General features: G+C 42.5%; 4 protein-coding genes across 4 annotated transcripts; 1 reads left to right on the forward strand and 3 right to left on the reverse strand.

The window, feature by feature from the left end:
* The first annotated feature begins 17,047 nt into the window (after window positions 1-17,047).
* Window positions 17,048-22,472, forward strand: smg8 (SMG8 nonsense mediated mRNA decay factor). Its single transcript, XM_076303029.1, has 4 exons — window positions 17,048-18,612; window positions 18,909-19,054; window positions 19,316-20,212; window positions 21,891-22,472. The coding sequence occupies exons 1-4, from the start codon at window positions 17,082-17,084 to the stop codon at window positions 22,101-22,103; spliced, it is 2,787 nt and encodes a 928-aa protein (XP_076159144.1). The 5' UTR covers window positions 17,048-17,081; the 3' UTR covers window positions 22,104-22,472.
* Window positions 22,473-22,750: 278 nt separating this feature from the next.
* Window positions 22,751-32,872, reverse strand: vegfd (vascular endothelial growth factor D). Its single transcript, XM_076302577.1, has 7 exons — window positions 32,056-32,872; window positions 27,968-28,193; window positions 25,930-26,120; window positions 24,928-25,055; window positions 23,942-24,048; window positions 23,493-23,627; window positions 22,751-23,208 (listed from the first exon to the last, which is right to left on the reverse strand). The coding sequence occupies exons 1-6, from the start codon at window positions 32,128-32,130 to the stop codon at window positions 23,527-23,529; spliced, it is 828 nt and encodes a 275-aa protein (XP_076158692.1). The 5' UTR covers window positions 32,131-32,872; the 3' UTR covers window positions 22,751-23,208; window positions 23,493-23,526.
* A 566-nt stretch (window positions 32,873-33,438) lies between these two features.
* pir (pirin) lies at window positions 33,439-47,810 on the reverse strand. Its single transcript, XM_076303030.1, has 9 exons — window positions 47,473-47,810; window positions 47,257-47,349; window positions 44,713-44,793; window positions 41,048-41,254; window positions 39,885-39,969; window positions 38,060-38,104; window positions 36,454-36,536; window positions 36,246-36,312; window positions 33,439-33,652 (listed from the first exon to the last, which is right to left on the reverse strand). Exons 1-9 carry the CDS (start codon window positions 47,563-47,565, stop codon window positions 33,540-33,542), a joined length of 867 nt encoding a protein of 288 aa, XP_076159145.1. The 5' UTR covers window positions 47,566-47,810; the 3' UTR covers window positions 33,439-33,539.
* A 165-nt stretch (window positions 47,811-47,975) lies between these two features.
* Window positions 47,976-55,724, reverse strand: LOC143141900 (uncharacterized). Its single transcript, XM_076302579.1, has 9 exons — window positions 55,524-55,724; window positions 52,978-53,150; window positions 51,896-52,114; window positions 51,114-51,435; window positions 49,810-49,943; window positions 49,149-49,388; window positions 48,640-48,801; window positions 48,469-48,558; window positions 47,976-48,317 (listed from the first exon to the last, which is right to left on the reverse strand). Exons 1-9 carry the CDS (start codon window positions 55,696-55,698, stop codon window positions 48,144-48,146), a joined length of 1,689 nt encoding a protein of 562 aa, XP_076158694.1. The 5' UTR covers window positions 55,699-55,724; the 3' UTR covers window positions 47,976-48,143.
* Window positions 55,725-71,828: the final 16,104 nt, after the last annotated feature.

Genomic DNA, 71,828 nt, shown 5'->3' on the forward strand with positions numbered 1-71,828 from the left:
ATACAGAGACGTAGCCTACCGGGAGGCAACTGCAGACAACAATCTTCAATAGGTTGAACACGTCCCTTGCCAACCAGACATCGATGTTCAGGTTCAACGCGTCCCTTGCCTACCAGGTGCCGGTAAACAAAGCATTATAGAACCTAATACGTCACATGAAAGACCTTAATTGTGAAAATGAATTACAGAGTGGCCAACATGGACAGAAAGCAGTGGCCATGCACTGAAGGAGCAGGTTGCGATGACAGAGAGGTGTGTAATCCGGTGGAGTGAGAAGAGACGGACGGGTGAGTGGCCACCGGAAGGGAGAACTGAACTGACCTTTGCTCTGGCCGTGCCATGTGGAGCGGTGATCGCAATCACTCGGTAAGCTGCACTTCAATGGGTGGACTGCAAATCCTGAATTTCCCCTTGGGGATCAATAAAGTATCTATCTATCTATCTATCTATCTATCTATCTATCTATCTATCAAATGGGCTTATACAAGATTATAAAGCGGCAAGTCAATTTATGATGACCTGTGAGAAATGACTTAACGATCTAGCCGAGATGAACACTTCAGACAACAAGACTGATGTAGAATAAGAATTTAGTAGGTTGATCTAATTAAGAGTGTATGCCTATTTGAGAACATTTTATTGAAAAAAATGTTTTGTGTCCTTTTAGAGGAGGCAGAGCTTGAAGTCTTAGCGCAACTACCTCTGGTATGTGTATGTGTGTGTGTGTGTGAGAGAGAGAGAATGGAAAATGAAAAAAGGAAAACCTCTATCGAAAATACAGCATGAACCCACATTTACCAAAAAATTATTGATAATGGAAAATGCAATAAATAAATATCAAGCCCCACTGGACCAATTATAGAAAATGAACTAACAGAAAAACTCCAAGGCCTCCAGCCAAAAAAGGCATGCGGACCTGATGGCATCCTCAATGAAATGCTTAAAAATGCAAGCCAGAACTTTTGTCTGGCTATTCTAAAACTGTTCAACTTGGTCTTGAGTGTCGGATACTTCCCTGATATCTGGAATGAAGGACTCATTACACCCCTTTTCAAAAGTGGAGACAAATTCGACCCTAATAACTACCAGGGAATCTGTGTGAGCAGCAGTAATCTGGGGAAGTTCTTTTGTAGCATTTTAAACAACACTGTATTCCCCAACAGTGTTCTAAACTCAATAAAATTGCAGAGCTGTACTCAAAGCTGTCATATTGTTCAGGCACCACAAACGTTTTAAGCTCACTCAACTAGTTTCCCAGTTATTGATTATTTTGACAAGATTAGCTCTTAGTATATAAGTAGAACTGACCCCCAAACTCATTTCTTTCAAGAGTGGATTGAAATTACGTCTGACGTAATAAAGACGTGCAACTTCATTGGTTAGGTTAATAACCTACACAGACCAACATAAACCAATAAAATCGTAAATCCCAATGAATGGTGAATGAACTAGTCTAAAATCGATTGTGACAGTTGTAAGTTGATACACTTTGACATCGTAGGCCTAAGACTAATTGTTTGCAAGGACTGCTGCGCACCCGGATGTAGGCAGGCAAGCTGCAAGCAATCAGTGAGATGATCCATCAATCATCATCAGGCTGCAAGCCTTATAGCCTCTACACAAAGGTAAGAACGCGCCTTAATGTAATGTAGGTGTACTTTGTTTATTTATTTGTGTACCGTCTTCCAGCGGGCAGACCTCAGCTAAAGTGTAGGGTATGTAAGAGTGACCTTTTGCGGGCTAGCTGCATGTTTTAGCGAGTTAACTAAAGTTTGTTGTCTGAGCTGTCAGCCAGCCAGCCTGTTGTTGCACTACTTAAGTGACAAACAGTATGGTTTAGCATTACCAAAGATCCTTTATCATCCGTTTCTGGTGTGGCCTACTTTGGCCGCGCAGGTTAGACACCAAAGCAACGTTTCATAAGTTGGAAATCAAACACATGACACGCACAAACAGGCAGCGCACTTTTAAACATTTTATTAGTAGCCTACCATAAGCTGCCATAAGCTATGACGATGAATTTACTACTTTTTTGTTTTGGTGGTGGAAATGACGTGGTGACGTGGTGGAAATGACATTGCCCTAAAAACACAGTTTATTTGCTTCATAGTAGGCCTACTAAAGAATCTAGTAGAAAAAAACATCATAATTACATAACATATGGCAGGGATGCATTTTTTTGTTTTAAATCTTACAGTAATGCTTTTAAATGTGTCTATGTATGTCATTGTCATCTCCACCACACTTTGTCATTTCCATCACAACACATATTTTAAGTTAAACATGTAAAAATAATACAACATACAACATTTCTGGAAAATTAATAAATGTAATATTCTGGCTGATATGTGTAATATTTAATAAAATACATTTGGAACAGTAAATGTTATTTTTGCTTGAAAACGCACGTTTTGTTGTGTTTTGGAAACGTGTGATTGGGCAGTCGTGGCCTACTGGTTATGGCTTCGGACTTGTAACCGGAGGGTTGCTGGTTCGAACCCCGACCAGTAGGAACGGCTGAAGTGCCCTTGAGCAAGGCACCTAACCCCTCACTGCTCCCCGAGCGTGGCTGTAGCAGGCAGCTCACTGCATCGGGATTAGTGTGTGCTTCACCTCACTGTGTGTTCACTGTGTACTGAGTGTGTATTAGGGCAAGTTTCTAGAAAGAGTAGATAATTAACATGCAAAAAGATTTTTACTGAAAGATGTTACATTTTCTAAAAATCACCAGGTCAAAGAGTACCATAGTTGAAGAATAACCCTGCAGCAATAGCATATGTCTTATATTAACGTCAATTCCAGTTTTGTTAACACGGATAGGAAGCCAAGTTGTAGCTCTGAACTTACTGACAATAGCCTAAGCATGATCAATGGCAACATCTGACTTTGATAGGCCTGCCTATACAGAGAGATGAAGAGACTGTCTGACTGACTTCTGTTGTTAAAAAAAGTGAAATAATGCTGTTCATAATATTTTCCCCCTCAGGACCAGATGGCTGTGTGACATGTTTTCAGTTCTGTGCAAGGAACCACCATCACACCATGGTAAGTGATAACTTACTTGTCCTCCATTTACTAGTGTCACAATGTAGCCAACGTGTAGCCTATATTATTATAAGTTATAGTGATATTTTGTAAGCATTTATTTACCAATGAGAATAGCCTAGCCTAATGTTATCCCTTTGCATCTCTCCACAGGGATACACAAAGGCTAGGGTTGAGTGATGTTATGGTATCAAAGAAGGGATGACACCTTAGACTTATGTTATGTGGCATTTTAAAAATGTGTTGGCTATGCAGGTCATGTGACGCCTCTTCCGAGACACAGGCTCAGTTACTTTGCCATTATTAGTTAAACCACAGTCAGTTTTCAAGGGTCAGCCCATTACCATGCATACACCACTCACGCATTTGCTCATTCCAGTCTATTAATGCCCTGAACATTCATCTCTTATGATTTCATAGAAAGACAGAGCAGGAGGTTGCATATCAGGAGCGTGAAGGAGTTAATCTTGAATTTATGTCACCTGTACTATAGTCTTGTATGCGTAGGCTTCATATTCTGCTGATTTGTCTTCCCATTACCCCACAATCCCTCTGTCTTTCTAGGAAGATGTCAATGTCAACAGCAGAAGGAAAATTACTCTGCAGGCCCTTCCCATCTTCCTGTGGGAAGATGGATTTTTTAAGACCGGGAATGTAAGTTGTTTGTCCTCTTTCACTCTTTCTTCTTTTTTTACTTTGTCTTCTCTATATATCTCTATTTCTATTCAGCCCTCTCTGATACTACCTTGCAGCCAAAAGACAACAACCACAACCATCTTCCTAGCCACCAGAATAGCAATTAAATCATACTACAGTAATTCACCAAGAATGTCATATTTGGGAATTTTACACTCACTGGTATTTCATATTATATTAAATACACATGTAGTGTTTTTCATTGACTACTCTACTCATTAACTAATTACTGTCATGTTCTTCAGGCAGAAGAAATTGACCTGCCAGACTTCTCCGATGCAGCTGTAGCTATTCTCACTGTCTCGGGTGATACAGACTCCCTTGTCAGGGTCCCTGCGGATCCTTAAAAAGTCTTAAAAAGTCTTAAATACAACTTTCGTTTTTTAAGACCTAAATAAGTCTTAAATTGTCTGAAATGTCTTGAATTTTCAAAAGGGAGGTATTACATTTTCGTATGGGACCGCCGAGCGAGTGAAATGTCTCCATCCGGTTTCGTGTATTTTTTTATCCGCAATTACATTTTGGGGGAAGCATTTGTTCTGTGCAGGTGTCATCTGCATTCTGTAGATCAAGAAGTAGAAGGCTACTGGAGGAAGTGTAGTGGTTGCAAAGTGAATATGTTTTTAACGTGTGTATCACTAAAGGTGTGAAAAGGGCAAGAAAAAATATGCCTGTCTCTTATCCAAATTTCAGAGGTGGACAAACTGAGTTTATTTGCGTTTAGCCTCCACTATATCCCTAAACCTAAGGGATTGACATTTTCATTAAAGCCGTTATTTTAGAGTGCATTACACCTGGTCGGCAAGATTGGGCTTGAGGAAGCTTTGGTGTTGAAGATGTTGATTGGAAGTTGTTTATTATTTTTGCCCCTGCAGAGGGGGAAAATAATTGGCTTATTGGTTGATATGGGGGTGTGTGATTGTGATAGTAATAAGCAGAGAGTGGCATTGACTATTTCTTTTAATCTCCTGTTGCTATGTCACTTCTCAAGTGCAGGCCTTTCAGCAGAAATCAGATTTCACCCGCTCAATGTGAGGCACTCAGCGGCAGCTCAACCTAAGCAGAGTGTAGGCCTAGTGGTAATTCTGTGATCACGGTAAGGTGGACTGCGGTAGTGGCGGGTTTTTTAAAAAGGCATTCAGAACATGTTTGATTCATGTCAACAGCCACAAACGTACATGGAAGCTCTTATTCCAATAACGTCTATAAAAACAATATATTTATGGAATAAAACTAGACAGGTACCTCAGATTAGCGTTACTGTTTATTGTTAATCTGCAATTATCTGCAGCCAGCAGAGGGCATTTATAGCCTACAATGCACCCGGAGAATATTGTGCGTCTGCCCTCCACCTTCATCAAACATGTTCTGAATGCCTTTTTTAAAAACCCACTACTGCATGGCGCAGTCCACCTTACCGTGATCACAGAACTGATAGTGTACCCACCTCTTATTTTACCACTACACCCCCTGTTTAGGTTGAGCTGCCGCTGAGTGCCTCTAATTGAGCGGGCGAAATATCATTTCTCCAGACAGGCCTGGACTTGAAAAGTGACATAGCAACAGGAGATAGAGAAAATGGTCAATGTCATTCTCTGCTTATTATCGTCACAATCACACACACCCATATCAATCAATTAGCCAATTGTTTTTTTCCCCACGAAACAACTTCCAGTCAACATCTTCAACACCAAAGCATCTTCAACACCAAAGCATCCTCAAGCCCAAGCTTGCCGACCTTTAGGCGTAATGCACTCTAAAATAACTGCTTTAATGAAAATTATGTCAATCCCTTAGCAGCATAGCGTTTCATAAACCATGGAAGTGGAGACTGCTGGTCAAATTATGCCCGGTGCTTCTTTCACTTGTCTGATAATCTGCTGCGCAATTTATGAAGGAACCACGGACTGACAGAAAAAGAACGTTTTCGCAATCAGGAGGAAATACACGTAGAAGTTCATCTGTTTACATCTCTCCAGCGTGTGTTGCTGGCCTAGCCTACCCAACAGGGAAGTGAATAGGCTTGCTTGTCAGCCTTTCCCAGTACTTTGCAAACCGCACAGTTTTTTCAGCAGAAATAATATTTTAATAAAAATAATATGCAAGGAGGACCTGTCTCTTAATTAATAGGGGATTTCACTTTTCCCATAATTTTTTTTTTTAAAACAAGGCAATGGTTTTACAATGTTTCAGTCAAGCTTTGGTTGGTTTAGATCTTCGGCAAGTAGCCTAGGCTACTACAGACGCAGGTGAGGAACAGTCAGCCTCAGCCAGTAGCACAACCAGATATGTACAGCCAGCTTCAAAAGCAACGAGTCCAGACCCTACAATTGGCCATTTATAGCTGTGAAGGTGATTCACACACAATTAATTTTCTTTCCCCAAAAATCTATATTTGGTAACTTCTGTAGACATCCAAAATGGGATGGGTGTTAAACTTAGTAAAAAAAACATTGCATAAAACAGTGTTGTCATGTTTATCTTTTTTGGCGTGGTATAGTCTTATTTTTTCCATTTAGATGTCTTGAAAAGGTCTTAAGAGTCTTTAAATTTGCACTTGAAAAATGTGCAGATACTCTGCTTGTGAAGTTTGGTCCTGCTATCCATTCTATAGTTCTTGACGGAGATATTGTTGTGTGTGATATAGCAGAGTTGACAGAGACGTTAATTTTGCTATTTGGCTTAATTTATGCACTTCATCTCGATTATCCAAAGCAATTGTCCTACACATTTCATTTCATTCAAAAAAATATAATGGGTTTGGAAGACCTGAAGCGGTTACCTCCTAGACTGCTGCTTAGCCTTGAAAATAAATTGCTGATGATGCCGCATTGTTGGGGATGTTGTTCTGTTAGAATTCTAATGGAATTCTTAAATAAATGGAATCTGCATTGAAATTGTCTTTTGAGTAGTTTTTTATTTGCATCATACAAATAAAATATTTTTGATTTTGAGGTACAGTATATAGTAAACCTAAACAGTCAAAAAATGTGTTTCAATAGAGTGAAGTCAACTTAAAAATATAAGAGACTGAAGTGACAATGTTTAGGTCTGAGAAACTGAATGAGTCATGGTGATAACATGAATATATTATTAGGAGTGATAACTTAAAAACATCAACTCCATTTCCAGTGTCAATTTTGTTAGTTTTAACAATGGTTTTAAAATGATCAGGTTCATTGAACTTATCAACGATTTTAAGTAGTGATTACTTAAAATGTTTGTTTGTTTGTTTCAGTTCATCAACTTCCTAAAAAAATGAGCGTGAATAACTTCTAGTTTAGAGTAGTAATTACTTAAAATGTTTGTTTGTTGAAATTATTTGTTTTAATGTTGTTCATTTCTCAAAGATTTGGAGTCTTAAAAGCTTGTCTGATTAATGTAACAATAACTTAAAACATCTATTTCTCACATTATTCTTTTTAATTTTATCCTTGTCCTTAAAGTAGAAATTACTTAAAATATTTTTTAACATACCTAAATATTTTGAGGTAATCAGTTTCATCAAATATTTTAAGTTCATTGAACCTGTTGGGGTTTACAGTGAATAGAATAAACTTACTTATCGAACATGATGCCCTGAGTAGAAGTCAAATAGTTTTTTTTACCAAAATGTAGAACATATGTTCACCCTACACAACTTAATAAAGAAATATATGTAAACCAAAATAAAACAAAAATATTTGAAACAATAAAAATAAAAATATACAACATAAAGAAAACAATGTACTTAAACAACAAATGCAATTAAAATGGGAAACAAACAAACAGAATTCTTCACTCAAGAATGAGTGTGAGACAGGGCTGCCCTCTATCACGACCCTCTTTAAAGGTTGTATCAGCGATAGCGGGGATACGTCACTTCTGTTGATGTTCAAACAAAACAGAGAGCTAGCTCGCTACTCCCTCCCCCTCCCTCCCGTGCAATTAAAACTCTCCTAAGTGCGCATCTCGTCAGTTATTGGTTGAAACACTTTATTTTGCCTTTGAGTGGGTTGCCAACCCTTGTTGGTAGCAATTGTTTTTGTGTACAGGTCTCGGAGCCTAGGCTGCCTACAGAGATGCGTTTTTTTGATGGCCTGCTTATGGGGCAGACAGCTAGCGGATCATTAGGAAAGATTAGATGAATGTGATCATTTATGTTTGGCCCTTTTTTGAGCCTGAAATCACTGATACAACCTTTAATATATATATTAATGAATTGCCAAAAAGACTTGAGCAGTCAGCAGCTCCTGGCCTCCTATTAAATGACTTTGTGGACGACTTTGTTCTGCTGTCTCCAACAAAAGAGGGTCTACAGCAGAACCTAAATGTGCTGCACAAGTATGTCAGACCTGGGCCCTGACTATTAACCCGCAAAAAACAAATATGATAACTTTCCAGAAAAAGGGATGCTTTGGTGTTGAAGATGCTTTGGTGTTGAAGATGTTGACTGGAAGTTGTTTCGTGGGGAAAAAAACAATTGGCTAAAAAGGAAAGGAATTCACCCTTGGTACAAATGCAGTCGAACAAGTAAAAAGTTACACCTACCTTGGGCTGAAAATCAGTTCAAATGGTAATTTTAACTTGGCCGTGAATGATTTGAAAGAGAAAGCAAGAAGGGCTTTCTATGCCATCAAAAAATTTATTCAATTTGATATACCCATTCAGATCTGCCTCAAAATATTCCCTACAGTTATTGAATAGTGAGTGGTGTAGGGTATGTACAATGGATTTCAAAAATGGGATGAACACCCAATCGAAACTCTGCGTGCAGAGTTCTGTAAAAGTATCCTCAAGGTACAAAGGAACACACCTAAAACGTATGCAGGGCTGAATTGGGCCAATACCCTTTATTACAGTTTTTCTGAATGCTTAAACGCTAACCGTGATTCTTATAGCACAACTTCGAAAACTATTCATTTGTATAGCAAAACCACTCACTGAGTTTGCAAAACTAAAAGCACAAACACTGCTTCGCACACACTTTGCAAAACTGTAGGTACAATCCACTGCACAGCACTCTTTTTGCAGAACTGTAAACACAACCGACTGCTTTAAACTCAATTTCCAAATGATCAACACACCCATAGCAAAACTATACACATGTATGCCTATTATTTACACTATTTTGCCAACTGTCTGGCACACTGTCACATCATGAAAACTGTTTTAGATAATTAGTTCACTTTGCAATCACCCTAAGCAGTGTAAATAAGCCACAGGTAGGCTGTCCATGTGGAGTACAATGGAGGGAGCAGGAAGAGTGAGAATTAGAGGAGGCCGAGGAAGTGGACATGGAGGTGAAGAAGCGAGAGGGAGAGGAGGAGGACGTGGGGGTGAAGAAGGAGGAGGAAGAGGAGGAGGAAGAGGATGCAGAGGTGAAGAAGCGAGAGGGAGAGGACGACAAGGACAAGGAGGTGAAGTTAGAGGAAGAGGACAAGGAGGAGCAAGAGGAGGACTAGTAAGAAGAGTAAGAAATTGCCCTTTTTCAGGCAAATAAAATAAGTCTACATGTGGGGATATTGACCAGGCATCATGTCATGCCGGGATACGGCATTCCAGAATATATTTTCCCAGGTGCCTTGGACTAGAGGACATTGCATGTGATGTAGACAAAATTTTGAGAGAGACTACACCATGTAGACTGATTTTTTTTTCTCAGTGAAATTACTATTTTGTGTTTTGACTTGGAAAAACACACTTGTGTTTGTTTTTATGTGTGTAAATAAACACCAATACTTGAAGTTTGGATCCCTGTATGTTTACACAACTGTGACAAAAGTATGACCTCAAACTGACAGCCTACCTACAAAGCCAGATGTGTTTTTATCCATACCATCAGTGTGTAGTTGGCACAGTTTGCAAAAAATAGCCAATAGTTACAAAGAATGTGCTCAAGCAATCAGAAAAAAACTGTAATTAAAATACAAAAAAGAGCCATCAAATTCTTCAAACATCTCAAGATGAACAACCCCAACTCTTATTGTTACAAAGCCCTACAAAGCAAAGAGATGAGTGTAAAAACAAGCCCCATCATCCAGCTAGTCCTGAGATTCACAAATACTAATAGTACAACTACTGTAATACAACTACTGGTAGTCAGCCTCATGACCTTGCCACCCTTTCTCAAACAAGTTGGCCTAACCAAATTCTACAGTTTTTTTCAATCGCTAACAAGCGTGTACCCATACTTCAGATACTTTTTCTAAACTCTTAACACAGACACATTTTGTTAAATATATACTAACTCTTCATTTCAAAACAGAACACATCTTTCTCTGCACACACTAACTTTACCAAAACACTGGAAATCTGACTTAAAATGAAATTATTCTGTCAAAGAATAACACTTCAAGGTACATGCAGTCAATCAAAGTACACCAGGTTTCAAAATACTGGCTATTGTTGACAAAACTAGACTTTTATGTTTCAGTTTTACAGGTATTTACATGCAAAACATGCTCTATCCACAGTTTTTACACTACATTTCTTGGTTGGGAACTGTGTGTCCACATGTAATGTTCACATTCAAAAGCATTCCAGTAAAAAGCCAATCAGTTTTTTTCCCTGCTGTTTACTACAGGAGGTACAGTAGAAATACTGTTTACAGTATGATAGAACAGAAAAAGTTTTACAGTATTGCTTACAGTGAACAAAATATCCATGAAACACACAGGAGTATTCTGAACAAAAAACAACAGCAAAAAGCCAGATAAAAAGGGGGGGGGGGGGGACTAAAAAAACACAAAATTACTGTATCTAATCTCTGCGATCTTCAGGGTTAGGCCACATGTTTTCATCAACATCGCATCTGATATTATCCAAGGCGATGCACCTGGGATAAAACCATTTGGCAGCAGAAGCAGAGGTTTTTACAATCCATAGTTTTGTTGGGAGGTATAGCTTGTCTGTAAAGAAAATGTAAGCATTGTGGAAATGTGTTCACTGACTGCATATTGTGTGAAAACGACATGAAATGTGTGAATGGTATGGCCACAAAAGACTGATGCTGTGCTAATTGTGTTTAGAGTTTTGAAAATGTGACAACTGGTTAGACAAACGCTTGTTAGCGACTGAAAAAAACTGTAAATGCAGAGTGTGAGAGTGTGTGTGTGTGTGAGTGTGTTGTGGCAAGGTCACCTCCTAGTTATGAGGACACATACACAAAGACATGGACTGCCAGGGAATAGGAATGAGAGAAAAACAGCGTGAGTGAAATAGAATGAGACAGAAAGAGTTGTGTGTGTGTGTCTGTGTGTGTGTCTGCGTTTGTGTGTGTATATGTGTGTGTGTGTGTGTGTGTGTGTCTGCGTTTGTGTATATGTGTGTGTGTGTGTGTGTGTGTGTGTGGGGAAAAGACAAAAGCCTGAGGTGAGAAGGAGGAAAAGGCATAGACAGAGGAAAGAGTGTCAGACAGGGACACAGGGACCAGAGAGAGTGTGTGAGAGCGCAGACAGACCCAGAGTGTGTGAGGGCGCAGACAGACCCAGAGTGTGTGAGAGCGCAGACAGACCCAGAGTGTGTGAGAGCGCAGACAGACCCAGAGTGTGTGAGAGCGCAGACAGACCCAGAGTGTGTGAGAGCGCAGACAGACCCAGAGTGTGTGAGGGCGCAGACAGACCCAGAGTGTGTGAGAGCGCAGACAGACCCAGAGTGTGTGAGAGCGCAGACAGACCCAGAGTGTGTGAGGGCGCAGACAGACCCAGAGTGTGTGAGAGCGCAGACAGACCCAGAGTGTGTGAGAGCGTGAAGGAACAGACGGCATGAGAGAGGAGAGAAGGAGAGTCTGTTTGTGTCACTTCCTTCTAAGCTAAGCCCATTGGCTGTAATCAAGCGGAACGTGTGAGAGTGCTTTAGTGAATGTGTGTGTGTATGTGTGTGTATATATATGTGTGTGTATGTGCGTGTGTGTGTGTGTCAGTGTGTGTGTGTGTCAGTGTGTGTGTGTGTGTCAGTGTTTGTATGTGTGTGTACGTGTCAGTGTTTGTATGTGTGTGTGTGTGTGTGTGTGTGTGTGTGTGTGTGCGTGCGTGTCAGTGTTTGTATGTGTGTGTACGTGTCATTGTTTGTATGTGTGTGTGTTTGTGTGCGTTCACACACCCCACCCATCATGCTCACAGCCTATTACCATCAATGTCACTGGCTCAACGTGCAACAATGGTGGCGAGGAAACTGGCGCATGAGGTACAACTGCGAAAGTGTCAAACATGACAGCTGCCCAGACCTGCGGCTGGCTCACCGCGACTTCCAGAGAGAGAGAGAGGGCACCTACGGCTCTCAAGACCCCATCATCAGAGGGCTGTGGAGGCTTAAGACTAGCACATAGTCTCCACTTGTTGACAGGAAATATCCCCATTTTCTCTCTCCAAACCAGGGTGAAGCAAAAAAATAACCAAAATACCAACACTATAGAGCTAACGGAACCTGAACTGAAACGTTCCCAGTCACAGGTTTACAGACAATAAATGCCTTGGCACATACATTAGCTACTTGGCGCTTTCACGTTTCATTTTAACACACATGCATGTTAGCAACTGCGGAATCTTTTAATCATGCTTGAAGAAAGCATAACATAAAACCACATTAGTAATGAGGGCATAAGAGTTATAGTACATTAGGAGAACTACATCTAAATGGAGCAGTCTTGTAGGAATGGTAGGTACACTCTGGTCTCCCAGTGGTTTGTATGCCATGAATTGTGTCACATTGAGATTTTCCTAGAACAGGAGATAGATGTGAGGATGTCGCCTCCATCAAACAAGCACTCGGCTGTTGCCATGACGCACACACACATTCGCACACGTTATAATGCTCAGTCAGACACACAAACACACACGCACACACAATATTCAATTTATCAATTTATACTGGCCATTATTGCTTTTATTTTTTTCATGTGTGTTGTCCAATCCCATAAAACAGGGTTGATATCCAGAAATGTGCACATTACAGCATACGTAGAACAAGCATTGAGTCTGATTCAACCATTACCTTGCCCGTTAATTTGACCTTGACCTTTAATTCTATTCTGTGGTTGTTCACTCTGTGAACTGATTAAAAATAAACAATTCATAGACACAAATCAATGCTATTTTTCAACTCCAAGGTTTTGTCATATAATCAATCTCATTCCCTTTGATTTGTATTTATAATATGATATACAAATAAAATTACGGCTATGTGCAAACAACATTAAACCATTGTAGAGGAAGTGGGCTGGTTTTTATCTGGGCATATGATCATGGGTAAATCTCGTGAATCACACGTATGTCTGTGTTGCATACGCAGTGTGTTTCCTCAGCCATACAGGATACCGGACCAGCCAGTAAGTGAGTAACTGTGTGTGTGTGTGAGAGAGAGAGAGAGAGAACGCAGTGTGTTTCCTCAGCCATACAGGATACAGAGCGAGCCATGGTGTCCTGTCTGGGAGATCATGTGTCAGACATAATGCCTACAGGCTTGTCCAACAATCCATACATTTTTACGTGTTTTTAAATATTTACTCAAGGGTATATGTTTGTTCAAAGACAACTGTGAGCTTAGTAACTGACACTCGACACTCTCCTGCTTTGTCCTTCTTACACACTCACACACACATAGACACATTCACACACACTTCCATCCCTAATGACCAAGTTAATGGTTAAACATGATTCATGGAACAGTTCCATGTGTACTGTCTCTAAACATACACACACACGACACACATACACAAACACTTGTATTGAAAGCACCGCATGTCATGCTTTATGTTATAGATTAGTTTAGTCTTCTCTTCACCTCCCCTTAAAAGCAGTTATAGGCTATGATACACCACCCACATCGATGCTTTCTAATGTGGCATCAGCTAATCATAAACTCAGTGTATCTGCTTACTTGGCATCCTTAGCAAACACACTCCTGGTGTTAGACATTGCATTTTCAGTTCTGTATCTGTGTGTGTGTGTGGGGGGGGGGGCACAACTGAGTCTAGGGGTGGTAAATATGAACATAGTAATACAGAGCTGAATGTCGATGAACCATTTCTGTTCAGCTTTGAATACAGCAAACAGCTTTGACATATGACATATTTGTAGTCTTGCTAGGTTTGACTGACATATTTGTAGTCTTGCTAGGTTTGCAGCAGGGAAATATTTCTAGCTGCGGCGCATTATGTGTTTATTTGTAGCAATGGGAGCCACTTGTTTGTCATAACATGTGGTGCATATTACTTTGCGGAATGTATTATGTTCAGGTATATTCTGTGCAAACAACTTCATATTATTTCCCAAGCTGATGCAACAGAACAAAGAAAAGACCAAGAACTTGGAGCTCAACCGGAGGAGCGGAGGAAGAGAACTCTGGTTCCACTACAGTGTGTGTGAGCTCTTGGTAAACAGCAGCTTGTCTGTGGAGTCCCTGATAAGACACCAGTGAGCCCCATAGTCTCCCGGATTTAGGCAACAGCATGAGTTCATAAAGTAATCTGGGCCTCAAAGGATCCCCCACACACACACAAACAGGCACACATTTGCACACACACACACACACAAACACACACAAAGTATCATGTAGTGAGGGTTACATAATAGCAGGCTACTGAGCTTTGAAACTTTTTCTGCCTTATACTTTCCTTAAGGTTGCACAGCACCTGCACCATCCATCATCCGTTGATCTTATGTGCAGTTTATCTTTTCTGTATGACCTCGCCGACAACTGTATTTTTCTATGCCATAGCGGTCACAGTTTTATTTCATGGTTTATTTATTTTTTCATCACAAAGGAAATGTAATTACACCAAGACTAAAACGCACTGTATCCTCCTGTACAGTGTTCATTTTAGGACATCCTCAGATCTCAGACTCAAAAAGAAAAGGCATCAGGTCACAGGCGAATCGGCATCGGAGTAGGCCTAGCCTAAAAGTCACTCAGTCTCAGAAAAACCTCTGTCATCTTCAGACAAAACAGCATTAGGTCTCGGAAAAAATGGCCTCGGACCAAAAGTCGTCAGTCTCAGGCGAAATGGCATCGGAGTAGCCTAAAAGTCAATGAAATTGCAAAGTCAAGTGTCGGACCAAAAAGTGTCATCATGTCTCAGAAAAATCTCTGTCAGCTGAAACTGCTTTACTTTACTAATACTGCTTTACACGAGTGAACTAGCTTGCAGAAAACAACTATTTCTTATTCACAAGTAGCCTGTTTGCTTGCTGTGCCAGTAACAGAAACAACTGCATAGCCCCTATTGAAAGGGTCTATAAAAGCTGCTATCTACTTTAGCTAATTCAGAAAGCTAGTCAACAGCTCACTCATCTGGGCAAAGTTATCTCTGACAACTTTTTTACAGAGGCTGACAGAGGTTTTGCTGAGGTCGTTTGGTTTAAAGCAGTTTCAGCTGAGGGAGATTATTCTGAGACATGATGCTTTTTTGGTCTGACGCCAAGGAGGTTTCATCTGAGGCCGTTTGTTTTGAAGCAGTTTCAGCTGACCGAGATTTTTCTGAGACATGACACTTTTTGGTCTGACACTTGGGGGGTTCATATTGTATGCGGCATGCACTGCGCTCACCGCTAGGTTGCTCTTGGTTGAGGTACATGTAATGTCGCAAAGATTTTTGTTGAGGTTACCGCCGGGCTCAGCGCAAAAGACCTATGATTTACAGCGTGCCACGGTCAAAGTTCACCACATGATCTTTGACAGCGGCACGCGCAAGAGCGGTTAAGGCCCGTTTCACACCTGGTCTGTGGCGTGAACCTTGCATCTCTGTTGCATGTCGGTTGCGTGGCGGCTGCGTGGTGTTTTCTATATCTTTGCTTACCAGAACGCTTCCAAAACTGCCTTTAAGTCAGCGGTGGCAGCGCTGCCTGGAAGACGACGTTGGGGGCATAAAACACCATCGTAAGATGTACTCACAAATATCACTGACCTCCAAAGCACCTTCTGTCTGGGTTTAAGTCGCCAACAAGGTCTTTTTGATAGGGTGCAGTGGCGAACTTGTTCTAAACTTAATGGCTTCGCCACTATATAGCTTAATATATTTTCATGAATATATACGATTATCAGGTGGAACAAACATTTTTTGGCAGGCTATTGTTCCGGTTTACCGAAGATGTACTTTCATTGGCAAACCGCCTCACGTTAACCGCTCTCATTTGCATAAAGTTCAGCCGAGCCCAACCTCTTGACGCGCCGCCTCTGTTCGAATGGCCGCGCCGCCTTCCCAAGGTGCATTGCGGAAGCGTAAACCGCGCCTTGCCGCTTCCATAGGAAATCAATGGGCTATGTGCGGTGGGTTTTGACGCGATAATGGACACGAGCCGTAACCTGTTGACATGCAATTCAACATAAAAAAGGACACGCCACGCAGCTGACACGCTCACGCCACGCATCTGGTGTGAAACGGGCATAAGCGACAAAGATAGCATTACACAATGCTCGCAGCTTAGTCCCCCCTTATCGTAAAGGGCCTATCACATTACACACGGCATGCGCTATGAAATGCATTATTGTCAATGGCTTGCACTCGCAAGAACTGGCCTGCAGCTGCGCTGAGCAAACGAGTAGGCCTACTTACAGCTCAAATCAACTTTTGAAGCTTAATTGCGTCAATAACGCATTTTTGCAAAGGAAATATAATTGTGATATAGGCAGCTTAATAGTGTCAATTCAGACCTGTTATTTCCATGTTTGTTTTTATTAGACTAGCCAGTAGCCTATCTTTGCTATTTTCGTGGACAACAAGAGTCCACTTCATTCGTTGTTTTAAATAACGTTTTTGTTGCTTCTACGTTATCTCCAGTGGTCCCAAGTGTCCTGGAAGTTCCGGGAGTCTCACGCATATTAGTTGGGATACGGCAGCCTATTTAAGCCTAAATAAGCAAAATGATGTTCCTAGTACGCATATTGATAACGGCTCCCTGATGCCCACAAATTAGATAAAATCTCCCAGAATCTAGAGCGAGCTACAAAGAGCGTGTATGCTCGAGACATCAAATCGCGTGTGCATCTAGCGCGCACACGACGGAGAGGGGGAGAGAGAGGGGTGGTGCGTGTGTGCCTGAGCGCATCCAAGACAAAGAGCATCCTGATTGGCCTGTTTCGCTAAATCAACCAATCAGTTTTCAGTGTATAGGTGGACTTTCTTCTCTTTTCTTCCGAACTTAATTAATATAGCATATTTAAATGGGATAGCTTACAACTGGATTATACAATAAAATATAACGGTACAAACCACAAATCACGGATTCAAGTTCTTGATATGTATTTTCTCTACAAGGACAGCCACTCTAGTGCTGTTGTTTCAGCACGGTCGAATTTTGACGACACTCACGGAAGTAGGCTAGTCCACTCCCCGTCTGTAATGTTTAGAAGCTTTGGCTATCATGGCTCTGCCAGTTAGTATAGGAGCTTTTTTACAGTCTGAGATCATAGAGGACCCTCTATACAAAGATGAGGGTGTTTGTGTTTTGGGAATATTTGGTAAAAGCGCAATGCAACCCGGATCCCCCAAAGAATCACTCCTCAACACACTGGCTGACAAGCACATTTTCTCTCTGTTTGGGCTAGGTGACACGGATAACCAGGAAAGTGGAGCCGTGATTCAGGCGTATTATAATCAAGAAAGCCGCGTATTATATCTCGTGCTGACTTCAGTGTTTGATAATCGACAGCTTCTCAAAGCATGTGAGACTTTGTGCGCGGGTGTCGGACATGCAGAGGCTCACGAGTTCTGGAAGGGAGCTGAGAAGCAACACTGTATGCAGTTGCTCTACCTTTTCTCATTGTGCCATGTTCTTTTGTTAATACACCCGACCTGCTCATTTGATGTGACTTATGACAAACTGTTCCGCGCTTTGGACGCACTTCGTCAAAAGGTACTACCACTACTAAGGGCTACTTTGAAAGATTCGCCCGTATCAAAAGAATGGAAGATGAACTGTCGCCCGTGTCCGCCTCGTTTGTTGTTCGTCTTCCAAATGAACGGTACACTCAGAGTCAGTGGTCCTGGAAGTGGGAACGGCGCCGATGGTTGTGGAGGAAACTCGGACAGGCCCAAAAAGCATTCTCCGCGAAGACGCCTGCAACACGCTCTTGAGGATCAAATTTATAGAATTTTTCGTAAAAGTCGAGTCCTCACCAATCAAAGCAGCAACTGTCTCTTTACAGTACCTGCTAACCAGGCATTTGTGTACGTCGTTCCTGGACCCGACGAAGATCCAGTCGGTGCGCTGCTGACTCAGTTGCGCTCCAACTGCGCCCTGCGGGAAAATGACACAGGCACTCCAGCACCAGGTCCAAGGCGCTACAACCAAATGCGCCACTCGTCTAGACAGCCCTCTTTCAATGTGGAGAACACGAACCTCTCCTCCGGGGGTCAGCTCGTGGACTGCACTTTGAAGGAGTTTTTGTGGCAGCATGTGGAGTTAGTGCTGACCAAGAAAGGCTTCGATGACAGTGTGGGTCGCAATCCCCAGCCCTCACATTTTGAGTTGCCCACTTACTCCAGATGGGCGCAGGTGGCCTACCGTCTTCACCAAGTGATGATGACCAACACAGAAGAGGAAATGGCTGAGATTGCCGTCAAAGTCCAGGCACAGCTGAAAGTGTTGGAGGGCTTCCTGGACGCCGAGGCCAAGTTCTCTGAGAACCGTTGCCAGAAGGCTCTCCCTCTGGCCCATAGCGCTTACCAGTCCAACCTTCCTCACAACTACACGACCACGGTCCACAAAAACCAGCTGGCCCAAGCACTGCGCGTCTACAGTCAGCATGCTCGTGGCATCGCCTTCCAGCGCTACGCCATGCAGCTGCACGAGGATTGCTATAAGTTCTGGAGCAATGGGCACCAGCTGTGTGAGGAGCGGAGCCTCACTGACCAGCATTGTGTGCACAAGTTCCATCTCCTGCCCAAGCCAGGTGAACTCTCGGCACACACACCTCTGTTGGCAGAGCTGAAATAACTTAGCCGCTTATGTTTACAAAGTCTATCAAGTAGTGTCTTGTTGCTAGTCGCAGTAATTGTTTCTAGACATTGTTCACTCTTATTGTAAATAATTGTGTGTTCTTTTTAGTATCTCTAGCTATGAAAGACATCGGGTAGAATCATAGAAACACCTAAATACAAGGGTGCTGTTGTACTGTGTAATGAAGTACTAAAGTCCTGCAGTGGATTGACTAACGTTTGGAGAGTGTGACTGTTTGTTTCTTTGTAGGAGAAAAGCCAGAGTTGGACCACAACCCTCCAATCATGCAGCACAACAGCAGGGGGCGCTCTAGCAGCGCCTGTAACTGTGGCAGGAAGCAGAGCCCTCGGGAAGACCCATTTGATATTCAGGCAGCCAACTATGACTTCTACCAGGTCAGTGAAAATGGACTTTCACTGATTAAAATACGACCGTTTCCATTTATCCCTTTCAGTTTCACCTGAGTTTTGGTTTCTGGGTGATACTGAAAGGGATAATTAGTAAATGTGTGTGTATATATATATTGTACTTACAATTTATCTCTGTCAGTTTCACCCAGAGTTTTACTGGGTGAGACTGACTCTTATTTCCATTTGACATTGATTGTAATGTAATTGCTGTTGTTTAATGTGCTTGTTTCTTGTTCTGCTGTGCAGATGCTGGAGGAGAAGTGCTGTGGGAAGCTGGAGCGGATCCAGTTCCCAGTGTTCCAGGCCAGCACCCCTGACCCGGCCCCGGCCAGCGACGACACCAGCCGGACCCCTGAACCGGCGCCCCCTGCTGGTGAGGAGGAGGAGGAGGAGGAGGAGGGCGAGCACCTGAAGGAGAAAGAGGGCGCTGTGAGCCACACGCCGGGCGACAGCACAGGCCTGAGCTTGGCCCTGAGCCTGGGCCAGTCCACGGACAGCCTGGGGCCGTACGGGGACGGCACGGAGGGCCCGGAGAAGAGGCCCAGCGTGGTGGACCGCCAGCACTCCACCGTGGAGTACCTGCCCGGCATGCTGCACTCTGGCTGCTCCAAGGGGCTGCTGCCCAAGTTCTCCAGCTGGTCGCTGGTCAAGCTGGGCCCGGCCAAGTCCTACAACCCACACACAGGCCTGGAGCAGCCTGGCTTCCTGCCCGGTTCCAACTTCTTGCTGCCTTGGGATGTGGTCATCCGCTGCCGCACGGAGGAGGACGCGGGCGCGGTGGAGCCGCTGGACGGCAGCTCCTCGTCCTGGCCTGCCCCCAACAAGGCGCTGGCTGGGAAGCGTGGTGGGGCGGGGTACCTGTGGCGCGGCCGTCGCCGGGACGACGTAGCTCGGGCCTTCGTGGGCTTTGAGTACGAAGACAGCAGGGGCCGGCGGTTCCTCAGCTCGGCACCTGACAAGGTGGTGAAGGTGCTGGGTCCGGGCGGTGCCAAAGAGCCGGCCACCAGGGCGCTGAACTCGGACATGCCCCTGTACGTCCCCTCGCCCTCGCAAGGCCGCGGCGTCAAGCCCCACTTCGCCCAGCTGGCTCGCCTCTTCATCGTGGTGCCTGACGCCCCTCTGGAGCTCACGCTCAGCCCGCAGGTAAAGCCCCCTGATCAAGCACTCACACACACTCAGCCCGCAGGTAAAGCCCCCTGATCAAGCACTCACACACACTCAGCCCGCAGGTAAAGCCCCCTGATCAAGCACTCACACTCACGCTCAGTCCGCAGGTAAAGCCTGCTGATCAGTCTTCAGGTAAAGCCCTCAGCCTTCTGGTAAAGCCCTTTGATCAAGCACTCACACACTCGCTCAGCACTTAGGTATTGAACATTTTCATACATACCTCTTAATCTCGCTCAGCACATAAGTATTAAACATTTTCATACATACCTCTTATAATCTCGCTCAGCCATTACTTCTCTCTTACGGTAGGTTTCCTCACAGCAAAACACCTTGTGAATTTCGCCCAACGAATTTTAGCCTGGGTGGCATGTACGGCGAAACAGAGCAAAACAGTAGTGGCTACAAGCGGTGCCAAACGAGGCTATGTGCTAGTTCAAAAGTACTTAATGAAGACATACAAGGATCTTTATGCCTTGACTAAGTTGATGTTGCCTATAAGCAACAATTCATGTTCAAAGAAACAACAAGGTCACTAAGACATAATATATTTCATACCTGTGTTGTAGCATGTAGCCTAGCCGCCTAGCTAGACTTACAAATTGTGCAATGTCCGGAAATGCTAGCGGTTGGCCTGTCGGCTACCTGGATTGGCAAATTTCTGCAAATTTTGCCTCCATTCAACCTCAATGAGAGCAGCGTGAAATTTGCGTCAATAGAAACCATTAATCTCACTCACACAGTCTCTATGTCACTCCCTCTGTCTGTCTCATAATAATAATATAAATAATAATAATAATAATGTCACTCACACAGTTTCTATCTCACTCTCTTTCTGTCTCTATATGTCTCATAGCTTCTTGTTTGTCTTTATTCTCAGTGGAAGTGTGTAGGAAATGCATGCCTTGACTTTGCTGTCTACTTCACATGATTTTGACATGTCTTAGCACATACACTCTACTACTGCACTGCTACCCCACACAGTCACTGCATTTTAGCAGCACAGACAAGTAGACAGGTATTGACAGATTGAAGACCTGAACATGACTAAGAATAGAAGTGTCATTGTGATAACAGTATTTAGAGCATACAAGGGGATGTTTTTTGGATAGTGTTGTGTGAGACACTGCATACAGTAAATCACGATATATTCAGTATATATTTCCTATGCACTAATTAGTATATATTCAGTATATATTTCCTATACCATACAGTTTTATTGCACTATTTACTATACCATACAGTTTTATTGCACTAATCAGTATTTATTCAGTATATGTTTACTATACCATACAGTTTTATTGCACTAATCAGTATATATTTCCTATACCATACAGTTTTATTGCACTAATCAGTATTTATTCAGTATATGTTTACTATACCATACAGTTTTATTGCACTAATCAGTATATATTTCCTATACCATACAGTTTTATTGCACTAATCAGTATTTATTCAGTATATGTTTACTATACCATACGGTTTAATTGCACTAATCAGTATATATTTCCTATACCATAAGGTTTTATTGCACTAATCAGTATATATTTCCTATACCATAAGGTTTTATTGCACTAATCAGTATATATTTCCTATACCATAAGGTTTTATTGCACTACAGCATACAGGACTGTGTGTTTTCTCTCCTCCTGCTCAGGTGCAGCCAGGGCTGCCCCCGTGTCCGGTGTTCCACCCCGAGCAGCCGGAGGTGGTGCTGGCGCCGGACAGCATGTGGGTCCTGCGCTTCCCCTACGCCTACGTGACGGACCGCGGGCCCTGCTACCCGCCCAAGGAGAACCAGCCCCTGGCCAGCTACAGGGTTCTGAGGGGCATCCTGCGCGCCAACACAGCCAGTCCCCCACCGCAGTGAGCCTGTGCACTCTCTGGCGCCTCCAATTGACTTGGCAATGATGAGAATCAGGAGTGTTGGCTTTGATGGAATCATGGACATTGGCTGACAGTGACTGATTTGGAATTTTTCAGCTGTAACGGTGACCTCAGCCTGAGAGTGACGCTGTGCACCTGGTATCATCTCTATGTCCAGTTAAGGTTACTGTTGCAGCACTCCTCTGTCCAGCTGCTTGATGTGTTCATGTACATCTTGTTCTGAAATAATAATGTCAGGTGAACCCATTGTTTGGTCTTTCATACTGAAGGAATTGTGACGGTGATAGAGACCCATTCACGTTTGCTTTGAGGGAACTGTGATTTTCTTCTGAATAAACTAAACATTGATGAATCAGATGTGCCTATTTTAAGGGAGGACACTAGTGCCATTTCTGTTCTGAATATAATTAGTCCATTGAAAATTGCACTTCTATCTGCCTACCTGTGGCAAACTCAGCCCAACTGAGCCCAATTAGCTATGTGTTGCTATTCCTGTGCAATGTTCCCATTTTCCCGTGTATGGTCAGTTTCAGTGTTGAATTGTGCAGAAGTCACTCAAGTGTTTCATCAGCAGTTAATACTGCCATCACAAACCATTGAGTCAACTGAGGGCTCTAACAAAACTGTTTTGTTAGAGCTCAGTTGATCAATGGGTTGAGATGGCATTTTAACTGCTGATGAAACACTGAGTGCTTCTGCACAATTCAACACTGGAAATGACAACACGGGAAATGGGGAACATTGCACAGGAAATATCTATTTACACAGCTTGGCAAGAAATTACAAAAATATCATTCTTTTAAAGTACATTTTTGATTTGTTTTGCTCAGTGCACAGAAGGAAGGCATGCGTCATATTTATACACTACTCTGAATCGGAAACGCTCAGACGCACATGTTAAAAAAACCTTTTGCAGTTTTGTTAATGATAGAATCAATCAGGTGATGGTTAAAATGCAAAGGCTGTACAAGGCCATGTGATATAAATAGGGACATTCATTAATAAATTAGAATGTGGTGTTCTCTGCTTTCAAGTCCAGCAGATTGTCTGCGTTCTCATTTCTCCATTGGCTATTTCTTCATTTGCAGCTGTCAGGGGAAAAGGGAAAAGAAACCAGTGATCAGTGAATATCAGTCAACCAGAAATCAGTGTATATCAATGTAATTACAATGACTACAGGAGGCTCTGGGGCAGGAGACAGGCCAATAAGGATCCTATCTTATCCATATTTACTTTAATGATGGCCATTATACACCTTCCATAGGCAAACATAATAATTGGAGATGTTCTTTGATAGGCTTGTATTTTCGTGTGACTCCTAGAAGTTCCTGGGGTGCCATTTCTAAGGATTCAAAGTTTGGAGATATCTCACTTGAGCTACTCCTGGTTGATGTGACGACTGGTTCTCAATTCCTTGGAGGTTGACTTGGACGCTGGTCTCTCGGAATGCACTCGCAGCGATTCACATCGATTTCACAGTGAGCCCTCTGGACGTTGGTGGACACTACTGGAGCAGGAGGGAAGAGAGGAGAATGAAACGGTAGTGAAACGCATCTGACAGAACATGCTCATAACAAGCTGCCAAGTGTGACCTAGTGACCGCAACTCAGCAGGTCAGTAAAATCAAGGCAGTGTTTGTTAAGAGTACAAGGGACACAGACTTGGATTTTCTGAGGTACGGGACACTCCTGGTTTTTGTGCCGGTACAGGGGGGGCACCTGGATTTTGTGTGAAGGGTATGGGGGGGGGGGGGGGGGGGCTGGTTTGTGTGAGAGGTACAGGGGACACACCTGGATTTTCTGAGAGGTACAGGACACACACCTGGTTTTTGTGAGGGGTACGGGACACAGCGGTCCTCCGTGCAGTCCCAGATCAGCCCGTTGTCACAGAGCCTGTGGGACACGTCGGGCTGGCCTGCTAGAGAACACCTGCACAGCAACACGCAACACATCAGACACATACAGCACGGGACACGTCGGGTTGGCCTGCTAGAGAACACCTGCACAGCAACACATATCAGATACTTACAGTACCAGACTGGAGAATTATACAAATCAATTGACTTGAATAAGTACCTTAAGTATCTTGGATAGAAGGAACAGGTATCGTAGACTAGGCCAGTTACAGGTTACCCATTCTTCTACAGACTCCTATAGTATCAAGTGCAATATCTACTATCTCAGACAATTTGTGTTCTCAATTCTCAATTTGTGGCCCTTCATAAAGGACAAAGGGAGAGACCTCCAACCTCCAAACCAAGGCACATCTTGAGCTTACTAATAATAATAAGTTACATTTCTATAATACTTTCTCAACACTCAAGGTTGCTGACATGTCCTAACTGCACAGTTAAAAAAAGCCCATGCATAGCGGCTCGTGCACTTAGTGGCTTGTGCTAGGGCACAACACCAATATTCATTCTTCATTCTTTATCACCACAGGACACCCGACTTTTTCATTGTCTTTGTCATTTCATATCAAGACAGCATGCCCTCAACCTACACGTCAAATTTGAAACCCTGCTGACTTGTACACTAGTGGAATGGTCATCACCGACTCCTGGCTCACTACTGAATGACCTGACTTGCTGCACACTAGTATAATGGTAATTTTAACGTAGTTTGGGAGGTACAGAATTGCAATTACAGAAGAATATATTGAATACTGGAATCCCCCTAGACTTGTTTTTTATCTCTTTTGGGGGGGTCCAGTCCAGGTCCTAATCAGAGGGGGCCAAGCACCCCCATAACTGGAACTGTGGCGTGGGGGCAGCGTGGTGTAGCTGTATCGGCGCTGAGAGGACTCACCAGTTCCTTGTGCGGGTGGCCGTGTGCCGGCGGATCATCGGGGGCTCCAGACACTTACACTCCGTGTGATTGGCCACCTTCACCAGCACAGGCTCGGGGGACGTTTTGAAGGGGGTCACACTGAAGAGCTGCAGGAACACCGAGCCGGTCAGACAGTGGGACCTTGTGGGCCACATCCCACCACCCCCCTGTGCTATACACTGTTGGCACTTCCACGCTACACACAGGCTACACAGTGTGTATTTCATTTGTACATGGTGTCCCGTATGTAAATAATACATCATAGAGTAATATTGGTATAGTACTAATGGTATCACAATACTATTTATATACATAATATTAATAACTAGAAATGCAATTCCTAGTGCATGAAAATGCAAAAAATGTGATAGTTATCATGTATAGTTAATATCTTTAAAAGTATTTTTAAGTAAGTAAAGTAAGTTTTAAAAAATGAAAAATATATTGCTCCTTTTCAAGCACTGTAATTATTAATGAATTAATTAATGAATGAAAAAAAAGAATTAAAATACTGTATTTAAGTCGCTTTGGATAAATGAATATATGTAAATGTAAAATACTATGCACATTGTCTGTATATTGTGAACCGTTTAATTTAGTGGTGGATGGTTCACAGGTTGCTTCCTTATTCAGAAGGGTCCAGAGTAGTCCCTGGGTCACAATCAGTTAAACACCCCTGGAACATTGCATCAGAGAGACATAAACAGCCAGAGCCAAATCCCTTGTGTGTGTGTGTGTGTGTCAACATACTTGTCAACATAGGATTCTGATTCCGGCCCTAAGGCCTATACTACAAAAAGAGGTTACCCCAGTAACTTTGGGAGTAACAAAAGAACACGTCACTGCATGTATTGCTTCTGAAATGACACTGCTTTGAGATCAGTGGTTACTACCAATTTTACCTGGGTAACCAGTAACCTCGTTCCGTAGCATCCCCCTCTGCATCTGACAAAAGAGCACCCTGAGTGTTGTGGGACTCACAGTTTTGTTGACGTAGGTGGTGCTGGTGTTCCGGCAGGCGACGCCCTCCTTGTTGCAGCAGCCGTTGCACCTGAACACGGAGACGCACGGCGGCTTGAAGAAAATGTCTGTCGGGGAGCCCATCTCCGTGGCAACGTCTACACAGGTCTCCCTGGGCATGCACTGCGTCTTCTCCCACTCATCCTTGATGGCTGAGGAGAGCAAGGGGAGATGCCATTTGGCCTTCACGTGCACTTCACTGAGTCTGATTTAATCTCATCCAGTCATGGAAGTAATTGTCACATTTCATTACAGGTAGGCGTCTCCAGGTGAAATGTCAATCAGGCTCTCATCTTATTATGCTTTGCTCTCATGACTCATCGTGGTTATCATTTCCACACACCTGTCCATCTAGCGCCCCACACACCTGTCCTCCTAGTGCCCCACACACCTGTCCATCTAGCACCCCACACACCTGTCCTCCTAGTGCCCCACACACCTGTCCATCTAGCGCCTCACACACCTATCCATCTAGCGCCTCACACACCTGTCCATCTAGCGCCTCACACACCTGTCCATCTAGCGCCTCACACACCTCTACTCCACCGTATAGGCTCCATGAGGACTTCTCCACGGTTCTCCAAAGATCAGTAACTAGTGCCTGCTGTGTAAGAGTAGGCTAATCAATTTGACTAAATTTGAGCATAGCAGCATTCATGTGCAAAGTGACATTAGAATGATGCTGTTTAGTTTTCAGCAAAGCCATATCCACTTTATTATTGAGCAATGGGCGTCTTCATGACGCTCCAGGATTCCGAAATCTGTCTTTTTCCGGCCGAAGCTGCGTTGTATTGATTTTAAGTAGTTTCATATGATAGTCTGACTAAAAGAGTGCCTGACGCATCCTAAGCCATGTAAAAGTAAACTTCATATAAAATATCCCCATTCAGTGAAAAATGCTCAACATTTTGAAAGTAATGTTTGAAGAATATCCAAGTTAGCCTACTGAGACTGCATTAAATGATATGTAAACTGGAACAAAAGTAGATTTCAGGAATAAGGTGGATAGGGAGCCATACGCATGTGGTCTGCAGCATCTCTCTTTCAGACCCTTTCAACAAGATAAACAAAAACAATGCTTGAACGTTCTATTTTGTTGCCAATCTACTTCCGCTTCATATGGAATGTTAAAACGGAAGCCTTGTGGGAACAACTATGATGCTGATAATGGAACTTTCTTGATAAACAATCAAATGGAGTGGGCCAGAGCTGTGTCCAGTGTCGTACACTGAGTCATAGTTTTTCCATTTACAGTACTCTCAATCTGAAGGTGAGAGTGAAGGTGAGGTGCTAAAAAGCCTTTAGGCCTAAATGTAATATGGCAGAACATTTTGGGTAAATAACTCCTCATCGAGCAGTCTGAGTCATACTGCAATAGTTAATCAATTATTACAATATGAACAATTGAATATGAGGGAAGGGAAACCCTAATCCGAACTCTGACCCTAACCCTAACTCTGAGGTGATGATGAGGTGACACATAGAATAGGTATTGGACGCTGAATGTACACATTGTAATACAGCAAAGTCTAACCTGCTGAATGTCTGAGTGTTCTTCTGAACATACTCTTATGCTCACCTGAAAATTCTTTTATGTGTGTGTGTGTGTGTGTGTGTGCACCATTGAGGATCTCCAGGCTGTAGGTGTCAGGTGTGTGTGTGTGTGTGTGCACCATTGAGGATCTCCAGGCTGTAGGTGTCAGGTGTGTGTGTGTGTGTGTGTACCATTGAGGATCTCCAGGCTGTAGGTGTCAGGTGTGTGTGTGTGTGTGTGTGTGTGTACCATTGAGGATCTCCAGGCTGTAGGTGTCAGGTGTGTGTGAGTGTGTGTGTGTACCATTGAGGATCTCCAGGCTGTAGGTGTCAGGTGTGTGTGAGTGTGTGTGTGTACCATTGAGGATCTCCAGGCTGTAGGTGTCAGGTGTGTGTGTGTGTGTGTGTGTACCATTGAGGATCTCCAGGCTGTAGGTGTCAGGTGTGTGTGTGTGTGTGTGTGTACCATTGAGGATCTCCAGGCTGTAGGTGGGGGAGGCGTAGCGGGTGGAGCGGTGTGATGGGGCGCGGTCCTCCATCAGCGGAGACGAGTCCAGGTTCTTCAACTTTAGCTTCAGACGGCATCTCCACAGCTTCCAGTCCGCGTAGTTAGTGAGCCTCAGAACCTCATCAAGACTTGAAGCAGACCGCATCTCCTTGATCCAACGGTTCTGGGAAGATAAGGGGGGGTTCTGCATGGAACCCAAAAATGTTATTTGACGCGCTTAGAATACGTCTTTAGGAGATTTTATAAACTGTCCACACTTCAAGTTATGGACTTGTGGTACAACCTTTCCCGATCAGATCCTTCTTTTTGACTCAACGTGAGAAAAGTTGACACACTGCGGTCACTCCCACTGCAGTCTCTTATAAGAGAGATACTATAAGAATGAATAGACAAATAGTTCCTATTCCAGCCAGAAGGAGACAGTACAGTCCTCTGCATGAGCTGCTGGTTGTAGTAGTTGTCTATGCTGACACATCACAAAAGAACATCAGCGGTCATCGGCAAGTGACAAAAGGGAAGTTGGCAAAGTTGTGGCTTTTCATGTTTTTTACAGAGTTTCTGAAGTATGTGGGAATGGTAATGTCTGATTGATTGGTGAGTGGTTGATTCAAGTTGAGACATACAACTGAGTAATTTTGCATGCAACAAGTATGCTTAAAATTCCTTTCCCAAACCTATCCAAACATTTCTAATTTACATGTTCTTTGGTAAATTAAATAGATAGAAAAACCTCTGCGCAAAGTCCAGTTCTGTGGTAGAAATGCCTAGTCCTCATAGTTTTTTACGGTTGCTTACAGTAAGCACAATTTTGAAACAATTGAAACGTTTTTTTCAGAACACTACACAGAATTAACACAACACTACAGCCACTTAGCACAACACTACACACCATTAACACTACACCCACTTAACACAACACTACACACAGAATTAACACAACACTACAGCCACTTAGCACAACACCACACACAATTAACACAACACTACACACAATTAACACAACACAACACACAATTAACACAACACAACACTACACACAATGCTACACACAATTAACACAACACAACACTACACACAATTATCACAACACTACACCCACTTAGCACAACACTACACACTATTAACACAACACTACACCCACTTAACACAACACTACACACAATTTACTCAACACTACACTAATTTACACAACACTGCACCCAGAATCCCTTTTTTCTTTTGCAAAATGAAACATTTTAGTCAAAAACTATACAACTATTTATCAAAACTTTATTTTGTTGTCCTCTGATTATGTTTGAATCAGTTATAAACTAATGTTCTCAATACAAAACACATTTCACAAAAACAAGTTTTCCTAGGATACTTTTTTCTCTCCACATTGTGAAGTACACTACAGTTTACAGTTTTTGTTTGACTGCTTACACACAAAATCTTTGCATATCATACAATTTGTACAGTAAACATGTCACTATAATCCCATTACCCCATATAATACCACCAAATCTGCAAAACCATACACTAATGCTCAGCCTTTTTGAAAAAAAAACTTCTTGTAAAAATCTCTTGCTATTCTTCTCTGTGCTACATTGCCTTCAATGTTCTGTCGTTGATGAGGGCTCACCTGTGTTTAGGACTGATTGTTGAGTTTAAGCACCTAAGTGTCTTCACACCCGATAGTTGTGTTTACGTAAATAATTGGTTACCGTAATGGGTGTGTATTTTGGAAGGTAGTGCCTTGAAATTGTAAAGAGGAAACATTATTTGAGTTTTCTGTGTCTAAAGTATAGAAATGTGTTTAGAGTTTTGGAAATCAATGTGCGTACTGTTTTGCAAAAAGTGTGATGCTGATAATGTGCTTATAGTTGTGCAAAGCTGGGCTGATGTTTTGCCCCTTGAGTGTAAGGTTTCGCTAACTGCGGGATACTTTTGATTTTAGTGTTTAAGCAATTGTGAAAATCTGTAAGATAAAATCATTCTAATCATGACCAAACACATCTCTGACCTCTTGGGTTAAACACAGAAGCTTGTACAACAGCTATTACATGACACTGGCACAGAATGTGTCCCTATTGACAGGGAACATCCTTTGGCAGCGGCACATGTTGAACAGCTGGAGCCCCAGAGACAGCCATCTTCCCATGGACCACCTGTTCAGAGGCTCCGTGGAGCCGGGGAGTGCATCAGGCCGATGGCGGGGAGTGTATCAGGCCGATAGCCGGATGTTGGAAGGGAGGCCCACAAGCGTGCCCACAGACGACTGCCGTTGTTTCAGTGAGAGCTGGCTTTTTAACAGGCACCCTCATGAACTGTAACAGCTGCAGGGCGAACATTTTTTTTGTTTTTGGTTGTTTAACAGCTTGTGGCACCCTCTCTTACACAAACACTCATGGCTGAGCAATGAGGAAAGTTTTCTCATTCTCATTTTCTTAGGTGCCCATTTTGTCACTGGCGCTGAGGTGATCATTAGTCAGAGTTCTTGTGCAACCCACTCAGCGCACAAGAAACAACAGGAGACTTTGATTTTTCCACAGCACCCCGGCCTGAGGCACGGAGTACAAGTGCACCAATCTCCATTGAGAAAAGAGCATGCCTGTAAAAGCAGCGATTGCGTATGCCTCTATAATCCATACCATATGTGGTCATTAAAATGCTATAATATTCACGTCGCCTGATTTCAAAAGAACATTTTGAGCAATTACAAACTTTAAATGTTTACTACACAAAGGGAGAGGGCTTGACAGAGTGCAGGGAAGTGAGAAAGAGCGAGGGGGGGGGGGGTTCTCCTCTGATCCCTTTACGAGTCGGGAGAAGCCGCAGAGAGGATGGAAAGTTGTAGTGTTGAGGCCAGGGCAGGGAAGCCTGTCATGCAACAATACACACTCGTCAGCACCAGGGCCTGCTTGCTTCTCCTGAGTTCAGTTAGTGACAGGAGCCCTCTGATCCCATAGAACAGTCTATATAGAACAGTATATATAGAACAGTCTATGTCTTATCCCATAGACTGTAGAACTCTATATATATAACTGTATATATAAAACAGTCTATATAGAACTGGATATATAGTATAACAGTCTGTCTGATCCATTCAATATGGAGGGTGGAGTCGCCTGCTTCCACTTAAGACAAAGCGCAACAACAACATGCAAGACAGCAGGGTGAAAAAGAAAAGCATGAGCAAAGAATTGTGTCTGTGTATTTGTGTGTGCCTGTGTATGTGTGTCTGTGTGTGTGCGTGTGTGTCTGTGTATGTGTGCCTGTGTATGTATCTGTATGTGAGTGTATGTGTGTGTGTAGTGTGCATGTGTGTCTGTGTATGTGTGTGTCTCTCTCTGTGTGTGTATGTATCTGTGTGTGTGTGTGTGTGTGTGTGTGTGTGTGTAGAGAGAGGGAGAGAAAGATTAGACAGGAGGAGGAGATGATAAGAGAATGGGGGTGGCACAATATGCACCCCCGCACCCACACCCCCGGCTATGCTTCCTCTTTACGCCTAACAAGTCATCAAACTGTTTCACATGGAACGTGTCCTTATGTAAGCAACAGCAAGCGAGAGGGAAGCAAAGCCTAAGGCCAGTAAATGCTGCTGAAATGACACAGGAATCAGTCCAGTCATTCAACCGAGCAACCAAGATTGCATTCCCTTGTACAGTCGGCCCACTAACTTAATTCATTAATAACATTTAATGCCAACAGCTCATCATATGCTCAGAAACAACTCATTTAGCATGCTCCAACAGCTCATCATATGCTCAGAAACAACTCATTTAGCATGCTCCAACAGCTCATCATATGCTCAGAAACAACTCATTTAGCATGCTTCAACAGCTCATCATATGCTCAGAAACACAACTCTGTCACAAAGATCCCCTTTGTACAGACTTGGAAATAATCTATAGAGTATTTCAAATGCAATTTGAACTCAATATATTAGACAGCCTAACAAGTCACTTTGTGTTAAGGTCCAGTCATCCCTCGGAGGAAAATGGACTAAACTGACTGGTGAGTGAATAAGTGATTAAAACCCAAATGCACCCTGTGCAGCTACTCACTCTCTGGTCTTCAGCGGCCGGCGTCAGCCTCACGAAGCCCAACAGCAGCAGCAACGTGTGCAGGAGAGTCCACATCCTGTGGTGGAGTTGCTAGAGAGAGACAGAGGAGGATCTTCTGCTTCTCATGCAATAATGATGAAAAAACCCAAAGCCAGTCTCTGGACAACCCTGTGAGACCACACACACACACACACACACACACCCACACACACACGTGAAGACCCGGCCCAGTGAATGAGAACGTGGGGGAAGAACCTGGTAAGTTGACAGAGACACCTCAGTAGAAGCCAAATGGAATTCCCTCTTTAAAAAAGGAAGGAAAAAGAAAACACACCCTCTACTTCCAAGGTCCTGGAAAGGGTCTTTGAACTAGACAGAAGAGGCAGATTTCAGCAGAGAGACCTCTCTTTCTCACTGGCTGTCTCTGACTCGTTAGTCTCTATGGCCGCCTCCTCTGCTGAGACTAACGTCTGTCTTCATCATCTCACCCCAGCTCAAGCGTTCTCAGATCCGTGTGCTTTTGTGTGTGTGAGTATGTGCGTGTCTCTGTGTCTGAGTTTATGCACGCAAGTCAGTGGTGTGGGTGTGTGAATCTGTCAGGGGTGTGTGTGTGTGTGTGTGTGTATCCGGGGTGTGTTTGTGTGTGTGTCCAGCGTGTGTGTGTGTGTGTGTATCCGGGGTGTGTTTGTGTGTGTGTCCAGCGTGTGTGTGTGTGTGTGTATCCGGGGTGTGTTTGTGTGTGTGTCCAGCGTGTGTGTGTGTGTGTCCGTGGTGTGTGTGTGCAAGCGGCTGCCGCAGGACTCGGTTCCCCTCCCCTCCGGCCGGCTGACTCGTCTGCGCGCCGCTCACGGCACTTCCCAGGACGTCTGGTTGCGGAGTTGTCACCGGATTCCCAACCCCCGGTTCACAGCTCGTACGCGCTCGACCCACAGGAACATGTGGTTTAAATGCAATCCAGACCCCCCTCTCTCTCTCTCTCTCTCTCTCTCCTCTACTGAGGTGAGGAGCAGGGGAGGTACAGCGTGGTGAGGCGGAAGGGGGGAGGGGGAGCTTGGCCCTGGCCCGCGTCCCAACCCAAACCCCGGCTGATTGTCTGGGCTGGAGTTTATGGGAGGGTTAGCCACCACTGCGCTGCTGTCCGACGTCACTCCCCAAATGAGCATGTAATGTGAGATGCAACGCTGAGTGGATTAAAACTACACACACACACACACACACACACCACAATCTAACGGTTTGATACCAGGCTAATGAGTTGATGGACTGAGAGAGCAGCTGATGGAGGGTGGCAGGGTGCTGTTTAGTCATCACTTAGTGGAGCATCTTGTGAACACGTGTTGGAAATGATACTGTAAATGTTGATACTGATAATGCACAAACCACTTCTGATAAATATTTTAATGCCAGCAGTATACACACACTTTAAAATCCCACAGCAGGGTTACACAGACGTTTTAGAGTGCTCATTGCAGGGAATAAAGCAATTACTGAGCAATTTTTGATTGCCAGGCCTTTGCCTTCTCAAATCCGTTGGTTTTCGTTTGATAGTCTCTGATAGCTTGTGTGATCTCCTCCTCTGTGTTCATGACGAACGGACCTACAGATAAAAACAACAAGTCCATATCAACACTATCAACACCCACTGCCACACAAAATACTGGTCTAGACATAAAGGTGCAATTGTCGCTAACTTAGCCACTTTTTAAGTTTAAACTTTTTAAGTTTAACTCGGTTTTAAACTCGCGTTGAGACAAATACATCACGACTTCTTATTCCCCATTGCTGTGTCATCAGCACCTTTGGTTTAATCTGCTACAGTGTTTTAAAGGAACATTTCACTACTGGGAAGATGAATGTGTATTTAAATTGTGTCATTTATGTAGTAGAAATAAGGAGTCATCATTGAAGTCAGTGCCTTCTTGACCGAGAAAAAGCCAAAAATGTATTTGGATGAAAGCCGACAACTCCCAGAATTCCCTGCCCTTCACTGCTCTTCGCTGCCCTACCAAGCCACTCCCCCAGGAAGTAGCTTAGGCATAAACTACGAGTACACAGAGGGACTCATTAATGTAATAATGCATTAATAAGGATTCTAAAATTAAAACGATTATTGTTTAAGTTGCACTCAATCTTGTGGCCATATATCAAAGGTCCTGTTCTTCATATGGAAGTTTGCAAAAATGGGGTGTCGATTTTGTTCTGCCTCTTTTTTCTGTCAAAGTTCACAAGCCCATAGTGCAAGAACTAAACCATGTAGGAGGCTCACATGTTGCATGCTGGTACATAAATAGGAATAGTATGTAGCAAAATCGTCACGTTTGGTCTGGATGATCCTGCATGGTCATAGCTGTCCTTTAAATTTGATCAACATTTTATTGGAGTTTTTGGCTAGGCTCTGTTTAGGCCTTCAGAAGACATATTTGTACTCAACATAGGCTCTTGGTTTATTTTCCTTATTGAGATAAGAGGAAACACTCTCACAAAAAGCAATGAACAGAAAATAAATTCCTTCAGGGTCTGAACAGCAGACCTCACAAGTCTGAAAAATCATTTTGGTTCTAATTTTCAGAGCACCCTAACACCTTGTGGGAATTAAAGACACCAATTTGACTTGTCTTATGCAAATCTTTCTTTTTTATTTTCCACCCTGAACATGGGCAAATGCACCATTGAGATCAATATGTTTTGGTGGGACTGTGGTAACTCTACATAAAACATTTTAGCCCGATCGTGTCCTTTCGCCAAAGGTAATGTAACGTGCATTAGAACCCAAGCCTTGTTCTGTTTCAGCGGAGTGATTACATCGCTGCCGGTGATTGGGGAGGAGAACCGATTACGACCGGTGGAGGACTATTACGGGACGGTATTGTGCTATTGGACCACTTGCGGATTGTCGTGCGAGGGACTGCTTGGCTAGGCTGGGCCAACTCGGACGCTGCTGGGCCTGCTCGCTTGTTGCTTGTTGCTTGCTGGATTAGGATCGTGGAACTGCTGTGGGGTACCTGGCGCTGCTGGTGGCTGGTGGCGGTATTGGTGACTTCTGTATTGGCTTGTCTTTTAATTTATTGTATACAGTGTTGTATTCGGTGTACATTTTAACTGTAAATGTATTGTATCAATTGATTTGATCTTATGCCTATTTATATTTAATACATTTATAATAAGACTGAGCCCCTTTGCCTCACTGATTGATTACACTGCCTACTGCCGTTAATCTTAAATAATCAGGTTAAAACCTATATTGCTGTCTGGTCACGGGCAGCCTTACGACTACTACTAATCTGGTGACGCTTACTCATAGCTTACCTCAGGGTTGCTTTGCATTGAGATGACATAGACTTCATGAACTTCTACCCTTTCACAAAAAACATACAGGTAGGCCTATTTGTGGGCGTTTAAGGGATTTTTGGGAGGTAACCAGGTACGCCATGCTGCTGGAGGTGCAAACAAACGCTGCATTTCCATTGTGATCACATTGTAAGGAGCTGGCTCAAGGGTTATAAAAGTATTTTCTCGTGTTTAGTTGTAAAATGAAGGCACAGTTGTTATAGCCAGCGTCTGGCTCCTTGGCTATCAATTTGGTAACGATAACGATAAAGCAATTTGACGTCTTTAGAACACTACACATATCGGAGGTGTCAAATGTTGAGTTACTCCAGTCTAGATTTTTTGACGTTAATCACTCCTATGATGTATTGCTATTGTCTATCCAAAGTAAAATGCCTGTTTTGAAGTTAACTGATGGTTAAATAACCAAAAATCCGATTGTTTGCACCTCCAAATGGGAGGTGACGTACGTCTGTGACGTGATTGTGTGAAAGAATGGTACGGAAATTCCTTACTGCAGAAATCGCAGAGAACATGCTCTTGATCGAAATTAACGTATTATTTTGACAGCCCTTATTAAAACTTTTAAATTATTACAGCAAATGGCAACAGTGGTATAAGCGGGATAATGGACTCCATGGCGTTCGGTTCACAGAAAGAAATGCACTTACGAGGTGTAAAAGCCCCTCCGCGGGCGCGTCAGGGCCGTTTTACCACCTCAAACGTGCATTTCTTTCTGTGAACTGAACGCTGTGTCGTCCATTATCCTTTACTTATTGCATCGTCACTTAATAACCGAACAGGCCCAAACAGTTCCCATGAATACAACAACACTAGGCTGAGTGTTAAGTTAAAGGCACTACCATGTTGAACCACTGGTTCATGGATGGGTTCTCCAGCAATCAGTACAAAATGGGAGTCCTCTGTTGCCTGTGGGAAAGGGAGACATGTCTGACCAAGCTGTACTTTTACAGCTGAAACATTGTTGTTTTTTATGTTCGTATAATTGGTTATACATTTCAGAACAATCCATATCCTGCTGTTAAAGTAAACTGGATTAATGTTAAGCACCTTATTCTCTACTTGAATGAAATCTCCATCTTCAAGTACCGCTGTGTGATGGGGGTCTATTCGCCGCTGGTCTACAGTTGGACCTGAAAACAAGTACATCACATTGTAAAATGAGTGCTGATACAAAGTCAAATAGCCCGTCCACCTTACGCCAACACTTGAGTCTCTATCCATTGTATGTGAAGAGCTCTTTTCCAAAATGCTATATCCTCCATTTTTAAAAACATGAATAAGTCATCTTCTTTAATTGTGCATTTCAGCTAATATCAATAAAATTGTTGTTTTGATTGAGTAAAGATAAATCGAATAACAATACAGTTTCACTGAAAATTCATATATATATATATATATAATTTTGGAAAAGAGCTCCCCTTTGAATACCATTCTGATTATTGTTAACTGCTGGCCACCGATGATGTGAAAACCGCAGTGCACTTCAAAATACAATCACAACAAACAAGCGGTAGATAATGTTTGCCCTCTTCCTCAAACGGTCTCCAGGCTTCCTGCGCCCAGTGTAACACAAACGCCTGAATGCTCCAGCTTTGTTGTGCTGGCTGCTCTGTTTATGGGGTTCAGCTGCTGTTGCGCTTATGCAAGGCCATATTATGTTAATACAGCGACTTCTTAATTAAAGCTGGCGTCATTTCCATGGAAACGCTTTCCCTTTTGAGGCATCTGAAAACAATTAGGCCCCCATGCCCAAATTCTGAAGAATCATATAGAAAAAAACAGTCTACTAAACAAGTCAACTAAAGAATGAGAGCTTTATTAGAGCTCCTTGATAGGAAAACAATTCACAACCAGCAAGATGATGGGAACGGAAGGTAATGGTGAATATGTCAGAATAACATGTTGACATAAACTCTCAAATGGAGACAGACCCAGAATGTCCAGACAAACAGACAATGCTTGTTGTCATGCCAGGCGAGAAGAGAAGGGATCATGACCATGCAGACTGACATCGCAGCTCGTTTCCCTCAGATATTTGATTCATTTAGGGCAGACCAGAATGTTACAATGTTGGGATCAGTGACTCTTTCAGCTCTGAGAAGAATGCAACTTCTGGGGAACAAGACTAAACAGGATGGCGCACAACCAGCCCAGCTGACCACAGTCAACACCAACATCCAGTGTGTTTTCATACCCACCATAGAGTGTGCTTACATTAACAAACACTACATGCAGAAACACTGCTATGGCCATTAGAAAACAGTAAAGTGTTAGATGCAGTTCAAATGGAGGACAGATTCTCAGCCTTTTAGAGGCTAATGCTAGTCCCTTTTTTCGAAAGTGTTTTTTTTCCAACCATTTTAAACCTGGAAATAATCAAATAGTGACCATAAATTAAAACATCAAGGGTTTGGCTTTTCCAAAGCTGGGGAGTAGCCATTGGCCTGAGATCACAAAGAGGCTTCAACTTTAATGTCAGATTTCCAACAGAGGGAGAAGAAGCAAGTAAAATAATCAAATAAAGACACCTGCTAATTCCACTGTGAAATGTTAACTAAAGTATTCCATGTTGGCTGAAAGAGAACAAGGCCTTTGTAGTTGTGAAAGAAAAAGACGCAAACCAGCAAATGACCTCCCCAACTGTAACACTCACCAACACACACTGACCCTGCGAGGGTGTAGATAAAGGCTGTCCATCCTAAAAGAAACATTGAGAGAAACATATTTTAATCACATTGATATCTTAATCCCAGACCCCACAGAACTATACTCTACTACAGTGCATCATCCTTAAAATCACATTGATATCTTAATCCCAGACCCCAGAGAACTATACTACAGTGCATCATCCTTAAGAAACCCTTGATATTTTCTGTGACCAATGCACACTGATTGTGGCCAACCAAACTATCAATACAGATATTTATAATGTAATTCCCTTTGCAAAGTGGACGCCTTCTGTTGCTTCTGGGGAAGTGACCTTTACGATGCTGTGATGTAACAGGATGAATCAATTGCGTGTGTCCAAGCACACACCGGCTTTTTTGTGAGGATTTATGACTTGCCATGTGACATTAGACCACAGCCATGCTCAAATCTCTGGCCCTCTCAGCCAGTGAATGCATGACCCCATTCATCACCATTCTGAGGCAGAGCTTAGTTAGTAAACATAGTTTACAGATGCCATTATGTAATATTCTTTGACTCTTGATTCTTTGATCATTTTGTATATATTGAATATATTTCAAAAAGAAGATTAACAGTACAAAAGTTAAAGTATGGTATGCAGTGATGATTTCATGCAGTTGATGATTGGGATAACCTGATGAATGGGTACTGGCTACGTCATCAGCAGGCCACACGTTATTTCTACTGTACTTTCATTGCTGTACAAGAGTTGGAAATGTCATATAAAATTACTGTGTGTGTGAAGGGGAGTGGATGGAGATCTGGTTTATCCATCTGGTTTATCCATGCACATTTACAACTGAGAGAGAGCATGGCTTATCCATGCACATTTACAACCGAGAGAAAGCATGGCTTATCCATGCACATTTACAGTTGTGAGAGAACATGGCTTATCCATGCACATTTACAACTGAGAGAGAGCATGGCTTATCCATGCACATTTACAACTGAGAGAGAGCATGGCTTATCCATGCACATTTACAGTTGAGAGAGAGCATGGCTTATCAGAGAGAGCATGGCTTATCCATGTACATTTACAGCTGAGAGAGAGCATGATTTATCCATGCACATTTACAGCTGGAAATCTTTGTGCAGTGAAAAACCTCAGACTTCCTGTGCACTGTTATGAAGATTCATGAGCTTCCTTGCCCTGACACAGTCCCATATTAGGCCAATGCAGGAAGAAGAGTGCAACTACAAGAGCTTTATGACCAAACAGGGACTTTGATATTTTGACAGTATTTTATAAGTGCAAAAAAATGAACAAAGTTTCGATACATCCGGTGTCTTTGTGGACCATGACGGACCGCTATGAAGCACCTGATTGCGCAGCCTGAACTGGATGATGTGTGTGTATTCACTTTATACTAGATAGATAAATAGATAGATAGATAGATAGATAGATAGATAGATAGATAGATAGAATTGACTTTAAACCAACTTTCGGATTACATTAAAAAGACCCCAACTGTAGCCAGTTTTAAATCTAGACTTAAGACCAAACTGTTCTCAGCTGCTTTCTGCTCACTGAGTTATAATTTCTGAATTTGTCTTGAAAATTATTCTACCTTGTGTCTTTTATTTTGTCTTTTTAATCATTCTCTATTTTGAAATTATTTTACCTTTTTACCGTTTTATGTTTTCTTTTAATTATGATCTTTACCTTTTGAACTATTCTTTGACTATATTGCCCTTCTATGCTCTTATTTGGTATGAAATGATCTTAAGACTTAAGACTTTGCTCTTTGGCGAGTCATTTAAATGAGTGTCTGGAGTGTGATTGGTCTTACCTGTGGGTATTGGCTGCACATGCTGCGCGCCTTGCTTTAGCTTGAAATCAAGATAGATGGTGGGCGTGCGCGTGTAGACCTTGGACTGAAAATGGAAAGAGCACAGGGGAGAACGAGAGAGAGAGAGAGAGAGAGAGAGAGAGAGAGAGAGAGAGAGAGAGAGAGAGAAAGGGAGGAGAGACGGAGGTGAAAAAGAGGCGATGCAGCAGGACGAGTCGGCGTTCATACTCGCGTGCTCCTCTGCCCTCCGCCCTCCTACACTACACGCCTCTTCCCCACCAGATACGCAGCGACAGATGCCAAACACTTCAGTCATCGCAAGGCCTCGCCAACCCCCATCTCTCATGGTCAGGAAGAGCTGTGAGACAGTCCAGCTGCAGCATGCCGATCTGCACAGCGACAGCCAGCGTTGGGTGTGAGGAAAGCACTGCCTGCCTGACCTACATCACACCCTATGGTCTTCATTAGGATGCCACGGACTGCCCTAAAGTAACCCAATCCAACCCTTTTGACATTAAAGGGAAAACAGCTCGCCGCCTAACTAAACAGGAGACGAAAGGCATCGTCTCCGGGGAAGTCTGCTCCTCATTTCCTGCGTTTATCTAGCCAGACAGGCGCGAGAGGACGTAGTAGTGGGCGTCATTTATGTGGTTGATCCAAATGTCAAAGCATAAATCAAATGGTTTTGGGTTCCCTGGAATATTACAGCAAGCCTGTCTGAAAGAGAGACTGTAGACTAGTTCTAATGATAGATAGATAGATAGATAGATAGATAGATAGATAAGATAGATAAGATAGATAAGATAGATAGATAGATAGATAGATAGATACTTTATTGATCCCCAAGGGGAAATTCAGGAATGCACCAAACATTACTCTAGTACACTGAAAGCCATGACACACCTGCAAGTAGATGCACCTGCAAGTAGGGACTTGATGAACTGTGTAATAATTCTGAATCCTTTTAAAAACAACAGTACTGTGAGGGACCCTGATCGATATACATGGATGGTGGTATGTAGAAGTAATTACCTGTAAATGTTTTTTTAAAAATTGACATTACAATTTCACTATTTGTAACAATACAATCATGGGCATACAACAGGAGTAACTGATATTATATTTGCTGTAAACTCCCAATTTCCAGTACACTGTAAACGCACCTTCGCTCCCAGAGCCTCCCCTGAGATGACGGCCACTGTGACGCCATCTCTGCTGGGCCTGAGGATGTCACACGCTTTCAACTCCTGGTACTGCGGCTCCACCATCTTGTGGTCCCTCTTTAGATTCACCCAGAGTTGAAGGCCGTGGATGGGCTCTTCGGATATGGGCATCTCGGCATGGACCACCCCTCGCCCAGCGGTCATCCACTGCAAAGGACACACACAAACACATAGCAGGGTGGCTTAGTGCACATATTCAACAATAACGTTACCGGGTGGATGAAAGCACCAAACTTTACATGAAACTTCTTTAGGATCTACTGAATGATTTTAGCCTGGGAGCCCGACAGAGATTTTGAAATTTCCCACCAGAGCACAAAAAAGACATCAAAAGGCGATCACTACAGGTGAATAGGGCACAAATGTTAACTAATAGATATCACCATGAAACTTGCTCAGTTGTTTACTCACATAAACACAAATATATTTTGTATTTTTATTGTAGGGTTATAAAGCATTCATAAAGCCTTGTGATTACTGACATAGCATATATATATACATATCCATGACTTCACTCATAACGTATTATGTGATACTATCTACAACTTGAAGTTTCACAGAATATTATTAACCTTCTTTGATCTCTTGATAATAGCAATGATGAGGTTAAAAAATCTTTATATAGCATTGTAGGCTATAATGGCATTTTCACATATAGTTCCTTTTAAAAGAACTGAACTCAGTCCACTAACAGGGGACCAGAAAGAGGACCAAAATGAAAGGGAACATTTTATATTCACATTGTAACTTCATTTGGAAGAGGATTCAGATCTCTTTCTGGTGCACTTCAGCTCTGATGGGGCCTCAGTTTTCTTCATGTTCACACTATACCACCTAACTGTTGCTATGTCCAATCTTAGCTCACATCCAAAATGACAAGTGAACAGCAGTCCGTTAACTGCGTTGTGCAGTCTCTCGTATATATGTTTGCAATACAAGTTTGACAAAGAGATAATAGCCTAGCACATCATGGAAAAGGGTGAGCAATACAATCCAAAGTTCGCTGATTTCTACATTGTTAGTTACAAATAGCTTTGATGAAAAGATATTCAGCCTAACCTTAACGCTAGAACCCACTTGTTCGGCTGTAGCAAATTGAACATTACAAATGGCTGTAGGCCTATCATGAGCCTAATGATAATACTGTAGTTTATTTTAGGCTATAATGACATGCCTTCTGTTTTGGCAATGGCAAGTCAAGTATCAACAGTGAAGACAAAAAATGAAGAGACATTTTAATAGGCAGAGAGGCCGCCGCAGCGCCTCGTCAGACACATTGTAAGCAAAAACATAGAAAACGCCACGCAACTGACACGCAACACACACGCGGCGTTCACGCCACGCACCCAGTCGGAAAAAGCCCTAAGTCTTGAGTGCAGTCAAAACTATGTGTGATTGGTAATATAGGCTTATGTCAACCATGACAAGGCATTATGAATACTTCATTACCCCAAAAGTGTTAATAGTGCATTACAGATACAGACTTGTAATATGTAATAACATATAAGTAATATGTTTTTACGCTTTATGCTTTTTATCATTCCATATCAGAAATAGATTTTTTGGGACAAATGGGACAATGAAGGCTGGTTTACGAAAGTGTTACTGAATATTTAAAAAAATAATTTATGTCTTCAGCATTGTTTCACAATGTAGGAAATGGTCAAAATAAAAGAAACCCAACCATTCATCTTTTTACACAGGTCTAAGTATGGACTAAGGAATCAGAGTCATGGATGCCTGTTTGTTTAACAGAGAGAGAGGAAGATCTGATCCCATTCTTTTGGGACTGTTCCCCTTGCAATATGGCAAAGCAATGTTGACTTGGAGAAAACAAAGATTTGGCTGCTTACTTGCAGCTGCAATATTAGACCTCATGCAGAACACCATGCCAAAGCAAAAGGTCTAAAGACAAAGGCAATATGTCCTCACTCAACTGGTGAGTGTGCACCAATCAGATTTTTTTCATTCTGGATACTAATAATGATACCTGGACTTTGGGTATTTGAGCACTGATTCAATTGTTTAACACTAAGAAGCCATGTATGCATAGCGGTACGAACCCTAGAACTGCTATGTAGTGGATCTAAACTGCTGGCTCTTTTACCCCTCGCCATGCTATGCTAGTTGTCCTGTTAGCAAAAGCACTGTTGACGCGTCACCAACATTTAATCCAGCTATTGATAACCAGCCCCCAAGCCCCATTGTCACCATCACGTTGTCCTGCTATTTGAGTCAGTATCAAATAATGAAGTGTAGCCATCAAGGTTGACCCTGATATGAAAATTCAGGGTCAAATACTTTACTTTATTAATGTGTTTATAATACCTTATGGACCCTGGGTTCATAGACAGTGTTACCAAAAATTCTCTCTAACTTTTTGAGCAATGTTGCTGGGCAACCAGTTCCATTCATTCTGATTGCATGATCATGACAATTTTCCTACTGATGATTAAAGTTCTCCAGCAAATAAATGTGTTGCCCAGTATCAACAGGAACATGCCAGAACTACAATAATGAGGAACAGTGCCCAGCAACATTGCTCAAAAAGTTGCCTCATATATCATCAGCTTTATGGAAAGATGTGAAGTATTGTTCCACCAAGCCACCTCACTAACATAGCCAGGTACACATAAAACACAAACAGACACAGGCATCTTTCAAAGGCTAACGACTGTAAGCCCTGTTGCATTGGAGTCCTCTGTAAAATAATTACGTTGCACATAAAACTACACAGAGATGCCGTAACTTGAGCAATTGTGCTGGACCCCTAACCATAAGGACAACAAAAGCAAAGTAACTCCTTAATTTACACAATATCTGAGAGAGTGCAACTCACAGGGCAAAATGAATCACTACAACGTAATAGCCCTGCGAGTCTCGTGTCTCCCCCGCTCCTTGTACTTAATGGAAATTTCCACCCTCTTCTCTACAGGCTGAGAGGCATCACAGAGGAGCCCGCCTTCGCTAGGCGCAGTCGCTAGGGTAACCGAAGGAGAAGCCAGGGCCTTGTCAGCAGGTTTTTACACCCTGTTTCATCGGCCCTGTCCAGTCAGGGCCAGATTTTTGCGTGTGAGGGAACCCGCCAGTCTCGGGGTAGTGCAGTGGCAACGGGGCAGAGGACTACAGACGTCTAGAGCCCATTAAAAACTCCCCTCACGGACCAGGGACAAGGGAAAACAGCTTTACAACAGTGAAAACACAGGAAATAGCCAGCAGACATGATCTCTCATTAAGTCTAGCTGCTTGTATGAGTGTGTGGGTGCATGTGTGTGTGTGTGAGAGAGAGCCTCGAGTGGATGCACTTTTTTTCACTTGAGAGGTTAAAGTAGGTCACACCTGGAGGTCACCTGCACTAAGATGTGGGAGTCCAGCGCCTGACACATGACACACACCTGGAGGTCACCTGCACTAAGATGTGGGAGTCGAACCCCTGACACGCACCTGGAGGTCACCTGCACTAAGATGTGGAAGTCGAACGCCGGACGCATGACACACATCTGGAGGTCACCTGCACTAAGATGTGGGAGTCGAACCCCTGACACACACCTGGAGGTCACCTGCAGTAAGATGTGGAAATCCAGCGCCTGACACATGACACATACCTGGAGGTCACCTGCCTCCAGTTTCCCATAGTGGCCACAGAAGTCCTCATGCGCTGAAGTGCCGTTCAGGAGATAAGTGACCTGCACACAAATCAGGACAATGAATCATGTGGTCCAAGCCTAAGCCTGAGAAATGAAATTACAAATGTGACTGAATGACAAGATTTCTAAGAAAGAATTTCCTTATTCCCTTATATAATTATAATTAATTAATAATGTACTGCCCTCAACACAAAAGGACAAAACAAATAAATACAAATAAAACTGAAACATGAAATAGCAAGAAACATTTTGAAGAGAGGCTCACAAAAACCCCCCCCCCCCCCCCCCCCCTTGTCCAGACATAAGTCAGCTCCATATACGTATGCTATCTGGGTGAAAGGGCAGAGTATATCTAAAAGCTGGGGCACAAACAGGACATGATGTCATAGCTGGAGAAGGCACGTATGGAACATAAAGTACTTTAGCAACATGTGTAAGTTAAATATGTAATGGACCTAACATACGCGTTTCACTAAATACCCAAACACATGTCCTCAACTCCAACTCTCTCTCAAAGGGCTATCATAGTGCAAAAACAGCAGAACCTCAGCTAAATCTTCAAGTGGTAGTTAGTCCCCTCTGTATGACGGAGCTTCTACTTTTGAGGTTTATCACATGAAACTTTGCACTTTCATGGTAGACCTTGCTTTAGAGGACCAAGGCCAGATGACCGCAACAAAAAGTCACATATTCTCTCCCACGCAGAAGAGACACTTGACAGGAAGAAGACAGTGAGGGAGGTCAGAGGTCAACATCTGTCTCTGGCCAGCCAGCCGCTCTCCAGCTGGGAGGAGTCTGTGATCTCCCAGTGCAGCTGTGATCTCAGCGTCATGTGACCACAAGCAAACACACCTGTGACACTGCATTTTGGGAAGTCTGGCACGGGCCACGGGCTTCTTTCTCTCTCACACACACACTCTTTCTTTCTTTTTTCTTTTGGGTCATTCCACGTCAATTCAACCAGGGCCCACACACTTAGGTCTCAAAAAATTGTGAAAAAAATACCAGGTGTACCTATGTTACCCAGGAGACACACTGTAAAATTACTTTTATGTAAAATCAATACTTTCCAAGATACAGCCAGTTTTATGGGGGGAGGGGGGTGTTGATTTTGTTTGGCCTCTTTTTTTTGTCAAAGTTCACAAGCCCATAGCTCAAGAACTAAACCATGTAGGAGGCTCAAATTTTGCATGCTGGTACATAAATAGGAATAGTATGTAGCAAAATAGTCACGTTTGGTCTGAATGATCCTGCATGGTCATAGCTGTCTCTCAAATTTGATAAAAATGTTATTGGAGTTTTTGGTTGGGCTCCGTTTAGGCCTTTAGGCCACAGTGCCACCTGTGGTTGTATAGAGTAACCTGTGGTAACTCTATACAAAACATATTGATCTCAATGGTGCATTTTGCCCATGTTCAGGGCGGAAAATAAAAAGATTTGCATAAGACAAAAAATTGTCTTTTTTGTTCATTGCTTTTTGTGAGAGTGTTTCTACTTATCTCAATAAGTAAAATAAATTAAGAGCCTATGTTGAGTACAAATATGTCTTCTGAAGGCCTAAACAGAGCCCACCAAAAAACTCCAATAAAATTTTAAACAACTTTGAGGGAAAGCTATGACCATGCAGGATCATCCAGACCAAACGTGACGATTTTGCTACATACCATTCCTATTTATGTACCAGCATGCCAAATCTGAGCCTCCTACATGGTTTAGTTCTTGCGCTATGGGCTTGTGAACTTTGACAAAAAAAAAAAGGCCAAACAAAATCGACACCCCCCCCTCTCCCCGTAAAACTGGCTGTATCTTGGAAAGTATTGATCTTACATAAAAGTAATTTTACAGTGTGTCTCCTGGATAACATACAAGTACACCTGGTAAAAGACCTAAGTGCGTGGGCCCTGGAAGGACCCTTTTGGCACTGCTCTAAAACATTAGAATCTCCTGACATAAATACAAACGTAGGCTATGTTATTCAATTTGATATAGGTCAGAGATGAATGACAATGCCATGTGAGTGAGAAGATGCTATTTCAGTAGTATTCCTCAAGATACAACACAGTGTTTAATGTCATATCTTAACCTTTCATGTCATATCATAACCTTTTATATTTTAAAGGTTAAACAATTCAGAAATTGATGACTGCATAGATTTGTTAAGTGAAAGCATGTTGGTTCTTGATGAGAAACGCTCTTGCTCTCTCTGTCCCTCTCTCTCTCTCTTACATGACAGTAGTCAGGGCACCTCTATGCATTTATAGTCACAATTTATTATGATGAAGGAGAATTTCATTAAGTAGGCCTAGTCAGTAAGACTGGACGTGTCATGTGAGATCTGCTATTGTATGAGGTCGACAATCCTCGCATTTTGTTTTACAGAGCTGATCACTTGTGCCCTCCGCTGGCAGTAACAGAAACTGTAATGATTTGCGCTTAACATTAGCACTTCTGAAAAAACGACAGGGGCAAGTTGGTGAGATGCTAGTAGAAACCAAGTCTTACGGTTTCGAATCCTCTGTGTGGATGATCGGGAAAACCGGCAGGTTTGCTTACACGGAATTCATCTAACATCAGAAAGGGGTCTAAATTCTTAAGCTGTGAAGAGAAAACATGTTTGTCATTACTGTTACTAACTTGCGAATATAATATGTTATTGCTTCAATTATATCAAAACCAAAATAGAAAACACAAATGACTTTGGCTGTCTGAGCAACTTACATCCTTTCTCCCGATACTCCTGCGCACACGAGCGCCTACACCCTCAGCCTGCTCCACACTGAGGACGGTTTTAACGACTCTTCTTACATTCATCTTGCTTATTAGCCTTGATACTCCAAGCCTATTCTATCCTGTTCGCATTGATAAGTGACAGCTAAATTCTGAAATACACCTGTTACCGGATATAGCCTCCAGCTGTTGCTGTAAAAACGCTGCGTCATACGGTCGCTTAACCTGACGTTATCTACCTCTCTGTTACTTGTCACATGTTTTGTGTGTTGCGCGGCTGCACTCTGGGGTATTACATGGGGCGGATTTGACGCTGGTCCTCTGTGTCCAGCTCCGAGTGTGTGAGTTTGGTATGAAATGTGCCAAGATCAAGTCACGAAGAGTAGAAGATTCCCATTGTTAGCCGCAACATTTTTTTTATTTGAAATGTGGGTTAGGCCATTACCAGTGTCAACAACCAAACCAGGAAACACAGGACGAAAAAAGTCAACGTATTCCTTTGGCAATTATTTATTTGGAAATTATCTGCCTCATGATAGATTTTATTTTGAAAAGACTAGGCCCTATTACATGAAAATTGTTACAGTTTATGAAGTAGCCAAAGTGTTGTCTAACATTATACCAGCGAAAATGCTGAGTCATTCTCACCATGAATGGCTGCGTCAGAGCCACATTAAGCCATGCATGTTCATAATGTAGTCGTCTGTCCGCGCCTTCTGGGTTGTTCGAGGTGCTGTATTTGATTGCTTCATTCCGCTGTGTTGGCTGATGATGTTCTTAGCTATCCGTAGACTTGCTGCTTGTCCACCTGCTAGATTCACCGCATGAGGACCGATCTGCGCCAAACGTTTTAAAATGAGTATCAGGCTACACAAATAACCTATTTAAAATAACCAAACATTGGCTCCTGTCCATAATGTTTGCAAGTCATGTACAGTCATATACAGTAGGCTATAATTCTGACAGGAGAAATAATAAACTTGAGACCTGGAGTGCAGCATATTGGCCCATGAGGTAGAGTGGACATCCAGCATCCCACTGCAGGTTTTCCGAAACACACGGCCAGCCATCAATGACCTGTAGACATCACAGGATTGGTGTCCAGTCAGTATTTCTATATTAGCGCTGCAGTCTACCTGTCAGGCAGTGATGGCTCACCTGTATGGGAAACGCCTTCATTGTATCAGACAGCAGTGGGTCTTGGCTCACGTCTAGTTTGCAGCCGGTGGCCAACCATATCTTGTCCCCTGTCCAGTGGTCCCCAGCACTGAGGGCCAGCCTCCACATCTGGCCCTGGTAGCACCACTCAGCCTGAGAGACCTGCACACACGGACGGGTTTGGGGGAAGCGTCACTGTGAGTGCATATTCATGGTTTGGCAGAGTATTTTTGGTACTCGCATGAGTAGTTTACTCAGACATGTGTATCCTTACACAACCACACACACACAACCACACACACAAACACAACCACACACATAACCACACACACACACACACACACACACACACGTGTACACAACCACACACACACAAACACACACACACACAACCACACACACACACACATAACCACACACACACACACAACCACATACACAACCACATACACACACACACACACACATCCACACACACACACTCACTCAGATAGGCCGGTCAGCTGTACCTGGCAGTAGGCTTTGATGGTGAGCTGCCCAGTGGTGATGTAGGGCTGCAGCTGAGCGTAGGCCTCTGGGGTGACGGCCCCTCCCTTCCTGGCCTGACGGATCATGGCGAGCCGCTTATGGAGGCTCCGCTCGTTATAGAACTGGCGCAGGAAGGCCAGGCCGTCCATCTTAATGCCGTGCTCAACATGGGAGTAGCGCCCGATAAGGCTCTCCACGTCGCCCACATCAAACTGTTTCAACTGAAGATATATCAGGCTTAAACTCTTTTCATCTTTTAAATATGTTCTGCAGTGCAGACCAGTATATTCTCTCCTGGATTTAGCTTTGTTTGTGGGCTGGGTCCACGTTGAACCTTTGGTCCTTTCAACAAATCCTATTGTCAATGAATAGTTGACTCACATGTAAGATAGCTTCATTGTAAAATACTTGATATGCTCCTGAATCAATATGTTGTTTGGGTGGAGTGCTATACAGTATAACCCACAAAGCCAGGACTGGACCCAAACACTGGAGTCTTTTTTTTTTATCCCACATGCACAGACGGGTACAGAGGAACGTCAGGAGGATTTGGCTGAATTCTACAGATATCGGCTTGGACTAAGCAAAGGACTCCTTTTTTTTTGTGTTTTGAGGAATTAAGTTGCTATTTTGTCTCCCTACCTGTAAGTGTTTGCGCATCATCCAGGTGACATGACTTGCTCCTTGCTGCAGCGCCATGGAAACGATGTGAGCGCTGGTCAGGCCTCCACCAATCACCATCAGCTTCTGTCCTGGACGACACACGGATGGTGGACCTACAGAAGAACATGTAGGAAAGTTTCAATTCTGCTGTAGCAGTGTCCTCCATTCACAAACAGCATCATCTCCAAAGTGAGGCCACTGCTCTGACCTTGGAACATAGAATATAACTAGACTAGACAGGCAGGCTAGACCAGGGATTCCCAAACTTTTCCACGACAAGGCCCTCCAAATACCACTAAGTTTTGGCCAAGGACCCCCTTGATGTGTTATTAAACCCATCGACAATACTACAGTACGGCAAATGTAAAAATACATTAAGCTAATCCTAATAATTATTTTAGCCACAAGCACTTTGCGATAGAGCATACAGTGTGTAAAAATTGTATTTGGGGCTTTCTGCTATATGAGAGCTATCACTCTACTATTATTCACAGTCATGGAAAATATAATGTTCAGATATACGACACATTATTATAATGGAATTGTATAACAACCCTCATAGTAATAGGTATATTTTAAAATTGTCAAATGTATTTATTTGTTACTTTTATTTTTCCTTCCAACTTGCTGAGGCCCCCCTGGCACCCCCTCGCGGCCCCCCAGGGGGCCCCGGCCCCCACGTTGAAAACCACTGGGCTAGACCACTGGTTCTTAAACTAGGGATCGGGACCTCCAGGGGGGTCGTCAAAAATATGGGAGGGGTCGCAAAATGATTTCTAAACATTTTTAGACAAACATGTTTAAGAACTGGGATATTCAGTAGCCCTATATGTACGTAGGCATACAATTTACAGTGTTTCCATAATGTTCCTCCAAAAGTGGATGCTCTCTTTACGCAAATCTCTACCTGCACCTCTTTAGCTCGAAGATGCTGTGTGTGAGCTTACCAGTGACAGGACACAACGCAGCCTTTTTTGCCACTGAAGCGCCAGTTATATATTAAATGACTGCTAGTTATCCATTGGAAAATAATTAATCACATTGTTAAAAGCTGCCATTTACAGTACCTTTGGTGTTGACATAGCCTAGCTATGAGAAAACACATTTAGTTTAGGAAGGGGGTTGCGGGACTTGGCCAATGTTTTTTGGGGGGTCGCCAGACAAAAAGTGTAAGAACCACTGGGCTAGACTACTGTACTATTTTATAACTAGACTAGAAAGGCAGGCTAGAGTATTGGTCCTCATCTCCAGATCCTGTAGCTGTCGTGTCGTCTCTGACCCACCTGGGGGTGCTGCACAGTTGTGTTCCTGCGTAGGGCTCTCTGCCCGCTGCTGCCAGCGGAGGAGGGCGAGGTGGTGCATGAGCTGGACCGCGTGCTGCAGGGTCTCCTCGGGGTAGCTCTCGCCCACGGCCGACACCCAGGCCGGAATGTTAGCCATCTGGGATCGAGTGGGGCCCGTTGCCACGACCACCCTTTTTGCCTCCAGAGTGTCACCGCTTTGAGTCAGCACACGGAAGTACAGCACTTCCTTACCGGAGAGCACAGGGAGGATTCTGTCCACTGTGCCTTTGATGAGCACACTGTCCAAATTGTATTTACGAACCTGTGCACAGCAGCACTAAAGCAAATCAGTGGCATACTTGTATCTATTACTTAGATCACTGAATAGAGAAATATTCATCTTTGTCAGTATCTTGCTATTTATAATTTCTTGAATGTGTACAAATACAAGTATGTATACAAATGTATACAATACAATATACTATCAAGTATTACTGCAATGATATTTTCAATAATCTATTTAATTAAAATCCTACACCACATGTGGGTTATTTTGTAACTATAACTGCATATCCACTATGGTATCACGTGAGTATGGTTACAAGACGTTAACCAGTCCACAAATGTGTCCATGCAGTCATCACACCAGCAGTGGCCAAACCAGCCATGCAACCTAAGGTGGTTAAAAATGGACAAATAAGAGGATTGTTACTTAGTATTCAACAATTCACCTGGTGTCAGGTGTGCAATGCTCAGACACGGCCATGCGGGGGCGCTCCAACCTGTTCCCTGAAGAAGTCCACACTGAGCTGGGTGCCGGGCAGGCTGAAGCACAGGCCGCTCTGGTGACCTGCACCACTGCTGTTGAGCAGCTGCTTGTCCCTCTTGCCCAGACGGTTGTCGTTGAAGAAGGCGTTCTCATCCTGGATGTAGACACGTTCGGGGAGACCATGCAACTCATTCTCACGACCACTTCCCACCACAAACTCCTGCAAAGCCCTCTGGGGGAACAAGGGAAGGACTCTGGGCTTGGAAGGGTTGAAGACATGAGTTTAAGAGAGTTCATTCATTTGTGTTTTGAATCATGGTGTTTTGTAACTTTTAAAGTTTTAGGTAATATATCTCATATGTAGAGTAGTATCTATGTGTTTTTTATTATTTACATTTTTTTTGCAGCAGGAACAAAATTAGCTGTTAAGCAACACCTGATGTTTTGGTTGCTGGTGGAGATGGATTGTGATTACCTTGAGTGGATCAGTGTGTGTGATCAGTGTGCTGTGTGTGTGATTGCGATTACCTTGTTGAGTGGATCAGTGTTCAGATCGCTGTGTGTCTGCGAGTTGTTGAGTAAATGTAAATCAGGTTTTTAGGCCAAGTATACTTGCAGGAATTTGGTCTCAGCATTTATCCCATCCGTGAATTAGTGAACACACAGAGCACACCGTGAACATACAGTGAGGTGAAGCACACACTAACCCGGGGAGCAGTGAGGGGTTAGGTGCCTTGCTCAAGGCCACTTTAGCCGTGGATGTGGGCATGGGAGAGCAGTGCTCAACCACTTCCCCCACCCACATTTTTCCTACTGGTCGGGGATCGTACCGGCAACCCTTCGGTTACAAGCCCGAAGCCCTAACCAGTAGGCCACAGCTGCCCTGAGTGGATTGGTGTACTGTGTGTGTGATTGCGATTACCTTGTTGAGTGGATCGGTGTGCACTAGTGTGTGATTGCGATTACCTTGTTGAGTGGATCGGTGCGCTGTGTGTGTGATTGTGATTACCTTGTTGAGTGGATCGGTGTGCTGTGTGTGTGATTGCGATTACCTTGTTGAGTGGATCGGTGCGCTGTGTGTGTGATTGCGATTACCTTGTTGAGTGGATCGGTGTGCACTAGTGTGTGAGAGCGCAGGTGAGGAATGTTCAGAGCTCTGAACTGGCTCTCCCAGAGACAGGTCCACTGGCCGTAGGCGTCCATCACACGGAGCTGCAGGGGCGGACAGGGCACCTGCTCCACATTGGACAGCTCATGCACCTCTGGCTCTACACACAGCACAGAGTCCACCAGAAAACCATGTATTACACACGTGGTAATCTTAATTATGGTCTTAATTGTGGTCATCTTTAATTATGGTCTTAATTGACCCTTCGCTAAGTCCAACCCCCCACCCCCCTTAGTTACTGTTGCTAGTCCGACAACCTCAACCTCAAACCGGAGTTAACTAGAACTTTAATGATAGGTAGTTTCTAGCTGTAAGTCTGTCTGTAAAACTTACATCCCAAGAGACTCTTTTGGCGAGCCACAGACCTGAAACCGTCGAAAGACTCCAGTATGACATGGAAACACATGTATAAAAAATCATATCTAGCTTTGTTGCGTGACTTAGACGGGAAGCGAGTGTGATTCACTGATATTAAAGGAAAATTCCGGTTTTTAGCACTTTAAGGCCCTTTTCTGGTTTTGTTTTGGATGAACTAGAGTGATGGACACCGATATTTTGACGATTGGTCCTGTCTCGACTTTTCTGACTCGTTTTGAATCGCCTTCTCAGGGTGGCTGGCAATGGGCATACTGTCCTACATGTCCTAAAACAACCCTTAACGTTCGTTTTCAAAACTGTGCAACTCACCGAGTGGTTAGTGGTGTTCGTTGATGTTCCAAAACGTAGCGAAATACAGTTTCTGTCGTGTTTTATTTGCCATTTTGTAAAATCCCATTGATTTCTGTTGGAAGACTCATTGCACGTTGATAGCTGCGCCACCGTCTATGCTTCAGGTACAAATATTGAGCGGTTGTGAATAGTTCCACAATAGCAAATAAGACGGCTGGAAATCATACATTGCGCCGATATATTTGCTTTTAATAATCAACGAACACCACTAACCACTCGGTGAGTTGCACAGTTTTGAAAACGAACGTTAAGGGTTGTTTTAGGACATGTTTGAGTAGCCTACTACAGTATGCCCATTGCCAGCCACCCTGAGAAGTCAAAGGCGATTCAAAATGAGTCAGAAAAGTCGAGACAGGACCAATCGTCAAAATGTCGGTGTCCACCACTCTAGTTCATCCAAAACAAACCAGAAAAGGGCCTTAAAATGCTAAAAACCGGAATTTTCCTGGGTCATGTCGTGTAAAGAACATGGTACTGCAAATAAACGGAAACATAGCCTACGTTGCAGAGCCACTTCAACTTTATTAATTTATGGTGAATAAATGTTACACTACTGTGTACAGCCCTATGCTTTTCTGACGTGGTTAGCTAACTATGCTAACGTTACCTATCTACAAGTCTCCTCCAAGTGACAATTATATTATACACAATGCCGGCAATGCTGAGAACAATAAACATCCTTGTTTATCTTACTTACATTGAGTTAACTGTGTGGCTTAATCTACAGATGTGGTTGTGGAGCACTGTTTTGTTATGGTTTGCTAAGGAGTAGGCCTAAGTTAACCCTTTGCTTAAAATAGGGGAGAGCTGGGAGAATAGAATTTAATCTAATTTAACAAGCCATTATCCTGTGTATGTTGCCTTAATCCCATACATGTCGTTTTGCCGTCCTTTTCAACTCACATCACTATAAAATCCCATAAAACCAGACAAAAATCAGCTGCTCCCAATGCATTTCTATGGAGTAGGCCTACGTTGTAGCTGTCGGAGTGTGTCTGCCTGTGCCGAGCTACTGAACTGCCATTGGCTGCGTTCGATGGGCGGGGCTTGTGATCGGTCAATTAGGGGTTTGCACGGACGTCACGTTCTGGGCGGTAACCCAGCTGCATGGCCATGTTGGAGACACTCGGGGTAAAGAACTGAATGAAGTACAATGAAGTATTATGCACTTTGGACACCTTAAGTGATTATATCCACGTCTAAACAACAGGAAAGCTCATCAAAACAAGATACAAAGGCATATAGGGCAGGACTTGGACCACAAGAAAAGGCGTGATATTTCGAGAAATTACGGTTTATTGGCAGCACAGGTCCATATGAGATGGGTGAGGGAGACGGAGTAAGTCCAACCACAACGGCCCCCCTTCCTCTGATAATTTCTGGCATTATGCTCCTTTCTCCCAGGTTTTTTAATAACTTTTGGAAGTCGATACCTACTCCAGAGGTTTTTCTCGGTCTGACCTATTGGTACTGTACAACCTAAAACACGGCAATAATGAACCATTTTCCTTGACGATGTTAGGGATTTACTTCAGTGCCTAATGCTTTCTAATGAGGCGAGTATCTCCAATATGGCGACGTCCCGATCTGATGACACGCCGTGCAAACCCCTTATTGGGGCCATCTTAATTATCTTCTTAATTGTGGCCATTTTAATTATATGTATTTTCAGTGCATATCAGTAAAGTATGAAGTTACAAGCCTTTTGACATTTGTATGAAATCTGATAAGATCCATGACACACTTGCAGCTGATCTCTTCTTGCTCTTGGTCCGACTGGGCCGTGGCTTCGCTGTGCTCAGCTGGATGCCGTCCAGGATGGCGCCATCCAGTGGTGGGATGGGGTGGTTCGGGTGGGTGAGGAGAGTGGCCAGCGTCAGGGCATGGGGACCCCCACCAACAATCAGAACGTCCAGCATGTCTGCCCATCACACGCGTATGCATACACGTGCTGACAGACGAAGGCCAGCGAGAGGACACAAAACAATGCAACAAACACGAACGTAATATCACCGTCTACATATTCAACAAGGTGACAATGGAACACACTTCAGGGCAGGCATATATTATTGGATGAAGTGATTTAACCATTTGTTTTACCACTGTATTTGTTAGGTATTCAGCTATTTACATTTCAATAAAAACAATAGACAAGTGCTATTTCAAGAAAAAGTCCTTGTATATGGCTCTAGAGGCATTTCTTAGTAAAAGTTGGGAACAGGACTTTTTATCATAATTAGTGCTGAATCCAACTAGCCCTGTTCCCATAAAAGTATTTAAAAGTCAAAAGCATTTATGCCACTGAGACACAGCGTTGACTATTAGCCACTGAAAGCTAGTGATAAGCTCCCTTTGTTAGTCAGCTAGTTAATGTTAGGCTATAATAATATTAACCAACCATAGGAAACCGTGTTTGCGATGTAACCTGAAGGTTTAATTTATCATAATTAGCTCACCAATAAAATACAATCTTGGGTACAAAGTCATCACAACTAATTGTGGATGATGCTACTATAGCATTCAGACAGGACTCCTACACAGTTAATACTGCTAAGAACCAGAAGCATTTGTTTTTTGGCCAGAGCCACTTTGGCAATCCTTCACACATCCATCAAACCCACCAAGAATCACACTTCGGTTGAGGTGAAGTGTGTGAGTGTGAAAGAGAGGTGGTGTGTTGCATTTCTTGAACTAACAGGTACAAACAGGTAATTCTTACCAAGAAACGAAGGGGGCTTTTAAGTGTTTGTGGTTGAGGAGTGTGAAGTGTGTCTATTTAAAGGAACAAGTCACCGTTTTATAAAATTAGGTTATTCACCGTCTCTCCCTAGAGTTAGAGGTCAGCAAGAAGCATCAAAGATTAGTCACACCGCATGTCATGTAAATGAGTTTGGATAATGAATGGATTTTTTAAATGGATATACACCGATTTCTGAAGCGTCATTCTGACATACTGACTACATCCTGAAATTTTTGTTCTCTTTATTGTGATTGAATAAACTTTACAGACTTTAACCATATTTACTCCTTTTGAAGTTAACATTGAACTTATATTAATGTAGGAATTGAATAGTGATTGTGTGGCCTATGAGGGAGCACCCAGTGATATCCTTGGTACCATGAAATGGTACCCTATAGCGATGTGGTCAGGATACACAGCGGTGTAACGTGGTCCGCCTTACCGATGACCGCGTCATGGTCTGCCTGATCACAGAATATAGTTTACCCACCTCTTTTTTTACCACTACACCCCTGGTCCTCTTGGTGTTGAGAGCCAGGTTGTTGTCGGTGTACCGCAATGTTAGGTGCTGGACCTCCTCCCTGCAGGCTGTCTCATCATTGTTGCTGATGAGACCAATCACCATAGTGCCCTCTGCAAACCTGACAGTGGTGTTAGAGCCATGTACAAGGTATGCAGTCGTAGGTGAAGAGGGAGTAAAGGAGGGCTCAGCACATGCCGGTGTTCAGGGTTGAAGAGGTGAGGTCTGTTGGTTAGGAAGTCCAGAATCCAGTTTCAGAGGGAGGTATTGATGCCCAGTTCACTGAGTTTGGTGGTCAGTTTGGAGAAGATAATGGTGTTAAATGCTGAACTAAAGTCAATGAACAGCATTCTCACAGGTGTTGCTATTGTCAAGGAGCGACAGGGCGCCAGGGTGCCATAGAGATGGCATCTCTGTGCTCCTGTTCTGACGGTAGGAGAATTGGTAGGGGTCCAGTGAGGGTGGTAATTGGTCTTGAGGTGGGCCAGGACCAGCCTCTTGAAGCACTAGTTATTATATAGTTATTCATCTAGTTATTAATTCACAGGACATGAACGGTTATGAACAAATATAACACTTTACGGTAAAGGTACATGACAGTGTTTCCCAGAGAACTGAATTCCATTTGTGGTGGTTGGTTTGCAGAATTAACAAATTAGCACAGCGTGGTTATGATGCAATTTAGTACAACCTGGAAAATCACTGTGTGGTGGTCAATGTTGATATTGTGGTGGGCCGCCACAAATAAGTCAATGTATGGGAAACACTGCATGAATTATCAGCATATCTTATGAATCATCAGGAGTTACTCTCATTCATAATACCATGTATGAACAACATATCAACTAAAGCATTAGGTGTGATGGGTACATCATTATGAATTATGATTTCTTATGCATTATCATAATGCGTTCATCATGTCTGTTGCCCCTCAACTGAAGTGGCGAATAATGACTTGTGTTTAGAGAACTGCAAAGTTGTGTTCAAATCAGAATTTGAGCAGTGATGACCACATTTGTGGCAGAAAAAGAAATCATGATCATGCTTAATAAATCATAATTCATAATGATGTGCCCCACCATACCTAATGGTCATGAATGCCCAAAATTGGCATTTTGGCAACCATTTTGTTTATGATAATTAGACGGTCAAAAACTCAAAATTCAGCTTGGGAACAGGGCTAGTTGGATTCAACACACCTTAATTATGTTAAAAAGTCCTGTTCCCAACTTTTACTAAAAAATGCCTCTAGGATGCACACATATCTCAAAAATAGCACTTGTCTATTCAGATCCTCCCATTTATTAAACTATTTTGTTCATTGATATGCTGTCAATGACTCCTCTGTTGTAAAGCTACCTCTTACAAACTCATTCCAGGTTTAGTGTAAGCACAAATATGAATGTAAACCCCATTGGTCAAGCAGTCTACCTGGCTCCTTGGTCTCCCACAGCAGGTCAAAAAGTGATTAACAGAGAGAAGAAAAGGTCCGAAGTCCACTGAACAATGTGAAGCCAGTCGTCACAGAAAACCTATCTGCCGAGGTCCATGGATACTCACCTCCTATTGGCTACTGTAGGGGGGTGAGATTGAAAATAACTCTGAAGGAGAGGAGAGGGGCAGAGGGGACATATATTTAGCCCTGACAGAGAGGGGTAGGGGTTGCACAGGGGGCATATTTAGCCCTGACAGAGAGGGGTAGGGGTTGCACAGCGGGGCATATATTTAGCCCTGTTTTCACAACTCTCTACTGTTTTCTAAACACACATGGCTCCATGTGCTGTATTTAAGATAAGATAAAATAATCCCAAAGGAGAAATTTGCATTGTTACAGCGTCCAAGGCAGTGTAGAAAACTACACACACACACACACACACACCCCACCCTATACATCATCAAACACGTAAGACATGCAACAATGCACACTCCTTGGGCATGCTCCCCTGCACTATACTTATTCACGCACATGCGGAATAGCACAACTGTACAGCCATTTATCACAGCAACAGACAATCTCATCATCCCAGTCCTGCACTAATGCTAAAACACATAATAAATAAATACAACTACAAGGATAACCTGTTGTAATTGAAAACCACCGTTCCTAAGAATAGAGACATTGTCATTGTATAATATAGGCCTATAAAAAATAGTGCAGTCATTAAAACTAGTAACTCTGTTAAACAGTTCTAGTAGTTCTAAAGGGCACAGGGTGTAGCAGCCAGTCACTAAAACAACTGCTCATTGTTGTCAGAGTGACATGCATTGGGTGGTGCTCATTACCCAGCATAGATGTCAGCTTTAGAGCCTTGACTAGGTACTTACTATTATGCATTCCATTTAATGACGTTGTATGCTATGTTTCCCAGATAACCTATAAGTTAAGTATGCATCGCTATGCGGTACATCTAGTTAGTACAGTGGGAAAACCTCTGTCCACCACCTTTGATGATGTATCAGCACAAAACCATCACCCCCCCCCCCCCCCCCTTATGAAACTCACACAGATTCTTATGTTTTGGCAGAAATGGGAAGTAACAAAGTACAAATACTTCGTTACTGTACTCAAGTAAATTTTTCAGATATTTTTACTTTACTTTACTATTTCCTTTTTTCCGACTTTTTACTTTTACTCCTTACATTTTAACACGAATATCGGTACTTTCTACTCCTTACATTTTACAAAACTGACTCATTACTTTAGTTTCAAATAATTTCAGTTGAGTTACCGTTATTATTTTTCGCGTCATCAATAGCGGATGGGAATATAAGCTACATTGCACTTGACGAACCACTACAAGATGACTTGACAGATTTGGGCGGCATTCATTTGCGGCAAATCATTGCAGCTTGATGGCAGTAACATTAACGTTAGCACGTAGTATGTCTCAATTAAATTTAGTCAAAAATGCCCTCCTCCTCTCCTCGCCTTTGGTGCTTCCCTAACTTCTATCTGCAGTGTAGCCTATATCCTATAAGTAGATGCAGCATTGGGTCTTGAACAGGGATGTAGTGGAGGAGTAAAGTATACGCAAGTAAACACAGTTTAAATGCAAGTAAACACAGTTTACCCACCTCTGAAATTTCAGAAATAGTTTATCCACCTCTTATTAGAGTTTATCCACCTCTCAAAATAGTTTATTTTATAACATTTAAAAATCACACTGTATTATCCACAATAACAACACGCTATGAACCACTTAATGCCACTTTTATATTGTTATAAACATCAATAACCTCCACCATCATCAGACATGTTTTGAATGCCTTTTCTAAAAATCTGATACCGCATGGCGCAGTCCACCTTACCATGATCACAGAATTCATAGTTTAGCCTACCCACCTCTTATTTTATACATTCCTGGTCTTGAAATATTCACAGGAATCCATAGGAATTAAATATTCATGTTGTTTTATCCAAGTTGTGCAAATGTATAGTCATTCTTATACACACACATGAAGCCAACAAAGAAAATGCAAAAATAGAGACTTTTGTGAAATTATTCCATTTTGTGTAGATATTCTATATCAGAACCTGACATACAATCCAAATAGTCTTCAAGAAACCTCAGAAATGCATACTTTTATTGTCAGTATGCATTTTGGGTAACCAAAAGTCCTATGGGGAGTTTCCATAGGGCATTACAAAACGCATGAGCATACCTTGGTAAATAATGGTATAAAGTACTTATTTTTCATTCTACATTGATCTACTTTTGCACACAGCTTTGCAAGACCTGGTGCTAAGACTCAGTTGTGTTTCTAAAACCATATCAAGTTACCTAAAGGGCTGAAATGTGTGAAATGTGATCAGTTGTTATCCGGCAGAAAGAAAAAAACAATATTATAGACTCTGTAACTCTGTGCCAGTGCTTCCTAAGAAACTACAGGATCTTAGCTTTCTAAAGATGTCCAGCATTTGATAGCCTCGTGAGACCATCCTGATCTCGCGAGCTTCAGGTTTTCACTCGCAGATCAGTCTGGCAACTTTCCGATAGAGAAAGTTTGGAGCAGTTCCCCAAACGAACGGCCAATCAGCGTTGGTTTTGAGGCGGCTTTAGATGTGACACAACGAACAACATGACGGCATTCACAGATGAGATGAGCATAGCTATCACGCAAGTTTTATTCAAATTAGAAAGTATTCCTGGGTAAGCTGTGAAGCTATGAGTCTCAGCCATGCAGCTGGGAGTAATGAACGACACAGACATCCTCCACGGCCGATTCCAGTTCATAATGGAGGAATATACTTTTTTCCGAAGTGTAGCCTACCGTGAAAACTTGATGGGAATTGTAGTTGATTGGTTCATGTCACAAACAAATGGTAAGTTAAAAAATCTTAACGTTAGTTACGTTACCTAATTTAATTGTATGTTAAAGGAAGGCAGAAGAACACTTTGTTCATCTAATTGGTTGATTTGGCCCGTCGATAACCAACAAAGGTGGTGATAGACAGATGGTTTATCCAATCAGCTAACCAGTATTTCCGCCCCTTCCCAAAAGTTATCCAACGGAAAGTTCCCAGATGGATATGCGGAGCAAATCCATCTGGCGGAGTCAGGTTAACTCATTGAATGCCAAGCTGTTTTCGGGAGCTTTGTCCTAGAGTGGAGAAATGGAGATATATTCTAGAAATGGAGATATAACGTCTTTCATGAAATATGAAGTGTTGCCTGTTACTTACTTGTGTAAACCTTCCGGGAAGTGATCAGCGAGACCTGGCGAGACTGCCACCTAGTGATAGACCCACGAAAATGGCCTGGTTTTGACCTGACGTGCATGCGTCTATGATTCGACCCAAAGCGGCAACCGAGTTATGATAAAATGTCCAGATAAAATGTCCAGATTGTGCGTTTTCATGAGTTTTCGATCGTCATATATTTAATTTCCATTAATCACAGAGTTCCCAAAATCACATATAAGGTGTGTTAGAGTGTCTAGTTTCGTAATAAAAAAAAAGCTAAAAACGTAATATTACATTTTTGGCACTCAACGCATGGGAAGGAAAAACGTAATATTAAGTTTTTGGCACTCAATGAGTTAAGCATTTGATGGTAGGCCAAAAGAACACACTGCCCTCTGAAGTAGGCTGTGCAATGTTGGGGGGGGGGGGGGGGGGGGGGGTAGAAATGGCCCAACAGGTTATAAGGGGAAGATTTAAAAAGAGAGACTGGCACTGTTGCACTCTAGTAACTGTTGCATAAAAATGGTTGTCATTCACAAGACTACTTTTACTTTTATACTTTAAGTACATTTCCAAGCATGTACTTTGTTACTTTTACTTCAGTAAAAAAGTTAAATCAGTACTTCTGCTTTTACCAGAGTATTTTTAAACACAAATATTTGTACTTCTACTTGAGGTCGGGAAGTGAGTACTTTTGCCATCTCTGTGTTTTGGTATTAACAGTAAAAGGAGTGATGAGTTAATACTGTGATTAATAGGAAATGCATTTGATTAGTTAGTAGAAAACATCTGAAAACAGTTTGTTTTTAAGCTTAGATTTGAAAGTTTCTTGGTGTTTTATGCCCCCAATGTTGTCTTCAAGGCAGCGCTGCCTGGAAGGCACTAGGGTTAGGCATGGGTTAAGGTTAGGATTAGGGTTGGGGTTAGGTTTAGGATTAGGTGCCTTTAAGTCAGCGGTGGCAGCGCTGCCTGGAAGACAACGTTGGAGGCATAAAACACCACCAAATTTGAAACAGGCACAGAGGCATTTCTGATGTCATCCGGAAGTTGGTTGCTAAGCTGAACCACCTAACTAAAGGCTGCGTCACCATACTTCTAAAAGCAGGTCATTCTGTGGTGAACATCTCTCAGAACTCCAAAAAATATGAGCACAGCTGTGACACATTTTTAATGTTACACAGGATGTGGTGTCAAACCACATGCACTGGTTAGGTCCACGAGGAGAGTTAAAAATAACTAACTTGTTGTGCAAATTTATGTACATAAGCAGAGGCTCTAAAGCAACTATCATTATACCTCCCAATCTAATGCAGTCACCAATGGTGTGTTTGCCTAAAGAACTGCATCAATCAAGGATACCTACAGTATCTAAGGACATCCTCCACTGATGTTTCTCAACCTTTTTAAACAAACTCCCCTCACATGTCCGCTTGACACCCTACCTCTCTTGACACCATGTACCTCTCTATCTAACGAATGTGTTGTCCCTATCTGGACACAGAGATGTGTTAAAAAAACAATGCAGGTTGTGTTATATTCAACAGGGACGTCACTAGGATTGTAGGTAAAATTTCATCACACCTTAAAAGGGCTTCAATGAATTGTAGCTACCCTTTGAGGCCTAGGCTATTTTCAGTGTAATTTTACTTATTACACTGTAAGCTCAGTGTAAGGGCCATCTGCTATACTAGGCTATATAGTTTTCAAGACAGTATAGGCTACCTATATCTGGGAAAGTATGATGTGATCATGCTTGTAATAACTAGATGTACCGCATAGCGGTACAAAATATGACCGCCGCTCAGTCCTGTACATCCGTTCCGCGAAAATAAATCACACTTCAATTTGTCTCCATCTTTTACTCCATCCCCCACTCTTAAAACTTTTGTGTATGCTTGTTTGGCATGCCTGTGTGTGTGTGCGGCTGCACAGAAAGTAGCCTACTGGCATTGAAAAGGTGAATAGATTGTAGAATAGCCAAAGAAGTTGTAGCATTGTTATAAAACCTTTAAAATCTCTAAACAATCACAAGTAGGGCAGTTGATCACAGTTCATCCATTGCAACTGGACTGATGAAAGGTCACTTACACCTGTAGGCTACATTGTATTTGGGAAAAGCAAAAGGTATCAGCATAACGTTATTTATTTATTAATAAACAAAAACATCTCTGTCAGTTCCATGCCGTTTTCAACAGCTATCAAAAACAAAGGTAATTTTTGGATGGATGGATTTTTGTGAATGTTTCTTCTTCTACATAAGATTTTAGTCATCTTTAGTTCATGTGATACTTTATTGTCAATGCACAAATTAAGTAACAGTAGTAACAGTAGTCTGTAACAGTAGTCTGAAACGTTATTGTTAATGCACAAATTACATCAATGTGAGAAATTACAATGTTCCCACAGGGACATTGATCAAATGTCCCTGTGGGAAAGCATATGTAGGAAAAACACGCAGGGCTCTGAAGACAAGAATGTGAACACAGAAGCAACATCAGAGACAATCATTATAAGAGTCCCCTGGCGGTTCATTTAAACAAATTTGGAGGTTCATAGGGATAGAACAAGTCAAAAACCACCGAAGAGGAGGGGACATAGACAGTCAGCTTTTAAAAAGAGAGGCTTTTTAGATCTACCACCAGGGAACTTTAGCCCCAAGAGGGCTTAATGAAGATTTTGTAATCAGACCTTTTCTGTAATATGAACTTGTAATATGGACTGTGAACAGAAAGTCTAATGAATGATTGAACTGTATATTTTTTCAAATCTCCATTTGTATACACTAGATATCTGTTTTGGTCTTATATAAAGTTCTACTAATGTTTCTTATAATGTTCGTATGCCTTTGTTTGGCATTAGTCACGCCACAAGCTTGCCTGCCATACCTGTAAGGGTTAATGACTCACTAATGACTTAATGAGCTGGCTCCCCCCTACACTGTAGGCCAGGTGATTTAGACCATGTGCAATGCCTGTGTTTGCAGTGAATCTGAAGAACAATCAAGGTCATAACGTCTTGCCAAACTATGAGAAAATAAAATCAAGAAAAAAAAAATACCAAGGAGTGTGTGGACTTTTTCCTAAACACTTTTGCTTGTTTTTGTCCTGTATCTGGGATTGTGCTAGCCTAGAAATCTAGACGCACCCTAGCGGCAGCAAATTAATTTGCTCAGCCTGTACGTCTAGTATCAAACCATAGGGATTTCTATTGGCTGACGCCGTGGACCTCATCCAATCACAGCGCTCTATTTTGTTAGAGAGTCTTTAGGCGGGCTTAACAGGATAACGACAGTCCTGCAATGGTGAACAACAAGGAAGGTGGCTATGACGAACGAAGAGCGGTTCTTTGAATCGGCGTTGGCATCAACTTTGGAGAAGTTGGACTTGTGCTTTTCTTTGAAAGTTGAGCAACACAATGCACTTAAGTCATTCCTTTCGAAGAAGGATGTATTTGCCGTTTTGCCGACCGGATACGGATATGGTCGTAGCGCTGGCCTATTGCATGCCTAGGCAGTTTGAAAGACAATTCCCTGCCCGCCCCTTGGATTAAGCGAGGTGAATGGTTCGATGCCAGTCTATACATTTCAATGATATAGGATGGCCCGCCAGGCTAGGATTGTGCACAAAGTCCCTTTACAAGTTGTTAGAGAATGGAGCCATACACTTTTCTAAGAATCTCTGAATTTACCTGTATAGGTGTCACCAAGCCATATATAATTATTTTACAATCTCAGAGAATCATGTTTATTGGTTGCAAAAGAGTTTGGGGTAGATTGTGGAATGACAGTGGCAACATACTGTAGAATAGCATTCACAATTTATTGTAACATTGTAACATAATGTGTCACAAAAGAACAGTTAACATCGCTAGAGTCAGGGACATCAGTATAACTTTACCCAATATAGCCTTTAACTTTTTCTTTTTGGGTAATCTTTGAACTATTGTACAGTTGAGTCACATTTCCTATTTGGAAACAGTGGCTGATCTTGCATACATTATTTGGGGACTTGCTGACTGCAGATTTAGAAACCGATATACTGTGTGGTTTGTTTATGAGGCACTTTGAAGCTTGCCTAGCAATGTCCATCAATAGGGGGAAGTGAATGGACAGTGTGAGCCACATGGCAGTCCCATGTTTGAGGTGGGCTACAAGCTTAACAAGCAAAGAGTTGTTATCAGACATTCACTAAGACTTATTACCCAGCACCAATCTATCTTTTTGGAAGTGCCATTAATGATATGTTATAAAATATTATAAAATATACCCGACCGAGGACCGAATATTTTAAAATTAAATAAAGGAAAACCGAATATTGATCCTTCATTTAAATTTCCAGTATTATCGTTATGTGGTATATAGGAAGTGGAACCAAGTCAAGCAGCATGCGTGTCTTGCTGCAGAAAGCTGCGTTGTCTGATGGACAAAGCACATAACGATGACAACTCTTTGCTGTCATTGTGAAGCGTGTAGCCCACCTCACAATGATTCTGCCATTTTTAAAGCTGTAACAGTAAGTGTTAACATAATGTTCCCCATACACAAAAAAATATTTGAAATATATGTACATATTCAAAATTGACAGAAAAAAAACAATTTTGAAAATATTAAAATATATTTCAATATATTTTTCCAAATAAGTGCCCTTAACGACCCACACTCAGTCAGTCTCCATAGCTTAACATGGTAAAAGTCAATCCCCTACTAAACATCTTTCTTAAACTGCTGTCCCACCCCCTTTAATTATAGTATTACAGATTAATGAGGAGAAAATTAAATTGAAACAGTGATGTATCGCTTGACCATCCATTTGGGTCCAGACTAAAGCAGAGTGTGTGCAGACTGGTATTTCTTATGATGGACCTGGGCCAGCTTCCCTGTGATAGACCTGGACCAATTTTTTTATGATGAGCCTGGACCAATTTTTTTATGATGAGCCTGGACCAACATCCCTGCGATGGACCTGGACCAACTTCCCTGTGATGTACCTGGGTCAACTTCCTTATGATGGACCTGGACCAACTTCCCTGTGATGTACATGAAGCAATTTCTCTGTGATGGGCCTGGACCAGCTTCACTGTGATGGACCTGGACCAATTTCCTTATGATGGACCTTGGCCAACTTCCCTGTGATGTACAGCGACAAAATTCCCTATAATGGGCCTGGAATAAACAAAGCAGACAAAATATTTTGCAGCTTATTGTATAAAGGTAAGTTTCTCAGAAATGTAGCAAAAAATAAAAACAGTCTAACGACAACTGACAGATTTGTATTGCCTATAAGCAAGCTAGTTTTTGTATTTTACCTAGCCTAGCAGCTAACATTAGCACTAATTACCATGGCAACAAGATTGCTAAATGAGCTTCAAAGCTATATCAACTATTGGGTCTCTTCTTGGTAATAGGCTAAAGCAGTCACTTTTGTTTGCTGTACATCTTCCAAGAGTGACCACCATTTTGGTCCAGGACCGTCTTTACTATGTTGGTCCAGGATTAACATTGTAAAAACGGTGCTGGACCAAAATTCTAAAGACGGTCCCTGACCAACATTGTAAAGACGGTCCTGGAGCAACATTGTAATGACGGTCCTGGACCAACATTGTAAAGACGGTCCTGGACAAACATGACAATGTGGGTCCTGGACCAACATTGTAATGACGGTCCTGGACAAACATGACAATGTGGGTCCTGGACCAACATTGTAAAGATGGTCCTGGACCAACATTGTAATGACAGTCCTGGACAAACACGACAATGTGGGTCCTGGACCAACATTGTAAAGACGGTCCTGGACAAACATGACAATGTGGGGTGGGGTGAACTCTGGTGAACTGCAGCCAAATTCGGTTTGTATGGGATTAATAGAGAGTGGGGAGGCTCTCCTTAGTAGGGCTCTGGCGGCACCAAGATTGCTAGATCAAGATCAAAGCTACTTCAAAGCTACTTCAACTACTGTATCCCTTCGAAGGAAGCTAATGTATTACAGTAAATGTATGGTCCCTAGCCTGGCAGCTAACATTAGACAAACATGGAACCAAGTCAACTAAAACGAAAATAAAAAAAAATTAAGGTGCATATATTCAGATTCCACTCGGAATTACTTTATTTTACAACTATTTTACACAAAAATATGCAAGGACCTACCTTTATTGAGATACAAGTTGGTGATCCACTGGTTGTTTCTGGAGGGAAATTTCAAAATGGCAATGGGAGAAGCAGAAGACTCACATTGATGACATCACAAGGCTGTGATTTGTTAAAGAGTTGTTGGTCCAGGACCATCTTTAGAATGTTGGTCCAGGAACAACTCTTACTTGAACAAATCACGATCACCCCCCTCTCACACCCTGCACGCACTTAAAACAAATAAACAGGCGTCTCAGTCTCACACATGTATAGGCAAAACTGTATCAGACCGGTGTAACGTTGGTAAATCTTCCATTGCACAGAAAGATTTTTGTAGCACTTGCAACAAATGACAGTCAAAAGATACAATTACAGTGCTGCTATCAATTTGCTTGGTATAACCGCATTTATAGTTTTCTACAAATGCAATCAATCAAATTGGCCTCCATCACTCAACCAACGCTAACGGTAACATTATTGTACCTAGGTCCTTATTGATATTATAAGATTAACGTACCTGCAGTAAAAACCAAGCATGTCCGAGTTAACCAAGTTAATCCTACTGAATTTGTAATTATGTATCGGCCGTTCTAATACCGATAGTATGTGCGTGCCTGTGTGTCTGTGCATGTGTATATGTGTGCACCGCCATCAACAAGCCAATGAGTGTACAGTCACTAAATGTACACATAACCTAATTTTTTTTAGACCCCCACCATGGATGAAATTCTACGAAACTTGGCATACCCCCAGAGAATGCCAGGTCAATCATACACATAAAATTTGGTGCAGTTCTGAACATCTTAACTGAAGATAGGGGCGATTAAAGCAGAATGATATTGCATTTTCATTTTTTACCGGGGGGGGGGGGGGGTGCAAATCACAAATGAGTGATTATGGGCCAGGTTGATGTGGGCCCTTGAGACCAACATACCATAAAAGATTCTTCATCCTCAGTGCCACGGTTCAGGTAGTTATTTAGGAAAAACTGCTTTTTTTGCGGTTCGGGGGGCCCCCAGGGATGAAACAAAATTTTTCCGTAAAAGTCTAGTGGGGCTACATACCCACCAAAGCGGCGGTCATAATAATATATAATACAAAATACTTTCTTTAGTTATTTTTTTATAAGGCATTAACTCAGTTAAGTGAGGTGAAACCTGACTAAGAGAACACTGACTAGACAATAATCCTCTCTTGAGCCATCGCTGACTGGATGTGAAAGTTGCAGAATACCATGTAATTATAAAAGCAGATTACAAATTGAGAAATTTTACATTGCCTTTTCTCTCCACCCTTCCTGATCAGGGCTCTTTTTAAGTTGAACTAGGGTAGTGCTTAGTTAAGGGTAGGGTAGTGCTACTGTTAACTTATGTGATCATTCAATAATCAAACAATCATCAATTGCACCTTAGACTAAGCTATGATCCTTTTTAACCATATAAATTAGTCCTTTGAGGCCTAGGCTATTTTCAGTGTAATTTTACTAAGCTCTTTGGTCATTGTAAGGGTATTATGCTATGCTACATTGTTTTCAAGACAGTATAGGCTACCCATATCTGCGAAAGTATGATGTGATCATACTTATGTCAGCCTATATGTCAAGGAAAAATACTTTGTGTCTCATGATTGTTTCATTCATGTCACCTGAAGCATGATGGTAGAAATATCTATCCAAAGCACAGTTGATCTGTGCATGTCATGATCAACTTTTGATTCTTTGATATGGAAACCAAGTTCATTTGGGCTATAACGTTAGAATTTCAGCTCAAAGTTGTAGAAATTTAGCCTGACGAGCCAGACCCACATTAAAATGTAGGGTCTGGGCACTCACCGTTCGCAGTGCTCAGTCCGAGGGGTGGGATAATCGTTGTCTTTCAAATTCCCTCTGCACGCAATAGGACAGCTATGAGTCCAATGCGTTTCCCACCAGCGGAGCTAGTTGGCTAGTTTAAACTTTTGCCAACTTAATTAAAGCTTAACTCGTGTCACACTGTTCGCCAAAAGCAACATTATCTTATTTGTTTTCAATTAACAGGGAATTCAAGCCAAACCGTTGCAACACTGCCATCAATCATTATGTTAAGCCCGCCTAACGACTCTATACACGATTTGATCGGCCTGATAGAAGTTTAATTTTTCGAGCTCACAAGCCAACGGAGAGTTGCTAGACTAGCCCTGGCTGCCGCTAGGGTGCGTCTAGATTTCTAGGCTAGTAGAAATTTGCTGCAATTTCAAAACTCGGGAACGGCTTATACAAAAGAATGCTTCATCGTCGTGTCCGGTAAGGTCTGCTGTTTATTCTTATATATGGTTTGCCCTGTATTGAGTGACGTGAGATAGCCTATACCATCGAGAGTAATGGGTGGAGATGGAGGAAGCGCATTGTGCAGAATGGAAATATGATGAAATTTCATTGGTCCAACGTTAATTTAGTCGCGAACCGTTTATCACAGCACCTAGCCGCTAATATCATTATGATTTATGTGAGATAAGTATTCCGCAAGCAATTCAACAAAGAATAATGGATGGATGTGAATTTGGGCTCAAAATAGGCCTAACGACGTCCCTGATATTCAACACATATTGTGTAACAAATAAAAAAAAGGAAACAACACAAATGGTGTTGTCCCTATCTGGATAAAGATGTGTTAAAAAAAACAATGCAAGTTGTTGCCACATGCACAAACCAAATGAGCACTACCCACCACCACAAGACAACAAACCAATTGAGCTCTGAATGTTCTGGCTTCTCATTGGCCTGACCCCATTTGTTTTTTGTCTTGTGTGATCCGATCACAAATGGTCAGCTGAGACACAATGCTGTTTCAACATGTATTCAAAGTGTAGTCCTAATCATTCATAGATAGATAGATAGATAGATACTTTATTGATCCCCAAGGGGAAATTCAAGGTCTCAGTAGCATACAGACATCACACACAACATGCACTTACAGCAGAAAACGTAATATACAAATAAAAAACTCCACTGTACAATAGAGACAGTAGAAGATAAACATGATACTAAAAACTAAATACTAAATATCAACATAGTGTGCTTAAGGATGATCAAGCATGACAGGGCAGGGACTGAGCCTGTAATTCAGTGTGCATTGTAAGGTGCTCTATGAGAGTGAGTGTCACGGTGATGGTGCAAATAAGTAAGTCCAACACTGCGGGGGGGGGGGGGGGGGGGGGTGTTGCAGCTGAGGATGATCGCTTCCTTGTTGTCCCTGTCAAGGGTGTCATGGTCGTGGACCCCTATAAGGAGGTAGAGTGTGTGTTGGGCTGTCCTATAAGGAGGTAGAGTGTGTGTTGGGCTGTCCTAATTAGGTAGAGTGTGTGTTGGGCTATCCTAATTGAGTAGGTAGAGTGTGTGTGTGTTAACTCAATCCATAATAAAAAGATGTCTTGCCACCATCCAGTTAACAAGGTACGAAGGAGTTTGCTTTTCTCCTCAACCCTGTCTATTACGTCATCTGAATCCATGTTCGTTAGGACCTCTTTCTCTGTCGCCATCAGCATTAGAGCCTCCAAATTACAGTATTAGTGCTAGTGCTAGCTGAAGCTACACTTGATTTTAAAAACAAATCAGTCAATTTGCCACATTTTTCACCGTCAGTTTACAGTGCTCTCTTAGATTTCTCTCTCTTTTCTCCGCTCCCCCCTTGTGTTGCTTGATGCCTCAATTCATTTGTTTTGTTGCTAGCTTAATCTCAGTCAACAATATAGCTTCCCATTTCCAACAACCACGGAGGCGCGGTCTACTCGATTTTCTCTTGAAATTCCCAGAAGGCATTGCTTCATTTTAACTTTTGCAAACAAATAATAAAAAAAAATGCATGTAGATTTGTTTTATTTCAAACCATGCACGTTTTTGAACATCTGAATGAGACATTTTGCTATAAAGACTGTAGACTTAGAGGGTAACCACAGACATCCCAACTAGAGGGAGAGCAGCTTCACAGAAGAGAACATCTGACG

Source organism: Alosa pseudoharengus, unplaced genomic scaffold (assembly GCF_046254945.1).
Source record: "Alosa pseudoharengus isolate Yale_2024_CS ecotype anadromous, Long Island Sound unplaced genomic scaffold, YU_APseudo_1.1 YU_APseudo_1.1_scf_24, whole genome shotgun sequence".
NCBI classification, from domain to species: domain Eukaryota; kingdom Metazoa; phylum Chordata; class Actinopteri; order Clupeiformes; family Clupeidae; genus Alosa; species Alosa pseudoharengus.

Excerpts from the sequence above, each read along its gene's own strand:
- smg8 (XM_076303029.1), top strand. The coding sequence starts at position 17,082 with ATGGCTCTGCCAGTTAGTATAGGAGCTTTTTTACAGTCTGAGATCATA. Across the intron at positions 18,613-18,908 it reads CCATCTCCTGCCCAAGCCAG|GAGAAAAGCCAGAGTTGGAC; the intron begins GTGAACTCTCGG and ends GTTTCTTTGTAG. Across the intron at positions 20,213-21,890 it reads AGCTCACGCTCAGCCCGCAG|GTGCAGCCAGGGCTGCCCCC; the intron begins GTAAAGCCCCCT and ends CCTCCTGCTCAG.
- vegfd (XM_076302577.1), bottom strand. The coding sequence starts at position 32,130 with ATGTGGACTCTCCTGCACACGTTGCTGCTGCTGTTGGGCTTCGTGAGG. Across the intron at positions 24,049-24,927 it reads GCCACCCGCACAAGGAACTG|GTGTTCTCTAGCAGGCCAGC; the intron begins GTGAGTCCTCTC and ends GTTGCTGTGCAG. Across the intron at positions 23,628-23,941 it reads GTACCCCTCACAAAAACCAG|TAGTGTCCACCAACGTCCAG; the intron begins GTGTGTGTCCTG and ends CTCCTGCTCCAG.
- pir (XM_076303030.1), bottom strand. The coding sequence starts at position 47,565 with ATGAATGTAAGAAGAGTCGTTAAAACCGTCCTCAGTGTGGAGCAGGCT. Across the intron at positions 41,255-44,712 it reads TGGAGGCAGGTGACCTCCAG|TGGATGACCGCTGGGCGAGG; the intron begins GTATGTGTCATG and ends TGTCCTTTGCAG. Across the intron at positions 33,653-36,245 it reads TGAACCAGTGGTTCAACATG|GTCCGTTCGTCATGAACACA; the intron begins GTAGTGCCTTTA and ends TTTTATCTGTAG.
- LOC143141900 (XM_076302579.1), bottom strand. The coding sequence starts at position 55,698 with ATGCTGGACGTTCTGATTGTTGGTGGGGGTCCCCATGCCCTGACGCTG. Across the intron at positions 49,944-51,113 it reads CAACTGTGCAGCACCCCCAG|GTCCACCATCCGTGTGTCGT; the intron begins GTGGGTCAGAGA and ends GTTCTTCTGTAG. Across the intron at positions 48,559-48,639 it reads TGAAGGCGTTTCCCATACAG|GTCATTGATGGCTGGCCGTG; the intron begins GTGAGCCATCAC and ends TGATGTCTACAG.